The sequence below is a fragment of the Atractosteus spatula genome, chromosome 24, assembly GCF_055471065.1.
Source record: "Atractosteus spatula isolate fAtrSpa1 chromosome 24, fAtrSpa1.hap1, whole genome shotgun sequence".
Lineage (NCBI taxonomy): Eukaryota > Metazoa > Chordata > Actinopteri > Semionotiformes > Lepisosteidae > Atractosteus > Atractosteus spatula.
The window spans coordinates 10,618,562-10,690,650 of NC_142729.1; the positions used below are offsets into that span (position 1 = coordinate 10,618,562).

The 72,089-nt window shown below is 38.3% G+C and overlaps 2 protein-coding genes, 1 long non-coding RNA gene and 1 gene segment (V, D, J or C); 2 read left to right on the forward strand and 2 right to left on the reverse strand.

Moving 5' to 3' along the window:
• Positions 1-18,307: 18,307 nt before the first annotated feature.
• LOC148815880 (uncharacterized) lies at positions 18,308-31,493 on the reverse strand. The gene is made up of 3 exons (XM_088904680.1): positions 31,453-31,493; positions 19,901-20,424; positions 18,308-19,175 (listed from the first exon to the last, which is right to left on the reverse strand). Exons 2-3 carry the CDS (start codon positions 20,415-20,417, stop codon positions 18,655-18,657), a joined length of 1,038 nt encoding a protein of 345 aa, XP_088760806.1. The 5' UTR covers positions 20,418-20,424; positions 31,453-31,493; the 3' UTR covers positions 18,308-18,654.
• Positions 31,494-32,959: 1,466 nt separating this feature from the next.
• Positions 32,960-45,520, forward strand: LOC148815881 (uncharacterized). 2 transcript variants are annotated; one of them, XM_088904678.1, is made up of 4 exons: positions 32,960-33,021; positions 39,507-39,634; positions 40,909-41,010; positions 43,282-45,520. In XM_088904678.1, the coding sequence occupies exon 4, from the start codon at positions 43,293-43,295 to the stop codon at positions 45,330-45,332; it is 2,040 nt and encodes a 679-aa protein (XP_088760804.1). In that variant the 5' UTR covers positions 32,960-33,021; positions 39,507-39,634; positions 40,909-41,010; positions 43,282-43,292; the 3' UTR covers positions 45,333-45,520. The 2 variants fall into 2 exon arrangements, with proteins under 2 accessions (XP_088760804.1, XP_088760803.1); XM_088904677.1 differs by lacking the exon at positions 32,960-33,021 and adding an exon at positions 34,720-34,762.
• A 12,270-nt stretch (positions 45,521-57,790) lies between these two features.
• Positions 57,791-59,478, forward strand: LOC148815882 (uncharacterized). Its single transcript, XR_016086025.1, has 4 exons — positions 57,791-57,857; positions 58,021-58,425; positions 58,931-59,097; positions 59,393-59,478. It is a non-coding gene; the product is annotated as an uncharacterized LOC148815882 (long non-coding RNA).
• A 7,027-nt stretch (positions 59,479-66,505) lies between these two features.
• Positions 66,506-67,164, reverse strand: LOC148815883 (immunoglobulin kappa variable 4-1-like). The segment is given in 2 exon segments: positions 66,506-66,858; positions 67,095-67,164. Coding segments are annotated over 2 exon segments (423 nt in total).
• Between the last annotated feature and the right edge of the window lie 4,925 nt (positions 67,165-72,089).

The following is a 72,089-nucleotide window of genomic DNA, read 5'->3' on the forward strand; positions in this document are numbered from 1 at the left end:
CAGTTTTACATCTCATCCAAAGGACAGGACCTTTTTTACAGTATAGTGTCCCCATCAAATACTGAGGCATTAGGACCCACACAAAGCACGGGGCCCCCTACTGGTCCCACTTACACCTCTTCCAGCAGCACCCTTAGCTTTCCCAGAAGGTCTTAGCAACCATTCAAATTCTGACAAATGAAGAGGTAAAGGCTCATTCCATACCTAAAGGTAAGGAAAAGAAGCACAACATTTCGGCCATAGAGCCATCTTCAGGTGAGAAGAAGAACTGTATTGGTCTTGAAGAGCTACTGTATTGTTGGGGTTAGTTTTTCCACAACATGCTGGCAATTGTGATGCATTTGCTAGATAAATGTAGTCATAATCAAAATTGTCACATTTCATTGTGACTAAACCCTAGTTGAAAATAACTCCATGCAGTTTCTGAAAAATTTAACACTGTTAAAAACACTATCCTTAATCTTCCAGCTGAGCTCTCGGTAACTTCTAGGTGCTGTCAGTGTACAATGTAATAGGCTATCCATACACTCAAATGATCATTGGTACTGTATGTCATTATGAGATAATTGACTATCTTGTAATAATGAGATACTTTACTGTCTCACAGTTAGAATATAATTATTTTGGAATTACGAGATACTACAGTATATGATTTTTTTTTCCTTTATGTGAGCAATGTGCTATCAAAGTCTTTAAGCAGAAATAGTGGGGCAGCTGCCAATCAATACAGATTGAAAGACACACTATTGACCCAGGTGCCTCTCAGTTTCCACACAGTAAAAGCTGGTTTGTTGAAGTGTGTGGTGGTGCTGAGTCAGTGCAGAAGAGGAAACAAAGGAGAGACAGAGCTCCACCACACCTGCAAACCTGGAAAACCACACACTGTAGTTCTCAAACAACCTTGAAACATCTTTGTATTCTAGAATTGATTACTGTAAACCTTACTTACTGTCTGTACCTACTTACTGTACCTAAATCCCAGATTGTTGTTATTATCATTCTTGTGCCTGCAGGGTATGATGTGCTGGACCATGAAAGTTTCTATGTGTGCTCGTAGAAAATAAACCTGTCCAGTTCATGTCAGCAACTGTGTCGTGTCTTCGCCTACAGAACATTAGGTGATGAGGATGGCTGTCTAGGGATTCAAGGAGTCACAGCGCAGTTCAGAGAAGGATGAGATTAGTTTAATGGGTGACGAAAAAATACATTTCCCCCACAGTATCCTGGATTCCAGAAGTGTTTTATAGTCTGCATATAGCCATGGTCACCCTGTGTTATTACCATGAATGTGTCTTTATGAAAAAGCAGAATTACGAGTCATAATGAAATAATACAAAATATTTCCACTAAGGGCACTGGTCTCCTTATACCTGTCCTGCAGATACCTGAAACACTGCGCAACACCTGCAACCTTCAAACATAACAATTCCTGAAGCACTGCGTCCCTGTGCTCCAGAAGCATGCTGGGATGGTTTGTAAATCCTGGCTCAGCAGCTCCACTGACAGCAGGAACTTGGTTTTCCTTGGAGATCGTCCACTGCTATACTGACCTTGCCCAGCTGTGCTCAGCTTCTGATGAGTCCAGGCTTCAAGGGGGCGGGACTGTCGTTTGTGTACAATATAAACAAACACCACATAAATAATCTTCTCACTTAATTAGTGTGGACTGTAGTTAAGGACAGCATTTTTTAACTTTCTGTCTGTTAGAGGGGTAGTGTAAAAATACTTATCAATTACTCTCAAAAACGGAAATAAATAGATAGATACTTTATTAATCCCGTGAGGGTAATTGCAGTGCAACAGCAGCTTAACGCAGACAACACAGCCACAGTGTAACGAATGATACAATAATAATAATAAAACAATACATACAATACAATCAGTACAGTGAGGGGTGCACTAAAAGAGTTACTCACAGTCCAGGACACACAAAGAACAAACTAGAACAGAACAGTATGCAGAAAAATCGTATTGCACATATGAATGTAAATATAGATATACATATAAATATAAATGTATTGCATGGGTCCCTGGCATATGTTGCACAAAAAACAGTTGTAAATGGGAAAAGAAAAGGAACAGATGTAGCAGTATATGTGTAGATGTGTTCAGTCTAGAAACAGGTCACTGTCAATGTTGCCTCTGCCCAGACGCAAGGTGGATGCGTTGTACAGTCTTATGGCACAAGGCAAGAAGACCTCCTGTAGTGCTCCCTGTTGCACTGTGGATGAATCATTCTATTGCTGAACATGCTCTTCATTTCTAAAAGCCTGTCACAGAGGGACAGATGTTGTCCATGATGGCCTCTAGTTTGGACACCATTCTCCTCTCAGCCACTATCTCCAAGGGGTCCAGGTCAGACTCAATGACAGAGCTGCCTTGCATGAGCATTTGTGAAACACTACAGAATTGAAACAGATGTAAGCTCACTGCCATTTAACAATTTCCAGGCAGCACTAAAAGAAATAAAGCCAAGCATTTATAGCTTTTTTTCCTGACATCTTTTGTTTCTTTTTTCACTCACACGAAACACAGTCACTTGCACTATTTTAATGCAAAAAAGTTTGTTTTGAAATATGTTGATTAAAAAGATAATCAAATCTACAGCAACAGACCTCACTAAAGCGCACGCTGAATATCAAAAATCCATGTTACAAAGGGTGAGAAGAGGTACAGTACAGAGCAGAACTATTTAATTATAATTAGACTCTGTGGTTTTGTTTGGATGTGTTTACTGTACCAGGTGCCAGGAATTGCTTATTGCTTCTATTTTCACACAAAAAGGGGCAGGGAATTAGAACTGTTAGACAACCTTTTAAACTGCTTCTAATGCAGATAGAATAAACGCTGGATGTGCGTTTCTTCCTGCACAGGATGCCGTTGAAGGATAAGGCCATGCTTGCCCTGAGCCTGTGTAGAGCATGCAGGCAAGCCAGTCAGGAGCCCAGTGCTGTCACTGCCCAGCTAGTGAGGACCCTGCTCATGTCTGGTTTCCACAGCACTGCTGCTGGTGTTCAAGCCCTCAGGATATATTCACAAGCCATCAGGCTCTGAAGACCATCAGCAGCAAAAACAAGTTTTTTTTACGTTTTTTTATGTTTTGTGTGAAACGTAAAAGTGCAAAAGAAAAATAAAGAAAGGAGGCTGACAAGCCAACGCAGGATGAATAGTTTACAAAATGAAAAGAATGCATAAAGAGGAGAGACAAAAACAAACAAGACACAAAGGGGAAAAGGGAAAATGAGAACCGCTGTCTCGTAGTACAGGGAAGCAGGAAAAACAAGCTTTTGTTTAGAGAGCTGCGACCGCTCGCATGGAGATTGGAGCTCTAATGACAGAGCAACGATAGTGCAATTCAAAGAAACTAAACAGGGCATCTAATTAACAAGATGATGAAAAAGGTTTGGTTTAATTGAAGGGCATCCTGATCGAGTTGTAGTGACGGGTGTGGGGCCTGGGGCGGATGCTGTCGTTGCCAGGGGCAACAGGAGGATGCAAATTGCGCCCTGCTGGGTGTGACAATGTGTGAACCAGCACAGTGACGGTTCAGGAGTTTGTGTGCTATTAAATTGTTTGATAATAAGCACTACCAGAAAGATGGTGTTAATGAATGAAACATGTTAGTAACAGCTCAGGGACATGAAACAGTATTTTGCTCCCTTAAACATTGAAAATATTTTAGAACTTATCTCCTTCCCACCAGCAGTTCTTCAGTTCTGCACTGAGGCAGGCTAAACCGATGGTGTACTATATAAATTACCAGTTGCGTTCTGTGAATTTCTATTATATTAATCATAACACACTTAGATCTAAAAAGTGTTTTATTTAGAGCCAGAATAACGTACTGTAGCTGTAAGATTTCCTGCTTAATATGTAGATTTGCGCGATAATGGATATTTGCACATATTGCAATTCTACCAAAACAGAAACATGCATGTTTTAAAAGGTTTAGAAATTTATTTACATGAAGGAATGGGGGGAAAATGCCAAACAGGGCAATAGGCAAAGTTATAAAATGTAATACAATCTCTCCATTAAGTGCATGATCAAGGTTGCTGAGCATATGACATCACAGAAGACCCGATTATGATGTTGCGATGATGTCACTCATGGAATTTTGAAGTCACCAGACAGCAGATTTGCTTCTCAGTCTGAAGCCAGAGTTGCAATGGGAAATATACTGAGCTGTTTCCAGTGTGTGTCCTGTCATTGTACACTATGGGACTGTCAGAGAAACACAGAAGAGAAAGCTGATGAATGCTGAGTTGATAACAGAAGAGGAAGGAGCAAGAACTTCTATCAACCAAAACTCAGAAACAAGAGAAGCAAAGCTTTCAGTGCCAGCAAGAGAGAACACAGACCCTACAGTGTCTCGGACAGAACTACAGAACAGGCCTGGGCCACTTAGGAATCTGGACTAGAGAGCAACTCCATCCCCACTGAGCTCACACAGCACAGAGACGGACAGGAGAAAACTCCAACAGAAGATAAACGAAAATCAGCAAAAACACTAACAAGCAGTCTTGGCTTACAATGACAATAACTTCAAAGGAGAAGAAAGAATGAAGGAGTTGGAGGACAGGGATGAGGAAAGGACTCCTAAAGAAAATAAGGACATGGGAAACAAGGAGAAAGAGGGAGAACCTACAGATAACAATGAAACACCAAAGGACGAAAATAAGCAACATGGTGAAAATGGTGCCAGGGGTGAGGATGAGATTGAAAAAACAAAGAAAGAGCCAGCAGACAAAATGTTGTTTGCAACACAATTGATAAAGGTGAGGAGATACAGGAGATGTAGAGCAGGGCACAAAAAGAGGAAAAAGACATTGGTGCCATTTTCCTGGGAGAAGAAGCTTCCTGTGGAGCAGACACAGAGAGAAGCACACCCAGCCCCTCTGAAGCCCCTGCTGCGCAGCTGCAGTTCCAGCCCCCTGTAGACACACACAGCTCTGCAGCCGACACAGAGGCCCCAGCTGAACTGACAGGAGGACAGGAGGGCCACACTGATGGAGACCCTTGCGTGCCCCTGCACAGCCCTGGGACACAAAGGCCTAAAAGCTATAGAAGCACAAAAGAGACTTGAGCCTGAGAACGAAGAGGGAAACACGAAAGATGAACTGAAGACAAAGGAAAAAGAGGTGGGTCCCATGCTTAACACTGAAACACAAAAGGAAGAAAATAAACAACATGGTGAAAATGGTACCAGTGGAGAGGATGAGAGAGAAAAAATAAGGAATTAGCCAGCGGAAAGAAATGCTGATGTTTTTTTAAATAATGACAAAGGTAAGAGTAGAGTGTCAGAAGATAGCGAGGAAGTGACACCACACAGCACTGAACCCCTGCTGTTGCCCGAATCACAGAAACAGAGAACACTCTGCTCTACTGGAGCTTCACAGAGCCCTGTTCCTGCCACACTGCTCCTTCACCCACAGGAGAATGATATGGAGAGACAGACGACAGGAACGGAGTAGCAGGAAGTTAGAAATGAGTCTGAATGTATTGACAGTAGCCAGGAAAAATAAGCAAAAGATGCAGGACAAATATGTGCTACAGCAAACACACTCAGAGAAGAAGATACAGTATGACAAAGGATGGGATGGGAAGACAAATGTAGAGCAAACATAAATTCAGCAGTGTGCAGACCAGACAGGTAGAAGGATTCCAAGTTCCTGTGAAGCCACTGCTGTTCCGCTGCAGGACAAAGGGAAAAAGAAAGAGACGGCAGAAAAGGCAGGAGGGAGAAATATCAGTGATGACTCAGTATCCCCACAGACCCCCAAGGTGAGGTCAAGTACCCCAGACAGAGGCAGACAGAGTCCTTCACTTTCCTCTGAGCCCCAGACATAACAGAGGAGAAGGAGCACTCAAAGCACGAAGGAAAAGAGAGATTTAGTGGCAGAAATGCCAGCAGCTCTCCCACCAGACAAAACACCTGACAATGTGGAACAAGATGGCTGGTCAAATGTACTCAAGTTGAGCTGCTCCTGCTTCCCCAGAGCCCAGCTAGCACCGCAGGGGGAGGATCAGGGGCAGAAAAAAAAGAGAAACTTGGTGGAAGTAGGGGCTGCACCTCCCCATCACAGAGAACACCAAATAATTCCTGCACCATGGAGACGCAGTTCAATTACCCTGCTGAGACAGAGGGATAAAGGAAAAGAGGGACAAACAAAACTGACAAAGAGGAGAAAGTGTTGCAGAAACAAATGAGCAGAGCAGCTACTGTACGTTGACACCTGAGTTCATCATACTGACAACAGGCTTCCACACTGGGGCTGGAGAGGTCCTCTGACCTCACAGCCTGGGCTAGGGAGCAGGGGAGCTGGGGAGCACGTGTCTTCGTCCCCAGAAAGCCACTCCAATGCAGCTCACAGGGGGATATTGACAAACAGGAGCGCGGAGACTTTCAGGAAGCAAGAGGTCACGTCTCTTGTGAGGCAACAGTCTTCAACTCAGGGGCAGCAGCAAAGTTCAGACACAGAGTGGGTCCCCACCGGTGGGTTCATTCCAACATTTGTTTTCTGGAACAGTCAGATGAGGGGCAGAGGACGGAGATGGTCCTCCTGCCCTGTCCAGGTCACACCCTGCTCCCAGGCTCTCCCTTCCACCCACACAGACAGGGAAACAGAACGTAGGCAGTCAGGGAATGACCACGGACCATGGCCCGCGAGACCAGCAGACAGAAGATCTAGTGCAGGATCTGTAGGTGTGCAAGTAGGAAACAGTGGAACTCAATACATCCATAACCAGACAGGCGAAGCCATGACCCGTCAAGGCATTAAACAGCAGAGAGCAGAAGCCTACCTGACCTCCTGTGACGCACTGAAACGACAGTCTGGCACCGGTGGGAAGAAAACTCACGAGTGAAACTCCTGCCCAAATTGCAACGGGGGGGACTCATTGAAATGTTAACTTTCAAATTATTTTAGAGGTGGTAGATACTGATCTAAACTATGAAGAAACACATACAGTTATAAGATAAACAGAAAATGCAACCCTAGTGTAGATTCTTAAGGAGAGAATAAAATCTTACTGATCCTAAACTTCAAGGTGCCAGAAATATAGATATTAATGACATTTAATACATGGCATTTTTTAAAAGGATTCACAAAGTATAGATCTGATTTTTCCTATTCAACCAGTGCAATCTGTATCCGTACGGATCATAAACTTCAATTTTATTTATGTCAGTCAACATTATCTTGTCATGTAGCTATAGCTACACAGGTATAGTACACTGTGCAATTGATTATCTTTATAATTATTTAGTGCAATGATTTTGTATTAAAAATTGTATAGATGAAAATAAAACAGCTTAATTACTTTAAACATACACTCTACTCCGCCCTTCATACAGTGTGAATTCATTTCTGGTCTCATCTGATGTATTTTTGCATTGGAAGAGAATTCAGGTAAAGTGTGCTTTCTTCTGAAGCAGCCTACAGGATACCGTACACAGTATCTCCTGTTGAGTCCTGTGTTTCTCCAGCACACAATGCAGTGCTTTTCTGGTGTACACAGCTCAGGAGAACAGCCTATGACATCATATATGGAGACATCAGTTCAGGCAGCGTCACCCAATCATGGCACGGGTATATCCAATAATTCCATCCACGTGGATGAATTTGTTTGGCCCTCACTGATATTGTGTTTTAATGTCCTGCCTTGATTAAATTTCTCTTCTACTTTATTTTCATAAGTCATTTTTGCTTGCAGTTATATCACCCTGCAGCTCTCAACTGGCTACCCACTGAAGCTCAGCAGGGTTGAGCCTGGTCAGTACCTGGTGAGTAGTACCAGTACCAGTATGTGTGGATTTACAGTTTAAAGCAGTGGAACTGATTGCACTTATAACTGTTCATAACGGAACCATCATTGCTTTTATCTCTAAATCCCACACAACTGATCCTAATGCTTATCATGATTCTGTTCATATTTGCTAAAAATTGTAAGATTTCATTTTCACTAAACCCCAGTCAAAAGTAGATCTATACAAATTCTGCAGCATTGGATATTGAGACCATCATTAAACCAGCCAAGCTCACTATAGCTTCTAAATGTGTTTAGCGAACAACATAACAGGTTGTACATACACTGACGTAAGCATTGCTATTTCATAAGTACGAGAACAGTATCTCATAATTACAAGATAACAAATTATCTCATAATTACGAATACTTTTCTCGGAATTACTGTTATGCCGGGCCCATGGGTGGAAAAGGGGCACGGCGAATTAATTATTTCTGGAGCCTGTTCAGCAGAGAAGACTAAGGAGTTTACTGGATGATGATAAAAGGAAATAGAAGGAGGGATGGTAGATGGCTGTTATGCGCAAATGAAGCAGGTAGGGCCTTGCCTTGCAATCTCTAGGAAACCATTATAGGCATGGTGAATCGGAGATTCTCAAAACTTACTTTATATGATTGGAAATGAATACGTGATCGGATCAACGGAATGCTGAGAAGAAAGAAGTGCTCTTTTCCTCTGGTTTAACAGTCTGTGCAGCAACAAAACAATCCATTTAAACAAGAGAGTGTGGTGTTTCTTTTTGTCCATGAATAAATAAAGTATTTTCGTGTTGAATTAAGTGTCTTTCTTTCAGTTGGGTAAGCATGATTAGCATGAAACAGCACGTGGTCATTGTTATGATTTCTCTGTTTTTATCAAAACCCTTAACTCATTCACTTGTGGTTATTTTGGAAACATTTTGACATGTTTCTATTAACTACATTGCTGTCGATATTGTAGCAATAGACAGAATGAAACACTTGGAGTTTGTAATGTAGGGCGCTCTGAATGAGTTAAAGATTGATGCAGGACAAATAAATGATTTCCCTCAAGCTATACTGTAGTGGCAGTACAGTAGCAGTTTGAAATTATTCATTGTAGTTAATAAATCATTTAGCTTTGTACAGATGCAGCCATTCAAAGTGCGCGTTACAGACACGTACCGCAGGTGGCGTCGCACAGTGTGACGCAAGATGACGCGTGGCACCGCAGTACGTGATTGGTTGAACAACAGGGGCACTCGTGGTCCGTTGGTCTGTCGTAGAAAGACTTACAGTACAGTAAACGTCTTTGCTGTGCCCGTTGTAGATATTGAATTTTACCACTGAAGGGAAATCTTAGTTGCTGAGCATAAAAAGAATAGGAGCATACTGTAACGTGTGTGAAGGCCATAAACGATATTAATTTTGGAACATAAACATACAGTATATAGCTGGTCTTGGTACTTTAAAGAAAAAAATACACACCAGTATTCCATTTCTCCCTAACGATTTTAAGCATCGAAGTATTTAACTAGCATGTGAAATAGCGTGTGAAAAAGTGGTAGTTTTAAGCTTTTCTGCTAATATAATATGGAATCGCGTATCTAAAGAATTTAATAACGGTATTCGTGTGCTGCGACAGGGCTGTGTAGGGCTGTTTCACCTGCCTGTTTATGCGAGCTGTCTTGTAGCCGACTGGTCTAGGTGCGTGACTACCAGCTGGTAGGTTGTGTGTTCGAATCCAGCTGCTGCTAGACTTTTCTTTTAACAAACATTTCTTCGAAAAAATAGAATAGCGATATTATGGACAATCAATTGACTTTTATATTTCAAAATATCGCAACATGATCGATATTTGCGATATTTTGAACATATCTTCCCTTCTGACAGCGGTTCCTGCTTCTATTGTGTGTGTGTGTGCAACAGAGTAAATTTTTATAGAGAAATGGAGGCTGGACAGTATGCGTTACAATATAAACATTTATATTGATTTAAATCGTGTTCTGATTTAAATCGCAAACGCGTGTTTAATTATATGTGTTTTTTAATCATAATCAGGCTAATGCAACATAAATTGATACAATATCTTTGTCTTCTAAGTATCTTAATAAACTTTCAGCATAGCTTTCTACCCGTCAAGATTTATATTTCTTGGGATTTTGGGATCAAATGTGGAAGGATTAGATTATAATCGTTTTTATTTGTCGAATACGTGATTGTATTTCTGAATGTTATGTGACACCTACAATAGTTCACTGCTTTAAATACATCGAATTAAGAAAGTTATGTGTAGCACTTTAGAACTTTTTTCTGAACCAGGGAAAATCTGATCATGTTTCTCTATAACAATAATAAAAAAACTTTATTTTACATATCGCCTTTAAAAGTGGCATCTCAAAGCAATACAGTAGATCGAAAAACAGTTAAAAGGGACCAAATTAAATACCAGACAATTGCAAACGCGTTTTCAATAAAATTATTTTATTCATTCAGCAGTTTGTGAGAGGGACATCCAGCAGGGAGAGACACACACACCGGTTTTCATTGACAAAATTGTTTTTTTTCAATTCCTCTTGTCTAACAGGAATGTTTTGTTTGTGGACAGACTGTTAGACAAGAGGAAAAGACCGCCTCCTCCTACGAAGCATTAATCGCGTATCTAAGGAAAGTTGCAGTATACCTTTGTTCATGCACATCATTATACAGTACAGTATCTCAATTTGTATTTCGATTAAAAAAAATCGTTTGCCCAGCCACTACTGTTGTTATTGTTTTTATCCTGTAAAGCGTTTCCTTTTTCTGCGTTTTCCATTTCCTTTTTCTGATCACTCGCTTTCTGGATACACATCTCACCTGTCCTGGTCTTTGTTTTCCTGGTTTGCTGATTATGCCTGCTGCGGTCCACTCCTACCCTCACACCTAAAGAATACTATTTTAAATTTCTTGGCGCAGTTCATTAACCCTTGTATGTGCTGTCCGCGCCGAAAATGCAATTAAAAAAAAGTCAAAAAACGCGCTCAAAATACAATTTATAGCTTAATAAGATACACTCCACAGGCAAATTTAATTGTGTGTTAGTTTCCTGACTCCCATTATTTAAACTGCGACACTGATCATTCATCTCTAAATAAACTTTATTTTATATAGTGTTTTAAGCGAATAGGTAATTAGATTGCTCATAAACCTAATCGCTTTTTCTACATAAACACAGCGTGATTGCTCTCTGAAAATGCTTTTCCTTTATTTTTAAAGTAGGCTCAGATTTCAACTATAGATCGTATTATTATAAACTTTCTTGGAAAAATGTATTTTATGTAAACCATGTTTGCTATTAATTCATTTAGGGCTAAAATACGTTCATTGTCTTCCAATCGAGTCGAGTTGACATTGGAAGCCTGCCACACCCGGACTGTTAAACCAACGCATTAGCACGTCAAAGCCCGTATTGGTATTGAGCCAGTATTGTCTTTAGTATTCCCCCCCTCTCCCCTCAATTCAATTCAATTCAAGGTGTTTTATTTGCATGACAGATGGGTACAAGCAGTGTTGGGTATGTATATTGTAATGCTTACGGCAGACAGGCACTGTGTAAGAGCCGGCGCACCAGAGCAGCGCACCGAGGGAGCGTCTGCATTTATAACTTAGTTTTTAAAATTAGTCAAGCAATATGAAGCATCTCCTTTTACGTTTAAGTCCCTTAAATACATTGAGCACAGCTTTCTCACCACTTAAGATTGCTTTTGATACCATCCTTACACAAAGCAGAAGGGAGATCTTAGTGCCTGAGCATAAAAAGAATAGGAGCATACTGCAACGCGTGTGAAGTCCATAAACGATATTAATCTATCGATCTATTGTGACATCTACTGTAAATTACAGAAATGTTAAAAGTAAACAAAATAAAGTAACTAAAATGTGGTCTGAAATCACCCCTTTAGACACCCCTTTTACTTCACTGGTGTCAGATATGAAAGGCAATAGTCTCCCGTTCTGTCTGCTGTGTGTTGCAGCAGAGGGACTCCCTGCAGCTGAAAGGGGCAGAGTAACTTGCATGCCCTCCAGTACAGTTTACACATGCACGACTTTAAAAGCTAGCAAGACAGGTTTCGATTCACATTAGCTGGCGAGCCTTGTTAAAAAACGAATGATAATGTAACATGCCACTGTTCATGAACAAAGTTATACTGAGATTTCCTAAAATACGCGATTAAAAAATAAATAAATAAAAATTTGAATCTCCTGCGGAACACATTCCATAAGAATCAGCGGTTTTACAGTATATATCGCCTTTAAAGGTGGCTTCTCAAAACGCTTTACGGGATAAAAACAACCAGAACAGCAGCAACAACAATATTGTATTTCGTTGCATTTTGAAAACCAAGTAATAACTTAACTATACAGTACGTGCAAACGTTTCGTATGTTGCTGTCGTGAATGCCTGCGTACCCATAAGTATTTTATTTGCCTTGAGTCTGTCTACAGTATCTCTGTCCCACTACCCCCCTCTCTCCCTCAATTCAATTCAATTCAAGGTGTTTTATTTGCATGACAGATGGGTACAATTCTTGTTGGGAATGTATACTTTGATATTTACACCCGGCGCGGCACCGAGGGAGCATCTGCATTTATAACTTGGTTTTTAAAATTAGTCAAGCAATATGAAGCATCTCCTTTAACTTTTAAGTCCCTTAAATACATTGAGCACAGCTTTCTCACCATCCTTACACAAAGCAGAAACTGTCCGATGACTCACAGTACAAGTGGAAAGATTACAGATTTTAATCGTCTTTAATTTTGTCTTTAATTTTGCCTGTGGAGTGTATCTTATTAAGCTATAAATTGTATTTTGAGCGCGTTTTTTGACTTTTTTTTAATTGCATTTTCGGCGCGGACAGCACATACAAGGGTTAATGAACTGCGCCAAGAAATTTAAAATAGTATTCTTTAGGTGTGAGGGTAGGAGTGGACCGCAGCAGGCATAATCAGCAAACCAGGAAAACAAAGAACGGGACAGGTGAGATGTGTATCCAGAAAGCGAGTGATCAGAAAAAGGAAATGGAAAACGCAGAAAAAGGAAACGCTTTACAGGATAAAAACAATAACAACAGTAGTGGCTGGGCAAACGATTTTTTTTAATCGAAATACAAATTGAGATACTGTACTGTATAATGATGTGCATGAACAAAGGTATACTGCAATCTTCCTTAGATACGCGATTAATGCTTCGTAGGAGGAGGCGGTCTTTTCCTCTTGTCTAACAGTCTGTCCACAAACAAAACATTCCTGTTAGACAAGAGGAATTGAAAAAAAAACAATTTTGTCAATGAAAACCGGTGTGTGTGTCTCTCCCTGCTGGATGTCCCTCTCACAAACTGCTGAATGAATAAAATAATTTTATTGAAAACGCGTTTGCGATTGTCTGGTATTTAATTTGGTCCCTTTTAACTGTTTTTCGATCTATTGTATTGCTTTGAGATGCCACTTTTAAAGGCGATATGTAAAATAAAGTTTTTTATTATTGTTATAGAGAAACATGATCAGATTTTCCCTGGTTCAGAAAAAAGTTCTAAAGTGCTACACATAACTTTCTTAATTCGATGTATTTAAAGCAGTGAACTACTGTAGGTGTCACATAACATTCAGAAATACAATCACGTATTTGACAAATAAAAACGATTATAATCTAATCCTTCCACATTTGATCCCCAAATCCCAAGAAATATAAATCTTGACGGGTAGAAAGCTATGCTGAAAGTTTATTAAGATACTTAGAAGACAAAGATACTGTATCAATTTATGTTGCATTAGCCTGATTATGATTAAAAAACACATATAATTAAACACGCGTTTGCGATTTAAATCAGAACACGATTTAAATCAATATAAATGTTTATATTGTAACGCATACTGTCCAGCCTCCATTTCTCTATAAAAATTTACTCTGTTGCACACACACACACAATAGAAGCAGGAACCACTGTCAGAAGGGAAGATATGTTCAAAATATCGCAAATATCGATCATGTTGCGATATTTTGAAATATAAAAGTCAATTGATTGTCCATAATATCGCTATTCTATTTTTTCGAAGAAATGTTTGTTAAAAGAAAAGTCCAGCACCAGCTGGATTCGAACACACAACCTACCAGCTGGTAGTCACGCACCTAGACCAGTCGGCTACAAGACAGCTCGCATGAACAGGCAGGTGAAACAGCCCTACACAGCCCTGTCGCAGCACACGAATACCGTTATTAAATTCTTTAGATACGCGATTCCATATTATATTAGCAGAAAAGCTTAAAACTACCACTTTTTCACACACTATTTCACATGCTAGTTAAATACTTCGATGCTTAAAATCGTTAGGGAGAAATGGAATACTGGTGTGTATTTTTCCTTTAAAGTGCCGATTCCTGGAATCTGACTGGCTGACACCCCTCTGAAGTGGTTCCATAAAATCTGGTATACGGAAAAGAAAGCGTTGATAAATACAAGTGTCTTTTAATACACTCTTTGCTGTGCTCTTGAGGATCCTTGTGATATTTTAAGCTCTAGTTGAATGATAGGTGTTGCATTTTAAATCATTTTCGTAGTTAGAAATTATGAAACGCCCTGTTAAAAGCAAGGACGTTTTTATGCCCGTTGAAGTAAAACAAAATGCCTGACAAAGTATGGCTTGGACAGATTCCAAGTGCTTGTACAAATGTGCTAAAGAAATTATACTTTGAGTATACAGCTTGTCCAAAGTCATCCATTATTAATACTATTAGTAATATCTTCAGTAAAGGCTTTGATGCATAAATATTTCTGATAAAGGTAGGTTGTGTACTTTTGTCCAACTGAGCAATCTTGCTTTCATAAAATATACCAACATTTTAATGACTGATGATTAACATGCTGTAATACACAGTTCAAAATTAAAGGCTCAAATGCTGTACATGAGAGGTTAAGCTCCCCCTGGCGGTTTTACAAGGCGACGCCGGATAGTTAACCACGTGACACCACGTTAACTGCGTCATGCCGCGTAATACTGCGACACGCCCACCGGGGTATGCCGCGAAATACCTCACTCATTTTGAATGGCTGCATCTGTACATATTGTGATATTAAGAAATATCAACAAATTCAGTATAGTGTCCGTAATGTAGCGGTGAGGCTTATTAATAAGACAGAATTAAGTGTTGCTGTGCTTTCCCAAATGAGGCCCCATCTCTCTCTTCGTCTCTGTGGTGCAGCCACAGAGAAACTATTCATGCAGGCTGATTTAAGGTTTCTTTTGATAAGGGACAGCTCCCAAATGGGGATGCACTTAGTTAAGCCTGGCTATCATGATCAATGGTCATCCATTGGCGCCTATCTGTCTAGGGAGTGCCAAATGGACATCTGGACTGCATTCCTAAGTGTCAGGAGTAAGTGAGTCATATCTCACCTTGATCAACCAATCAGGGACTGGTAGGGCCGAGTAACCCACGTGGGACTCTGATGCCCATGGAACTTTCAGCCAATGAACGAGCTGAAGTTCCTCCATATAAAAACAGGCAACACAGAGCCTGTGAGATTATTTGAAAGACTATTCTAAAGGGGAAGAACAATTCCAGGGCAGGACGGCCCAGGAGTAGAAAGGCTCCCAAGGGCAGGACATTCTCGCAGCGCGCCTCCTGACCATCCTGAGACTCAGCCCGGACAACCACGGAACGGCCAGTGTGTCCGAGTGCCAGAACTTTCCTTTGTTCTAAGAGTCTAGAGTGGAGGTTGCCAGAGAGTAACCAGCAGCAGGCCTCGTGAACAGGTCAGAACTGTGGACAGCTGAATCACTATTCAGAACTAGCTCTTCATCAGGAACGAACCGGTCCTCTTCCTGACTTGCTGGGACCCACAGTCATCTTTTCTCCTGTGCACAAACTTTGCTAGTTAAAGCCAACACTAACTAGCCGGTCAGTGAGCATCAGCAGCGCACCGTCGCAAGCCGCACAGCACAGCCTGGCACGGAGCCAGAGAGCCCGCAGGAGATCTGAATCCCCAGAGATTGGATGAGTATTCAACTTCACTGCATTACAGCTCGAGAATTCAATTGTTATCCCAACCAGTTGATATCAATTTAATTCCTAAGAGTTATGTACTTGTTTTGAGTATCCAATGTAGAAGCTTTAACCAAGTTCATTTACGAAACGGTCTAAACGAATGATATACTGAACGTATGTCCTCTTGATATGTGTAACTCTTCGTAACTGATTGAATATATACCTTTTGTATTTTGATAACCCTCTCGATAAGATCTGTTAGATTTACATGCATATTCTATGTATTAATCAATGTATCCTTGTGTATTAGTACCTGTGTGTGTGCGTTGTTTGAGTTATATCGCATGGTTGGATTCTAAAGCCATTAAAAGAATCATTTTGTGATGTATGGCTACAATTAATAATTGTCCCCGTAAATGCCCAAACCCTACAGAACTGGTGCCTTCAGAGAGCACACTACAATAATATTTGCTATTTTAGTTTTTCAAAGAAAACTCATGCCCACAGCTGGGTTTGAACCCCTGACCACTCAAATGCAAGGCAAATGCCTAAGCCCCCGACCTACACACTGCTTAACAACTTAAGCATGATGCAGATGTTTACAAAGAAAGTGTACTACCATGATAAATTGAGGTATATTATTGTAATTATATCGTTATTAATTTACACGATTCCATATTATATTCCATATTAATCAAATTCTCAAAAGTATGTGTGTTTTTACTGTGATAACAAGTGCAAATATTCATAGAAAGGTTAAAACATTATAACGTTTTATGAAGTATATAAACTTATTATAGTCAGAAGGAGTAAAAACGTTTCCAAAATAAACACAATATGTAACTGAATAAAATACTTTGATGCTTAAAATGTTTAGGAAAAAAGTGGATTACTGGTGTGTATTTTTTATTTAAACTACCAATACCAACCATATACAGTTTACATAATATATTTATGTTCCTAAATTAATATTGTTTATGACCTTCAGACATGTTATGCTCCTCTTCTTTTTAGGCTCAGCTACTAAAATTTCCCTTTAGTTGTAAAATTCCATATTAATATTCAATATTAAGTGGATTTAAAGAGATTAAATGAAGCAACCAATTACACACGTATGCCGCCTGTCGGTCATTTTGGCCAGCCAATCACATACTGCGGTATAACGCGCTAAACTGCAGATAATTTCATGCAGTATTGGGTTTTACCGTGCATTTTGAATGGGTGCATCTGTATCTAGTGCGTCTGTTTCTACTATATTATCTATATAAAAATCCTTTATTATACTGTACATAGATTACAAGACAAGAGTGTTCTCTTTCCCCCTCTTCTTTTTAATCTTAATGACATCCAGGGAGTCAGTCCTAATGGCAAATATAAAATATTTTTTTATGAGGACGACAATTTATTGACACTAACAAATCCTAAATCTCGAGACCTTCTTGTTCCAGATCACCCAAAAAGACCAGATTGGAGCTACTGTAAGTACAGTACTGAACAGAGCTTGCTATTCTCTGTTTTTTAGGGAAGTCTGTTTTCCTGTGTAAAGAATCCTTTGGTTAATAAATGGCCTCTCCTGGCTGGTGAGTGCATTTTTAAAATGGAGAGATTCAGCAGGTTCCCTTCATTTAGTGGCATTTGGGTTTACAGTGAAAGATTTAACCTCAGGTTGTATTCTGGTTAGTTTAGAAGACTTATCTTTTATTTTGGGATATTGTAGGCATTATAAAAATTATTGATAACTTCAGGCCTCTGAGACACATTATTTGAAAGTTTGTACATACAATAGTATAACTTGTGTGAGGTATGTTTATACTGTGTGTGCGTTAGTGTGTGCATTGTCATTATTAATAAATATTTGTTAATCCCAGTGTGCCTGAATTATTACTCTTTTCACCAAAGCTGTCCCGGAGAACAAAGAGCTCATGTGCCACTAACTATACCAACCACTCTGGTGTATTTTTGGACACAATGTTTTACAAGTCTGGGGATTATGATTATTTATTTCATTTATTGATTAATCTGCTTGGTCATTTCCTGATATTTTGATTTTTTCATTTTCACAACTCCCTATTTGTAACTGTTTTAGCCCCTCTCTGTAAGTGCACTGTTCACGTACTGTGATATAATAAAAATGTTTTATAATATATGGTTGATGTCTGTTATGCAATAATATATTTAATTTAATGTTTACTTGTACTATTTTTATGTTTCTAGAAGTTTCCCTGATGAAAGACACATTTCTGATTTAAGTGTTATTGTGTTATATAAATGTAAAACATTATTTGTGCAAACTAATGTGCACAAAACCAATGTGATTGCCCTGTTTTATTTATCCCAATAATATCATTATCAGGCTTCTTCATTCACTGCTACTTTATTAAAAGATTACATTGAGAAAGCATTGTATATGACATTTAAAAATAATAATTTGATAAATATCAAAATAAGCTTGTAGATACAAAACTAATGCTAATGCTTTGATATTCTTAGACATATTTGCATTTTACTGAGTGTCAAATACTGATAAATGTGAATGTAAAACATACAGTAGAGGCAAATCTATACAGTATGTCAGCCGACATTGCAACATTTCTACCAAATACTGTTTCCAGGGAGAGCAGAGTACAATATAACTTTCATCCACAGTGAGCTTGTAACCAAAAAATACAGTATTTATACACTTCAGTTTTCATTGGAACAATGATGGTAAAGATTAGGATTAGAGCTCTGTACTGTATAAGAGTTAAACTTTTTTCCCATTGCAACTATAAAGCCACTCACTAGTATTACACAACAACGGTACCTTGTTTTATTTATTTTTTAATTGAGTTAGTCATTAATTTTATGATTTTATGACAAGCCTGTTCATATTAATGATACAATAGTTTCCTGATCCTCTTGAAAAGAAATGGCTTTCAGTTTCTCGTTGTCTTCTCTCAAAGCACTTATGAGTGTTGCAATATCTTCCTGACAAAGAAGATGGTATTTTTCCATGCCCAAGATTTCACACAGTTTCAGAGAGATGTCTTGTAGAATGTTAATCACCACATCAAAGATGATGACATACTCAGTCTGTTTGACCAACACCTGGGCTTTCCCTGACAATGTATTGAGCATGTGTGTGGCATTCCTCAAGTCTTGCTGGACAGTCACCATGTATGAGATCTTAGAGGAAATGTCTTGAATGTCATTCTGAATTTGTCTTAAGCATGCATCAGTGTTGTTGAGCTCCTCTCTCTTCTTTTCAACCATTTGCTCATATTCCTCTACTCTACTAAGAGATGTGGTGACATTTTCCTCAGATGTCCTCAAAGCCATTTCAGCAGTGTTGGCAGCCTCTGTGGCATTGTTTAAGTCCGTTTGATAGACACCAATCAGAGTAGCTCCTGAAAAATGGAAAAAGGAAAAAAAAAACAATAGTGTATTATTTTGTGTCCAGGAAAGACCAATATGAATTGATATTTTCATATTTTATTCTCATCCTTGTGTGAAACCACATTCACCAGAAACCTCTGGGGGAATAACCTGCTTCTTTCAGTCACCTGACCAGTTGCTGGAAGATAATTGGCCAGGAGAAATTTAAAAGTGGGAAGTGGAGGCTTTCTGGGTAAGTCAATGGAATTATGTCTGCCATCTGGAGAATAGAAGGCCTATTAGCTCCACTCAACATAGAGAAAAGGACTGACTGACCACCGAAGGGAGACTGAGACTGTGTAAATATTGTTTTGAAGCCAGTAAGTGGCTTAGCTGCTTAGCGATGATAGTCAGAGACTTTATGCTTCTGACTACACTTTTCGATGAAGGTTTCGTTTTGGTATTTGGTTGTGGCTGTTTTTTTCCTTATTTCACTGTAGTGTAAATAAAGAACACTAGTATTTTTTAACCTTAATGCTGTGCTTGGTGTTGGTCTATTATAAAAGTAAAGGATAACAAACTTCTGATTTCAAGTAACTTTGGGGGTCAACTACCAAAATATGAAGATACTGTATACAGATGTACAGTATAATGTGGATATGTATATATGTTGATTCAGTGGTAGAAGCAATTTTGGCACTTCTGTCTACCAAATGTTATTATTACTGTACACTACATGTCCCCTTTCAGCACTTACCTATTATAGTCCCAATAATAGGAATAAACATCAGTCCAATTCCAGTGTTTCTAATAGCTTCATCATGCTGCATTCTGGCTTTAATGTCATTAACAATCTGCTGTTTCGACTGAAAATTACTTTTTGCTGACTGCAGTTCATTTCTGTGTCTCTCCAATATTTCAGTGTTGGCTGTGAGCTGGTCTTTCAGGTTGGCCAATTCTGTTTTCTTGCTACTATGTTCTCGTTGCAGCCTGCCCTTCTCCATTGTCAGCTCCTCACAGTTCTTGTCCACCTTTTCCACTTTGCATGTTGCAGCTTTATCTGATCGTTCCAGCCATTCCTTTGCTGCCAGAATCAGTTTCCTAATGTCTGCATGTTCCTGCTCCATGTGATTTCTGTCCACAACCAGGAGAATCGCAAAGAGATTCTGCAGTGAGAGGACACCTTCCTTCATGGATGATATAACAGCCTCAACAAATTCCTCCAAGTCTTCGTTACAGATGACAGTGAGTGTCTCTACAGTTGACACTGACATGATTTCTCTACAGAAGAGAAGTTTCAAGTATTAGAGTTCAATAAAACAGCTATTACTACAGATTTAAGTTCAATATTGTGAAACATGCAGATGCAGCCATTATAAATGAATGGCACAACCCCGTATCGCGCGAAATTATCTACAGTTCACCACGTTGTACCGCAGTACGTGATTGACTAGCCAAAATGAACGACAGGGGTCTCATGATGTATTGGTTGTTAGTGAAACGATATAATCATTTAATCTCTTTACTGTGCATGTTTTAATCCACCTAATATTGAATATTAATATGGAATTTTACAACTAAAGGGAAATTTATGTAGCTGAGCACAAACAAAAGAGGAGCACAACATGTTTGAAGGTCATAAACAATATTAATTTAGGAACATAAACATATTATGTAAACTGTATATGGCTGGTATTGGTAGTTTAAATAAATAAAATATACACCCGTATTCAGTTTCTTCCTAAACATTTTAAAGTCTTTCATTTGGTTACATGCTGTGGTTAGTTTGCAGAAGTTTTTATGTGATCCTGACTATATTAAGCTTATATCATTCATAAAAAGTTATAATGTTTTAACCTCTTCTATGGATATTTGCGCTCGTTATCATAGTAAAAAAACGCATACTTTTTAGACTTTGATTAATATAGAACATAACATGGAATCGTGTATCTAAAGAATTTAATAACAGTATTAATTTAAGGATCTAAATCTATGTATCTTTATAGCTGGTAGTATTACTGTAATCCACTTTCTTTGTAAAGATGTTTTATTTTTAATTTGACTCATTCACGCATGTTGAAGTATTATGTACACTATATTTACATTTTTTTGTATATATATTATAACATATTCACTGTTAAGTTATATTAATAATGAAATAAAAAACGTGAATACTGTTAACTCTTCAACCGGTTTAATTCAAAACACTTTATTCAGTGGGGAATTTCCAGACGCCTCAAGCCTTAAAATGAAATCGTATATATTGTAATTAGGATCGAGAATAACAAAGTGGTATTAAAAATACCACTGAAACTATAATAATGTGTCTGGTCATTATTAACAGTATCAATTTAATTATAATAATTTCAAGCTTCTTGTATCTTTTTCAGAGTCATTGTTTTCTTCGGTTTTCATGAGCTTCACATATTAAAATACTTATTTATGAGACACGATGTTTCAGATTTCAATAACTTTGCCCACTAGCTAACACTTCAGCTAACACACAGAAGCAAACTGAATATAAAATGTACTTGCAAGAATAACGATTACAAACATTAAAAAACATACTTGATTTATACTGTTATACTGTACAGTGTATCAAAAGAATCTATGGTGACTACACTGCCCACTAAACCTCTTTCCCACATTTTCACGGGGGCAAAGTCACATAGCTGATTCACAGCTGGATGCAATTTTATCTAACAAAAATTCAGATATTTGTTAACATATTTACTTAAACTAGTTCAAGTGGGTAGCTGTATCAGCATGCATAGGCTGCAAAGGAACAAGTAATAGGTTTATTCCATGCTGAAAAGAGAAGAAAGAAAACAAAACAAGCCTAGAAGGCTCCACGGCCAAACCATTGTGTTTTCTTTCTTCTCTTTTCAGCATGGAATAAACCTATTACTTGTTCCTTTACTTAAACTAGCCATCTCAGTAATCTCACTGTGTTAGTCTCACTGTATACCCCAGGGCTCATTCAATGTTCACACTCCCAGCAAAATAAAAAACCCATTTGCCGCATTGTTACCTTGCATCAGAGGGGAAGGAAAAGTGCCTGCAGTCATTTTCTTCACTGACAAAGTTGATTTAAACTAATTCAAAGGGAGTATTGTGTTAACACAAACTCTGCTTAACAGAGCCTCTTGTAAGAGCTACAGTAGGTGACTTTCTGCTATCTAAACCAATTTTTACAGCTTTTAAAATTACGCAATGTTTGAACAAGGCAGGAACACGTCATTGTATCTTATTTTTTATTTCATTTTTAAAAATAAAATAAATAAAATATCCTGTTTTTTTCTTAACACTAGTTTTTCCATACTGTACTTCTAAAACTTTAACAAAGACATGCCACATGCAAACAGCATGATGTTGCATCGTTTTAAAGCCACTACAGTACAGCTTGTGGGAAATACATTTTATTTCTACTGCATCAAAGGCTAACTCGTTCAGAACACCCGACATTACAAACTCAGACTTAAAAGGAACATGTCAAAATATTTCCAAGTAATCACAAGTGAACGAGTTGATGGATTCAATAATAATAAAGAAATCATAACAGTAATCATGCAATCCAACTGAAAGAAGGACACTTAAATCAATATGAAAAGACAGTTAAAACACTTTTATGTACATAGATTGTTTGAGTCTTTGTGTGAGCTGTAAGTTCTTTTAACTTCTTAATTAAACATTTGAAACACTTAATCTTTAATCTTTATTAGCTTAAATTAAAAAAAAATTAAAACTTATTTTAAATTAATCGAATCCCAGGTGTGAGTTCATAATATCAGAATTAAGTATCCCTACGTCTGCGAAACGCCTGATCATTTACTGTAAAGCTTTCAGTGCTTTCTTTATGTATATTCCAATCGCAGTGGGGGCAGGGTGTGTGGGGAAAGGTTTAGGCTGCAATTGAATGGAGGTTTTTATTTTTCACACCTTAAACATTGTTTTCTCTGAAAGCGTTTTCTTCCCTCTTAAGCTGATCTTTTGCTGCCTACATATGCCTACACAGCTCCCTACGTGAATTATTGTACTTGACTGAGAAAGCTTTAGAGAACTTAACATTTTTATTTTCAATAAATTGTAAATATGATGTTTACATTGGCGTTTTTATAAATTTTTCACTTAAGTGTATGGAGGAATGTCAGCTGTCAAGGAGATCTCCCCCCTTTCCCCCACGGACAGACTGATAAAGCAATTTTGAAGTGTTAACTATTCAGCGATTGCGAGCCACTGCAGCAGCAACAAATAAATAAAAAATAAACATTTTTTTCTCCTGATGGTAACTGTAACAAATTGTCACGTTTCACATACATGTGAAACAATCATGACATTCTCATCCAATCAAAGTTTTGATGTTTTTTTTTATTTTGAAACTGTGATCTTTGACATGCAGGTGTGAAGTAGAGTTAACAGCTTCAGATTTAAAAGGTTATCAATAATATCTTCCATGTTACATTAACATTGGAATGTTCTTACAAGTGTAAAAAGAGGTGATACACAATGTGTCTCCTCTATAACTCTTCAGTTTACAGAGAAATTCTGCCAGAGCCACACAACATTGTCCAATAATACTCTTTTTGAGTTTAGCAGGATTTGCGCAATAAGCACATTGTTTAATGGGGATGACATTACCCACATCTATATCACTGTACAACACAGGTTTGAGTCGGAGTGTCTGTTAATAAAACAGAACGCCTTTCAATACATATAACTACTGCTTGATTTCTTTATCCATTTCAGCTAAATGAGGGGAATTAAATCAGCCAGAATTTCGGAGTGCCAATTATAAAAATAACCCTTCTTCCTTCATTTAAAGAATTAAAGAATTAAAGAATTTCGCGAAGAAAGTTTGTAATGTACTGTAGGGTGCTCTGAATGAGTTAAACTTTGCTGCAGGTCAAATACTGAAAATGTATTTCCCACAAGCTATACTGTAGTGGCAGTACAGTAGCAGCTTGAAAATATTCATTGTTATTTGTAAATCACTTAGCTTCGAAAATGTTGTGATATTTAGAAATATCAAAAATGTCAATATAGTGTCCATAATATTTGCTATTTTAGTTTTTCAAAGAAATGTTTATTTGTTAGAGGAAATATCATGGTGACAGCTAAGATTGAACACCTGGCTTCCAGCATACAAGGCACACGCCTAAGCCATTACGCCACACACATAATCACAATGGTAAGTGTTAAACTGATGCAGACATGCACTACTGTGATAATTTCAGCTATATGAATATAATTATATCATTATCAATTTCTTTAGATATGCGATTCTATATTATATCCCTATTAATCAAATTCTAAAAAGTACGCGTTTTTTTACTGCTATACCGAGCGCAAATATTCATAGGAAATGTTAAAACATATTTACTTTTTATGAAGTATATAAACTTCATATAGTTGAAGGAGCACGTAAAAGCTATTCCAAAATAACCACAGTATGTAACTGAATGAAAGACTTTGATGTTTAAAATGTTTAGGAAGAAAGTGGAATACTGGTGTGGATTTTTTAATTTAAACTACCAATACCAACCATATACAGGTTACATAATATTTTTATTATGTTCCTAAATTAATACCATTTATGAGCAATCTTTGGGAAAACATTATAGGCATGGTGAATCGAAAATTCTCAAAACTTACTTTGGGTGATTGGAAACGAATACGTGCTTGGATCAACAGAATGCTACGAAGAAAGAGGCGCTGTTTTCCTTTGGTTTAACAGTCTGTGGAGCAAGAAAACAGTCCACAAGACTGAGTGACTGAGACAAGAGAGTGTGGTGTTACTTTTTGTCAATGAAAAAATAAAGTAATTTAGTGTCGCAACAGTTAAACTGATGCAGACAGTTACAAAGAAAGTGGACCACGGTTATACTTTGAGATTACAGCCTATCCAAGGTCATTCATTATTAATACTATTAGTAATATCTTCTGTAAAGACTTTCATGCATAAAGTATTTATGAAAAATTTAAATATTTATGATGGAAGTGGAAAGTTGTGTACTTTTGTCCAGCTGAGCAATCTTGCTTTTATAAAATATACTGACTTTTTAATGTTTAATGATTAACATGCTGTAATACACAATTTAAAATTAAAAGTCTAAAGAGTATACAACTTAAATTCTTAATTGGAAAAACGATTGCCCCTTAGTAGCGACCGGGATTCAAAACCCGGTGTTTTTTGGCAACAGCTCAAAGGCTATACATGAGACAGTAAGCTTTATTAGCTCCACCTGGCAGTTTTACAAGGTGATTCTAGATACAGATGCAGCCATTCAAAATGCGCGGGCGATACCGCATTATTTTCCGGTACGCTGTACGCAGTCTACCGCAAGTTACCGTTAAATACCGCAAGTTACCGGTAAATACCGCTAGCAAAATAATAGTATCCGGAATTTCCGCAAGGTGGAGCTAATAAAGCTCAACCTCTCATGTTTGAGCTGTAGCCATCAAAGTCTTTAACGAAGATATTACTAATAGTATTAATAATAAATGACCTTGGACAAGCTGTAAACTCAAAGTATTGCCCTGGTCCACATTCTTTTTTTCATTGACCGTCTTTGTAAAAGTAACACCACAGCATTTCGCAATCACGCATTTTTTTCCAATCATGCAAAGTACAGTAATTTTTGAGAATCGATTCACCATGCCTTACACATGCTCATAAAAGAGATTGATTTAGGAACATAAACATATTACCGTATGCAAACTGTACTGTATACAGTATGTATATGTATATTTAATGTCTTAACTGTGCCCGTTTAAGTATTGAATATTTATATGGAATTTTACCACTGAAGGGAAATCTTAGTGCCTGAGCATAAAAAGAATAGGAGCATACTGCAACGCGTGTGAAGGCCATAAACGATATTAATTTTGGAACATAAACATACAGTATATGGCTGGTCTGGGTGTTTTAGTTTCGTTTTGTGCAGCGACTGCTTTAACTATATCGCCGTGGATTGATTAGAGATATCAAGTACATACAAGTCATTTTTTAAATGTTGTAGTTTGTCTTGTAAAAATGTTACGAGAACATCATCTGTCAACAATTACACAGGTTCTGTTTCCATATTGCGGATTTTGGTTACGTAATATTATTTTCTAATTTCACGTTGTGAATATATGATTTGGGCAAACAGAGCCGCAAAGAAGTACATTATGGGTTGTTGTTTTTTTTTGCAGTTTTATCTAGAACAAGCGATGCTTAAACCTTTGTCTGATTCTTGTGAAACTATCCACACGACAGTTACCCACAGTAGGAGTTGACTTCAGTGATGTCACTGATGGGATGTTTCTAAAAATCCATCCTCTGTAAAACGTCTTCTCTAGTTGTCCTGCATATGTATTCGCTAATGAAGCTGTGTGTTCTGAGCCTGGATCTCTACATTTCTGTATGAACCAGCTTAGAGGGCTAAAGACAACTTGTGTTTAAATTGAGTGTAAGGTAATTTATGCTTCTAAAGTCATGGTCAGCATTTATTATTGTACTGTGCTGTAAACTTGTTCTGTGCCTAGTCACATTATTTTATAGCGTTTTTATAGCGTTATCAAATCTGGTGGCGCTGTGTGTTAGTTTCCTGACTCCCATGTCACATGGTTTGTGATTGAATCCCATGGAACTACTGTACAGTATCACTTTATTTTTTAACAAACATTTCTTTGAAAAAATGAAACGTTTCCCTTGGTCAGAGATTAAATAAAACCTCACTCGCACCAAACAAATTTATATTTCTAAATATCACAACATGATCGAATTTAAGTCTTTTTAATAACAATGAATAGTCACCTATGCGTTACAAAATAAACATTTATATTGATTTGAATCGCGTTTTGATTTAAATCGTAAATGCGTGTTTAAATATATGTGTTTAAAGGCGATATACTGTATAAAAGCGCTGATTCTTATGGAGTGTGTTCCGCCGGGGATTCAAAAAATTTATTTTTTTTAATCGCGTATCTAAGGAAAATTGCAGTATAACTTTGTTAATGCACAAACAGTGGCATGTTACATTATAATTTGGGTGTATCCCCTTGCCAGAAAGCTCTAAATTGCATTTTGAGTGCGGTTCTTGACTTTTTCTAAATTGCAACCCATAAATAAAGCTGATAAAGCTTAGACTAACTGTATTCTAAACTGTATTACAACGTAAATTGCAAAAATACACTTGGAATCTGTCCAAGCCCTCCTACGAAAATTATTTAAACTGCGACACTGATCATTCATCTCTAAATAAACTTTATTTTACATAGCGTTTTAGGCTAATAGGTAATGAGATTGCTCATAAACCTAATCGCTTTTTCTACATAAACACAGCGTGATTGCTCTCTGAAAATGCTTTTCCTTTATATTTAGGCTCAGATTTCAACTATAGATCGCATTATTATAAACTTTCTTGGAAAAATGTATTTTATGTAAACCATGTTTGCTATTAATTCATTTGAGCTAAAATACGTTCATTGTCTTCCAATCGAGTCGAGTTGACATTAGAAGCTTGCCACTCCCGGACAGTTACACCAACGCATTAGCATGTTAAAGCGACTTAATTGAGGTGCCCAGCTACCAGTTAACACTGTACTTCCTACTTTAAAAATACTTGTGAAACCGGTTTAATTCATCACAGCCAGCACTCCTGCAGAGAGGGGGTTGTACTCGTAAAGTAGAAGCAGGCGAGATTTCCAGCGAAAGACACCTCCCCCCCTCAAAAACCCAGTAAGCAGCAAGGCTTTATGTTGAAAATTGAGGTGGATTTTGTTTATGATAAAGAGGAGAAACTGGGATGGGAGGAGGGTTTGGTTTTGCATAAGGGGTGGGATTATGATAATTGGAGGAATTTGCGAGAGTATAATGGTTTGATATATTTGATTTTGTATTGTGGTTGTTATCTATGTTTTTGGTTGGTATTATGTTTATATGGTTGTTTTTGTTGGTTGGTTGTTATTATGGTTATTAATAATACGATCTATAGTTGAAATCTGAGCCTAAATAAAAAGAAAAAGCAAGTGATTAGGTTTATGAGCAATCTAATTACTTATTCGTTTAAAATGCTATACAAAATAAAGTTTATTATTAATTTGCTGGACAGAGCGGTGAACATTATTATGCATAAGACAAAGATAACGATCCTGATCAGTTTAGAAATCTGTGTACGCTGTAAGGTTTTTACTTCTTAAACTTTTAAAATACACGTTTCGAATAGAAAGAAATCCTCTTCCTGGTACAGTCGCATGAAGAGACAGGCGAAACAGCCCTACACAGCCCTGTCGCAGTACACGAATATAATCATATCGTTATTAAATTCTTTAGATACGCGATTCCATATTATATTAGCAGAAAAGCTTAAACTACCACTTTTTCACACGCTATTTCACATGTTAGTTAAATTTAATTTATTTATATATTATATATTTATATCTCTGACCAAGGGAAACGTCTCATTTTTTCAAAGAAATGTTTGTTCACAACGGCGACTGTCAGAAGATAAGACACAGCGGCTCAGGCACCCGCTGAATGGAAAAGGGGCACTTTAATGTTCTGTATGGCTAATACTAAAGCCAATACTAATATTCAATACTTTAATATCCTTTTCTGTATGTTTAACAATAGTGGGTACTGGCCTAATTCGTCCCTGCTCCCGTTGTTAGGTGTTAATGTGTTGTTAAGTGTGAATTTGTAGCTGTTTCCCTGGGGTCTGGCTTTTTTTCTGGAAAACCATAACTGGTCTTGTCCAGATTGACTGTCGGCGCCCAGGTCTGACAGTGCTGCTCCAGCAGTGCCAGGTTCTGGCGCAGCCTCTGTTCTGTGGGCGACAGCGGGACCAGGTCGTCGACAGATCAGGAACTCGATTTCCAGAATTAATGCAGATCAGTAAATCAAGGGACAAAACAATTATTGCGCCCGGGTCCTCAATGGGCTTTGACGTGCTAATGCGTTGGTTTAACAGTCCGGGTGTGGCAAGCCTCTAATGTCTCCCGACTTTGAAAACCAAGTAATAACTTAACTATATGTGCAAACGTTTCATATGTTGCTGTTGTGGATGCCTGTGGAGTGTATCTTATTTGCCGCGCGCCCTCCCCCCCTCTTTCCCTCAATTCAATTCAATTCAATTCAAGGTGTTTTATTAGCATGGCAGATGGGTTCAATCAGTGTTGGGTATTTACTTTGCTTTGAGATTCCACTTTTAAAGGTGATATATAAATTTTTGACTAAAATAAATTGATATCTTTGTCTTCTAAGCTCTCTGTGTACAGTGGAGCCTCCTGTCCAGCCAGCACATGTCCACAGACATTCACAACAGCGACATATCATAAAACGTTTGCACATATAGTGTGCAAAAATGCACTTTATTTACTAAAAATAAGACAGAGATACTGTATCAATTTATGTTGCATTAGCCTGATTATGATTAAAAAAACACATATAATTAAGCACGCGTTTGCGATTTAAATCAAAACACGATTTAAATCAATATAAATGTTTATATTGTATCGCATACTGTAATGCGCACTTTGAATGGCTGCATCTGTACTATCATAACATGCGGTATGATGCGGTATGACGCGTTGTGTTTGTGCCACACCTACCAAGTTTTACCACAGCATACCACACTCTTTGAATGGCTGGATCTGTAATTGAGCAATAAACTACTCAGCAAGTTAAAAGACAAAAGATTCCAGTTACTGTATTTACAAACTGAAACACACAAAGTTAGCTATTTACAGATTACAGATCGAATTCATATTGGAATCTTAACATTATAGTTTTGAGTATGTTTAAATATAGTATTTGCATGTACTGTATGTTTTTACTTCTGTTACCAGTTAATGTTATCATCTATTAATGAATGTGATATTTTTTCTTCTTTCCTTGCCTTATTTTTAGATACTATCTTAATATGTCAGTTTTCAATTACTTTTTATTAAGACAAACCATTGATTTGCTCCATCAGGTATCTTAAGAAGTGTGCAGTATATTTATTTAAAGTGGCAAATTGCCTCTTCAGATTAATTACACCCATACCTCTTTTTACGAAAGTCATCTATATTTCATATCACACATGGCTTGTACTACTCCATAGGCTCTCTGCTAGCTCTCACACATACTAGTTAGTGGAATATGAGGTCCACACTCGATATGAAATGAGTTGCATGACACCTTCCTCTTTACTCTCTACATTTACTGGAGCTTTCTAAAATTTACTTTGTATTGCTTCTTCATAGTTTGAAGTCAGCTTTCATTATTTCAAATTTGGGTAACAATTCATGTTTCAAAGCATTGAATTTTCATAAAAAGAACATTTGTAACAATAGGTATAGGTCTATTAAACTTATGATTCGTGTAAGGTAGGGGTGTCAGCTAACTGCCGCAACTTTTTGTGCACAACTTACTGAAGTTTAACTTTTATATTTTTCACACTGTTAGTGGAGTGAAATACTGTAGATGTTAACTTGGTTGGTTTATGATACATGCTGCTTGCAGGCTGTGAAGCCTAACTATAGGTTACTATAAAAATCAAGGAAACAACAACATGAAGTGTATTAATAAGGTGTAGGGCCACAATGTGACACAGAACAGCTTCAATGTGCCTTGGCATACATTCTACAAAGATCTAGAACTGGAGGGATATGACAGTTATTCAGCATGATTTTGTAATTATTGTAATTATTGGCATTTATTTTGTCCACTTGTCCTCTAGGGGGATTGAGTGGCCCTTAACCATGTCTGGAAAAAGCATCCCACACAATACCAGAGCCACCAGAATCCTTCACCATGGAAAACAAGCACTTAGGCCTGTTGACTACTTTTGGAGTAATCTTTTAAGTAATTCATTGTTTATCCTTTAAGATTTATTTTTAGATTTAAGAATTATTGTTAGGTGTAGCTAAACACTTCATATCCCTGACATAATTAAATAATACAAGATTGTTCACAGATTGCAACATATAAAAAAAAAACTTTTACTGCTTATTTTCCAACATGAATCATTGCATTAACTTTCACTATTTGTTTTTGTATTGCAGCTGCAACAGTCACAGATTTTTGCACAGGGACTATTCTAGCTATTATTTTAGCATTCACAGCCACCTCTAGGACTGTTGACAATAACAGTAAAAGATTTGGTGCACAGTTCCAATAGTTAATTAGATATAGTCAGTTAAGTAAAATAGTTTCCAGGGAAAAACTACAATAACAACTCAAATTTACTCACAAAGTGTTGGGTATGTATTTTACTAACAATCAGTGCATTTCTCAAATTAAAAAAACATGTTTTCTCTGACAATTGAATTGTTGTTGCTTACCTTTGTTAACACTGTTAAGATCTGTGAGTAGTGTAATCTGTAGATTGTTCTCATGCTTCTGTGGGCTCCTGGCTGAGAGTTCAGTTCCCAGTACTACACACAATACCGATACAAAGCTGCAGAGCTTTTATCTGAGAGAGATGCACTTTCACTTTCAATTTCCTGTAACAGGAGCTGTGTATAAACTTACATATTCCATGATTTTAACTTTTAAGAATGTATTTTGATGTAATGTTTAATGTTTAACTGTAGCATTTGGAAAGAAGAATACACTTTTAAGTTACTGTTACGTCCCAGTGTGTGTTCTGTGTGTGTTTTTTCTGTTATGTCCACACTGTTGACCCTTGATTGTTCTCCCTTCCCCATTGGCCCATCATTACACCACACTTTCAGTTGATGTCATCATCAGTTAGCCCTCAGCCAATCAGAACATATCTTATTCAGCATATAACATGGAGGTTTTCAGCAAGAGGAGGCCTTTCGCTTGACTTCGGTCCGTTCGGTTTTGGTTTTGGTTTTCGCTTCGCTTCTGGTTATTGCTTCGGCTTCGTTTGTTGGTTTGTTTTGCTTTGTGTGTGTATATTTTCGTATAGCTTCGGCTTTGTTGTTTTGTTGTTTTTTGTTAGTTTCTTTGTACTTTTGTTTGTTTGTGTGCTCATCCTTTTGTCATTACCTTGCCCCAGTGTTACATGTTCAACTTTTGTGTTCTTTTGTACCCTGCTCCTGTTGATTACTCTTGTTTTCCCTTATTTGTCTTCCTGGTTCACTTGTGTTTTTGTGAACTTTTGTATATAAGGTTAGTTTAGGTTGTTGGGTACACTTACACACTTAGTTGATTTTGTATTAGTACACTAGTTTAGTACGGGTGAGTGCCATTTGTCTTGTATGGTTTTGGGTAGTCAGTGCAGGTTAGCTAGGGTGTTGAAGACGCCGAAGACCGTGTGTTTTGGGTTTTCTTTTGTAGTCAGATTAGCTTTCCCTCACTGTCCTAGCCAGCTCCATTTTGTTTGTTATTTTCTTTCCTTTGGCACCACTCCAGTTCCTTACCCTTGTTATCACGCTTCCCAGTCCCTCACCAAACCCCCCCTACTTCCAAAAGAATTATCCAAAATGTTACACCCCTTTTCCCCTAGACACTTGGGGTCGTAACAGTTACCTAAAAACATGTCTTAAGTTGCAATATGTAATTGTAAACTTAATACAATTAGATTTTTATTTATTACTGCACATTTAATACAATTTATAAAGCAGGGAATGATTTCTAGCTAAGGGCTGCTACTGTACTTTACTATTTTTACATTAATGAACATTGATGTCTTGTGCGGCAGCATACATTTTACTTAAACATCCTTGAGACTTCTCCTTTTTAAATATACAGAATATTCTATCTATGGGGGGAAACCGAGCTTGGAGAAACATTAAGATAAGAGTAATTAAAATACAGTATGTTTTGAATCTGAGATATAGCCCATATTAAAGGTTTACAAGGTCAGGAAAGCAGACCGTAAAAAACTGTAGATTGTAAAGAAGTACAGAAAAGGACAGGATGAATACTGCATGATTCAGTAAGTAAGTGATGGCAACAGCTTAACGATATTCTGTTTGAATCACAGAACAGTAATCGAGAATATATATATAGTTTTATAGATAAAAAGAAGACCAATGTACAATGTAAAAGTACAGTAACACAGAACTCTTGCTCAGCAATGAATTGCTATTGTCTGTCTATCACTATCAGGCAGTTTGAACGCATGCTTGATATGTTTGCTTTTATATGAGCAGGTCTGAGTTGCATATTTTATCTCTTCATTATTTAAACTGTATGTTCTGTTTCCCTATCTGTACTGTTTTTTACAGCATCTGAGTGTTCCTAACTCTATCGAAAGTTGATATCCTTTTGAGTTTCCTTCCCAAGAATGGAATAAAAGGGAAATTCTGCATTTCCCTTTTACCAAACACTGTACCAACAATTTGCGCATTCTGAAAAATTATTTTATACGAAAATTACCCAATATGTATTTTTGTTAAAGTATAATGCAATAAAAATTATTGTCCAAAAAGAATGAATGATTCTGATTCTGGCTCAAACTTAATAATAATAATAATAATAATAATAATAATAATAATAATAATTTCCAGGCAGCCTGGTCTCTTCTAGCTGCTTTAATTGACAAGATATAGGATACCCGTGGAGTTCTAGCCTGATAAACACTTCGGTAATTCATTGTTTATCCTTTGAGATAAGAATTATTGTTAGGTGTAGTTAAACACTTCATATCCCTGACATAATTAAAATATACAAGATTGTTCACAGATTACAAAATAAAAAAAACTTTTACTGCTTATTTTTCCTCACGCATCATTGCATTAACTTTCACCATTTGTTTTTGTATTGCAGCTGCAGCAGTCACAGACTTTTGCACAAGGACTATTCTAGCTATTATTTTAGCATTCACAGCCACCTCTAGGACTGGCGACAATAACAATAAAAGATTTGGTGCACAGTTCCAGTAGTCCATTAGATATAGTCAGTTAAGTAAAATAGTTTCCAAGGAAAAACTACAATAACAACTCAAATTTACTCACAAAGTGTTGGGTATGTATTTTACTAACAATCAGTGCATTTCTCAGATTAAAATATGTTTTCTCTAACAATTGAATTGTTGTTGCTTACCTTTGTTAACACTGTTAAGATCTGTGAGTAGTGTAATCTGTAGATAGATCTTGTGCTTCTGTGGGCTCCTGCCAGAGAGATTCAGTTCCCCGTACTGCACACAATACCGATACAAAGCTACAGAGCTTTTATATTAGAGAGATGCACTTTCACTTTCAATTTCCTGTAACTGGTGTTGTGTATTAGTTTACATATTCCATGACTTTTAACTTTTAAGAATTTATTTTGATTTAATGTTTAATATTTAACTGTAGCATTTGGAAAGAAAAATACACTTTTTAGTTACCTAAAGACATTTATTAAGTTTCAATATGCAATTGGAATACTTAATACAATTATTTTTATTTATGACTGCACATTTAGTACAATTTATAAAGCAGGGGATGATTTAGAAGGGCTAGATTAAATCAAAATAAATTCTTAAAAGTTAAAAGTCATGGAATATGTAAGTTAATACACAGCACCTATTACAGGAAATTGAAAGTGAAAGTGCATCTCTCTAATATAAAAGCTCTGTAGCTTTGTATCAGTATTGTGTGCAGTACTGGGAACTGAATCTCTCAGCCAGGAGCCCACAGAAGCACAAGAACAATCTACAGATTACACTTCTCACAGATCTTAACAGCGTTAACAGAGGTAAGAAACAACAATTCAATTGTTAGAGAAAACATTTTTTTTAATCTGAGAAATGCAATGACTGTTAGTAAAATACATACCCAACACTATGTGAGTAAATTTGAGTTATTGTAGTTTTTCCTTGTAAACTATTTTAGTTAACTGACTATATCTATTGAACTACTAGAACTGTCCACCAAATCTTCTATTGTTATTGTTGACGGGCCCAGAGGTGGCTGTGAAAGCTAAAATAATAGCTAGAATAGTCCCTGTGCAAAAATCTGTGACTGTTGCAGTGGCAATACAAAAATAAGCATATTTTATGTCTTGTAACCTGTGAACAATCTTGTATATTTTAATTATATCAGGGATATGAAGTGTTTAACTACACATAACAATAATTCTAATCTTAAAGGAAAAACAATGAATTACTGAAGGGTTTATCAGGCTAGAGCTCCACATGTATCCTATATCTTGTCAATTAAGACAGGGGCACTTGTGGTGCATTGGTCATTAGTGAAAAGATTTAATCATTTAATATCTTTACTGTGCACGATTTAATCCGCTTAGTATTGGATATTTATATGGAATTTTACAACTAAAGGGAAATTCTGATAGCTGTGCATAAAAAGAATAGGAGCATAACACGTCTGAAGGTCATAAACAATATAAAATTAGGAACATAAACATTATGTAAACTGTATATGGCTGGTATTGGTAGTTTAAATGAAAAATGCACACCAGTATTCCACTTTCTTCCTAAACATTTTATGCCTCAAAGTTTTGCATTCAGTTACATACTGAGGTTATTTTGGAAAAGTTTTTACGTGCTCCTACCAACCATATTAAGTTTATATACTTTGTAAAAAAGTATAATGTTTTAATCTTTTCTGCAAATACGCTCGTTATTGCAGTAAACAAAAGCATACTTTTCAGAATTTGATTAATAGGGAATATAATGTGGAATCACGTATTTAAAGAAATTAATAACAATAAAGTTATATTCATGTACTGTAGCTCAACCAGTAGTATAATACACTTTCTATGTGTGCTTCAGTTTCAGTGCTTCCCGTGTGATGGCTTAAGTGCATGTCTTATGAGCCTGAGGTCTGGTTTTTAAACCCAGCTATTGCCATAAGTTTTCTTTTAACAAATAAACATTTCTCTGAAAAACTAAAATAGAAAATGTTATGGACACTACTGTATATTGACATTTTTTATATTTCTAAATATCACAACTGTTCGAAGCTAAGTCATTTACTAATAACAACGAATAATTTGAAGCTGCGCCTATTGTCGTTATTATTGATAATAAATATTATCGACACTATATTGGATTTGTTGGTATTTCTAAATATCACAAAATGTTCAAAGTTAAGTGATTACCATTTTCCATGTATACTTTCGCTCATTATCACAATAAAATAAACTCATACTTTTCAGAATTTAATTATTTAAGCAATAAGGCACTCGAGGCCTGTGCTATATCGTGGATATAGCCACAATTAAAAGGTGTTGTTAGGCCCGACGCGATGTGGAGGGTTTTAATAAAAAGTTATAATGTTTTAACCTTTTCTGCGAATACACTCATTATCGGAGTAAACAAAATCATACTTTTGATTTGATTAATTTGATTAATTTAATTTGATTAATGGTGAATATAATATGGAATAGCGTATATAAAGAAATTAATAATGATACAATTATATTAATGTAGCTCAAATAATAGGCAGTGAAAACAATTGTCAGTCTGTCCGCGGGGGGAAGGGGGACTGTCTTTCATTGGAAGGTTCACCTATTCTACTCAGAGAATGTAGAGGGGGAGGAAAAGTGCCAGCGGTCATTTTTTTCACTGACAAAGTTCTGTGAACAAAAACTACAGTATGCTTAAGAGCTGTTAAACCGGTTTAATTCAAAACACTTTATTCAGTGGGGCAATTTAACAGACACCTCAAGCCTTTGAAAGGCTTCTTTGAAAAATTAAAAGAGCAAATATTATGGACACTATATTGACATTTTTAGAATTTGATTAAATTGGAATATAATATAGAATCGTGTATCTAAAGAAATTAATAACAATTATATTCATATACTGTAGCTCAAATCCTGTTAAACTAGAAATTAGACACAAGAAGAGTATTATTGGACAATGTTGTGAGGCTCTGTTTGGAATTTCTCTGTAAACTGTAGAAGAGTTAAAGAGTTGAAGAACAGTTAATGTATATCGCCTCTTATGGGGTCATGTGGGTTTGCGCCCTACACCCTGCGGTACCGCTGTGTACATACAGTAAGAACATGTTGTGATATTTTGAAATATAAAAAATGTCAATATAGTGTCCATAATATTTGCTATTTTAGTTTTTCAAAGAAATGTTTATTTGTTAAATGAAAACCCATGACAATAGCTAGATTTAAACACCCAACCTCAGGCTATCACTTAAGCCAGAGCTTCAGTCACTTAAGCCATCACACCACAAAGAGTTTGTGCTACGTTAGATTAATATAATTATATCGTTAATTTCTTTAGATATGCGATTCCATATTATATTCCCTATTAATCAAATTCTAAAAGTATGCTTTTGTTTACTCTGATAATGAGCGTATTCGCAGAAAAGCTTAAAACTGTCACTTTTCTCACAAAGTATATTGTAACGCAACGGGGGTTCAGGCGGGCGCCCTTGCCGCATTAGGTCGGCCCTCCACCGTCGGGGGCTCGAACCCAGGACTCCCGTGTCACTCAACAGGGACCCAGTCTGGTGAGCCAAAAAGAGATCTCTCTACAGCCCAGTAGTTGTAGTCCTGCTATCACAGGGAAGGGCGGCGACGTCACCGCTCTGGTAAGCCGGCTCTTACACACCCTGATGGCCGTATGCGTTACAATATAAACGTAATATAGTCAGAAGGAGCACGGAAAAACGTTTCCGAAATAACCACATGTAAGACTTTGATGCTTAAAATGTTAAGGGAGAAAGTGGGATACTGGTGTGTATTTTTTCTTTAAACTACCAATACCAGCCATATACAGTTTACATAATAAGTTTATGTTCCTAAATTAATATCGTTTATAAGCATGTGAAAGGCATGGTGAATCGGAGATTCTCAAGACTTACTTTGTATGATTGGAAATGAATACAGGATCAGATCAACGAAATGCTGTGCTGTTATTTTTTGTCAATGAAAAAATAATGTCTTTTAGTTTACAAACAGTTACAAAGAGAGTAGACCATGGTAGTACTTTGAACTTACAGCCTGTCCAAGGTCATTCATTATTAATACTATTAGTAATATCTTCCATAAAGACTTTGATGCATAAAATATTTCTGCATAATTGTAAATATTTATGACAAAGGTTGTAGGTTGTGTACTTTTGTCCAACTTAGCTATCTTGCTTTAAAAAAAAACTGACTTTTTAATGTTTAATGATTAACTTTCTGTAATACACAGTTGACATTTATTAAAAGTCTGAAGAGTATACAACTTAATTTCTTAATTGGAAAAAGATTGTCTTTCAGGAGTGACTGGGATTTCAAAGCATGCATTTTCTGTCAACAGCTCAAATGCTGTACATGAGAGGTTTAGCTTCATTAGCTCCACCTGGCGGTGATTCCTGATACTATTATCATAACTGCAGTATTATACCATATGACACGATATGACGCGTTATGATGCGTTGTGAGGTGACACGCCCACCGTGTTTTACCGCAGCATACCCCGCTCATTTTGAATGACTGCATCTGTAAAATAGCCAGAGCCTATCAACACTCAGACCAAGGCCTATGTATCCAGATGCTAATAAACCTATGAGTATGTCTTTGTACTATGTGAGGAAACTGGAGCACCTGGAGGAAACATTTGAAGTCCATGTAGATAGCATGATAAGGTCTGTAATGGAACCCAGGGCCTCAGCTGTAAGAGTAGCAATATTAACCACCACTGTATCACTCTACTCTTTCAGTTCTTCAAATTACATTAAAATGTTGTTTTAAAGTGGATGCTGAACTGTCACAACCTAGTTTCATTGAAGATCTTTCCCCCATCATTCTTGGAGAGAAGGGGAAATACAAATAATTGGTATTAAGAAGAAGGAGAAGGACATATTTGCTCCCAAAGAGAAGCCTTAAGAGTTTCCCATAAGGTTCCATAAGAAATGTCTGGGGTGGTGTTTGTGTCTAAAAGTATTTCTATCTGGGAAATAATAAATTAGATAAAATCCAGGTCAGAGAACAACAACAGGTTGATTCTCCAAAGGTGGACATGTAGGATCTTCAACTGATAGATATAGTTCTGTAATAGGGGAGTTTTACTATTTGCAACTGAAAATGAAATTACTGTTTGAGCATTAAATTATTGTGTGAGATAGACATTGTTGAAAGAGAGAAAGGAGGACATTTGAAAACTGCCATGAAAGAGTGTAAGAAAACTCCACGCATCAGAGATAGTGTAAAAATAAAGAAATGATGTAAAGTTTAATGCAGTCTTATTGACAGGAATACACCTAGAGGAGCAACAGTTTAATGTAGAGTTTAGAACAAAGTTAGAGTCTCCCCTAAGCATCAAGTGATGAGAATCCAAGAAAAAAGTTAATTAGGCTCCTGTCATCCCTATTAGGGTCATAGACATTTGTTTAGATTATTGGAACATTGATCAATTTACCTGTATTACATACCTTACTTTATGATTTGAGACAACCTGAGATACAATGAAAGGTATAGCCTTGTGCAAAACATCCCATGGGCCTCTGCAACTTTGTATCCTCTCCTAGCAGTTTAGCAGTGAATCCAACATGAGCACGGTGTGCAGCACTGGGAACTGAATCTGTCAGCCAGAGTCCACAGAAGCACAAGAAGAAACTACAGATTACGTTGCTTGCAGATATTAACACCATAAACAAAGGTAAAAAAAAACAGTTTTGATACATGTACACATTGTAAACATGGAAGAAATACCTAACATCTTATTTTAAATTGAGTTAAGAATGTGCTTAAAATATTTTACTTAACTGACTATACAGTAGGTGGTGATTTAATTGGGTCATTGAAGATTTATTATTGTCATTGTTCCCAGATTTGGAGGTGGCTGAAGATGTCCTTACCTTAATCATGCTTCTCCTTTACCAGCTTTGAAGATTAGTCAAAAGACATTTAGAGCATCTGCAATTTTATGTACAGATGAGACTAGGATGAACCTTTCCCAAAGTAATGGAAAGGTAAAATGTTAACAAGGATATGCAGAACCTCCAAAGAACATTACCTCTTCTGTGAAGCAATGACAGCATTATGCTTTGCAGTTTTAATTGTCTGAAATCAACCAAATAGAGACAAAGCAGATATATACAAAATTATCATTATTCCTCTTAGATGATTGCAGTGCACTATGTTCAAGTCCAACATATACAGTAACAGTACTTTAACAGTACTTTTGGTACTTTTTTTCTTCTTTTAAACACTGTATAATTTCAATGTTATTTTCCATAAATACAGTATTTGCTTGATACATAAATTCTGCATTCAATACAGATGTATATATGTTACAAAAGAGTTTGGAGTGGGAAATAAAATGAGTATATTAGTATACTCATTTTATTGATTCTATATTTTCTATAGTCAGGATAGAAGTTAATACCATTGCCATAACTCTTTACAAATATTAATAACTGTAGCAAAGCTGAGATTGTAAGCACAGGTAAGTCATCAAAGGGCGGAGTTATTTTTATCGGGAGAGACACATTCTTTGGATTCTCACAGGAAAATCAAGGAATTCGCTGCACCATGTGAGGAACCCAAAGAAGGCTCCACAGCCAAAACATTGTGTTTCCTTTCTTCTCTTTTCAACAGAGAATAAACCTTTACTTGTTCCTTTGCAGCCTACAGATGCTGATGCAGCTGCGTACTTGAACTACTTCTTACTTCAAGTAATCCTAGTAAAACATTAATAAAACATAAATGATTTTTTTTTTTGCTGCACAGTAGTTACCATTGCTGCTCATAGAGCTGGGGCCCTGGATTTACTTCCTTGGGTGATGTCTACATGGAATTTGTACATCCTCTGCACGTTTGTTTAGGTTTCCACTAGGTACTTACTGTATTGGATAAAAAGTGACTAAAATGAATGGTTTAGAATACAATGGTATGTGAGTGTAAGTGTTTGGCTATCTCATGTTTCCTCAGCTGAGTCTGTGACTTCAGGTGCCCACCCTGATCTTCCTGGCCTCTATCAGTCGGGACTCCACCTTCACTCATTATTGTGAGAGTTTTTCTTGCTGCTGGCTGGTAAGAGCAGTACTTTTAAGCATTGCAAAACTATGCTATTTCTGCTTTTCTGTGTGTTTAATGTCTGTACTCCAAACTTTAATCTTTCACTGTAGTGATACCTTTCACAACAATTTATAAAATTTAAGTCTCTGTATTTGAGATTAACAGACCAAAATAATCTCACACCATCAAAGGTATTTTGTACCAAGTATATAAATACAATAAGCTAATAAGAAAATTGGTCATTTGTACTTTACAAATTATAAAAAGAAAATCTTGTGATAGGAGTTCTATTTGGGATGTTTATAACACTATGACAACAGTGGTGTAGATAATGAAATTTGTTGTTACTTGATCTGCCTTACGGCACTCACACATATATGCAAGTATATGTACACATAAAGTCTGCATCAGGAGACGTACAGAGTATAGATTAACAATCTGTTTCACAGCACTATTCACTGTGTAATTTAAAATCTTATGGACTTTATCATCTCAGACACAATATTTAGGCTACCAAGAGAGACTATAGGGTTTCTATCCATTTCCACTTCTGCTTTTCCTGGTGAGGATTGCGGTGAGGCAAGTGCAAGCCAATCATACATGGGAACAATTTGGAGGCCACGGTAAGGGCCAAGAGGGGAAATTTGGCCTGGACACTGGAATGACCCCCTACTCTTCTCGAGAAATGCCCAGGGATCTTTAATGACCACTGAGAGTCAGGACCATGGTTGAAGGTCTCATCAGAAAGACTATACTGGGGCATTAGGACCCACACAGACTGCAGGGTGGGTGCCCCCCACTGGTCCCACTAACACCTTGTCCAGCAGCAAACGTAGTTTCCGAGGAGGTTTCCCATCCAGGTTGGCCAGGGTCAACCCTGCTTAGCTTCAGTGGGTAGCCAGTTGAGAGCTGCAGGGTGATATAGCTGCTGGCCCATTTCCTTCCATTTTATCCAATACAGTGATGTTGCAGAGCAATAGCCTATCCCAGCAAGCAATAGGCAGAATACACCCTAGATGGTACACCAGTGCATTACAGGGCACACACAAACACAAAAACAAACTTATACAGTACCAAGGCCAGTTTTCTCAGAAGTCACTTAATCTAACAGTAAGTTTTTGCATTGTGAAAGGAAACCTATGCAAACACAGAGCAAGGTCTAAAATTAAACTCAGGGCCCCAGTGCTTCAAGGCAGCAATGCTGATCACTGGGTTGCCTGATATGCATGTTACTAAGTTTAAATATTATATTTTAATTTGAGGTAACTTTTATTAATTAAAATAAAAAGAGCTATTATTGACTTTTGAGAAGTGTCAGAGATATGCAGATCCATACATACAATAATTTGCATGAGTTAACTTTTGGTACATCCATTCTAAAATCCCTACTCTACAAGTTATTACCTATAGGAGTTGTTTAAGGAGACATACACCTGACATTCAAATGACTTATTCGGTTTTGTTGTCATCTAAGAATTTTATATTAGGTAGAAAAATGTACTCTTCAGCAAGACAATGACCTCTACTAGAGCACGGTCACATTGAAGTTAACTTGCAAAAGGAAAATTCTATAGAAATTCATGGTAAGACTTGGCAATTCCATCAGCTATGCCCAGAAAACTGTAGAACTTTTGCCAGGAGAAAAGGATCAAATTAATTCACATCAGTTTGCTGTAGTTGCTGGTAAGCTGTACTGCAGCATGATGATTGATCAAAACCCAACAACAAATCTCAGTGCACTGCTAAAGATGTTATTATAGAAGCAGTGAATAGCAAGATCAGAAATTCTAAGGGGGATCTTTCATCCACATGCATAGTGTACAGTATATACTGTACACTATGGTAATTGGCTATGTCGGATAAAATGGAATGTCAGATAAATGAAAGTCAGATAAACGCGACTCTATTGTACTGAATTATGGGTCTGAAACCTTTTGCTTATCTCTAAACTTCAATTTGTATATCTTCTTACAGTTTTTGCTGACATTCAGCATCCTTCACATTTAATAATGATAAATCAGATCATTACAGCTCTGGATAAAAATAAATACTGTTTCCTCTGCTTGAAATGAAAGTAGCCAAATATTTTCTGAACTGATGTTGATACAATAATATAATGCTAAAATTGTAAAATTTTATAAGCCCCCATTTGTCACACAAAATGTTAACAGGATCACCTCCTAACAATGTTATATCCAGAATATTTAGGAAAGGTTTCCATGTGTACAAGTGCATATGAACACGCAGTTGCAGAGCACAAATTGATTTATTATCCTTTACTCTTAGGAAGAAGAATCATGGAAATAATACAAGGTACCAAAAAAATTACCAAGGCTGAAGATGTACGAAATGACAACAAAATGCTAATGAAACCTAATGCTAATTGGGAAGAGTTTTTGATGCCAGCTCCAATTTCCATAGCCATTTTAGGAGAATTAGTCTTTATCTCTTCTAATACAGACTTTTCTATCAATAAAAATCCCCCAAAAGATGGCTTTAAATTCATTCGTTACCCAGAGTCCTTCCGCGCCTGTCTCATGCAAGTGTGCAATGCTGGATGGGGTGCGTTCAACGAGGCCCATAAGAACATGGACCAGATTCGTCTCCACTCTGCCAATGTGCCAGAGTATGTAAAATTAGCAGTCAAGTTGATTGTCCAAGATGACGACAAGCTCATCGAGCTCATGCTCCCTGACCAGCTAGAAAACATCAGCTCCATAGCAGAGGAGTGTAAAATCCTGTCAGAGCTCACAGAGAAAAAATTCACCTTTGTCATTGATCTGATTCAAGAGCTGATGGAGGCCTGTTTGAATGCTAAGGCAGCCTATTGTGAAGAATTAGAAGAACTGAAGCAGAAAATAGAGGAATCCAAGCTGAGGAAACAAACAGCAGAAGAAGGAAAACGTAGAGCAAATAAGACATTTGAAAACATGCAAAAGCAGTTGGATGAAGCTCAACAAGAATATAAAAAAGCCATGGATTCTCTGCCCAGTGGTTGGGATATTGTTGGCATGAACTTTGTGGAGGGCCTCACTAATTTAGTTAATTTCTGTTATAGTGCTTGTACTGCAAGTGTAACTAAGCTTGGAAGAAAAACAAGTAAGGAGCAAAATCCCATTGCGTTAGGCAATGTTTATGCCAAATCACAGGTTCTCTTGAGTCTCCTAGAACAAGTTAAGTCTTATTTTCATGAAGACAAAATACATTGGGACGTACTTTATGATCAAAAGAAGGAATGTGCAAAGTCTGAGTGGGTGGCAGATCAAGTGAAAAGAGTTAAGGAATCTTTGGAAAAAGAAGAAGACTGCAAGCCAAAAATAACAGCAATGCAAATGTGCGAAGACATTCTTACAATCTGCTCTTGTCTAACAGATATTGCTCCAGACAATGCCTGTGAAGAAAGCAAACAAAAAGAGTTAATAACAAAACTAAAAAAGTTGAAAACACAGGCTATGAAGTTTGATACCGAGAGTAAAGGCTTCACGGGTGCCTCTGCCTTTCCTGTAACCCCCCCACAACTGGCCAAACAGCAAGAGGAGCAAAGTACACAGAGAAAAAGTGCAGGCGACGTCGCAGCTGACAACGCCCGTTTTCGCATAGAGCAGAGTCGAGCTCAGATGAAACAAGCACAAGAGATGTTCCAGAAAAGCTTGGAAAATCTGGACAAATACCACAGTGACCTGACTGAAATCCTAGTCACAATGAGGAGCTGTGAGGTGAAAGAAATCGACTTCAAGACCACTATTAAAATGCTGACAAAGGGACTGGATGCGATGGGAAAAGTAAAGGAACAATGGGAGAAGATGGTGTTCTTTTTCCAGATGCTCTCCAACATAATCAAAACCAACCTAAACAAACATTTAAAGGATGTTGTCCAAACTGCAGAAAAAGCAGGTTCTTCCAAGCTTGGCTATTCAGCAAAATCATTCCTAAGAGATCTGCTGTATAACCAAGCTTTCCAAGCATCTAATATTGCCAGTTTGGTGAACATGATCTCTGGGACCTACACAGAGATCTCCAACTTGTACCTCATGGATAGAATCAGCTGCTTGGGGAAACTCATGGCCTTAGACCCCAGCAAATCTGACTTTGATACAGAACGGAAAAAGTTACAGATTGGCTGTGAAGAAGCAGAAGCAGGAATAAAAACAATTGTACTGAAAAATAAAATAGAATTTGAAAGGAATACAAAATCAAGAACAGAGAAGATTGAAAAAGCACTCAATGGAGCATTGCCCCCAGCCTCTGAGGAAGAGATAAAAGAAGTTAGACAATGTGTTGAAGTGGGAATGAAGATGTCAATGCAAGAAGAAGAAGATGAGGGGCAGTATTGTTAGCCCTTACATTTTTCCGCTGAAAATGCAAAGAAATAAATGTACGAGTCCTACAAAATATGCTTCTTTGTCATACAGGCTTATACTATAACATGATAGACGTGGTACTGGAAAACATTGCTTAATAGAAAACTGCAGGATTTGTTCAATGGGAATTAACGGGCTCGGTGTAGTTAGTTTGGATTCACGGAAACTAAGATGTTTTTTTCTGCAGTAATACAGTATACACATTTCTGTAGTATTATTACTTTGATTATAGCATTACAAATTAATTGGAGTGGAATATATTTTTCTATTTTTATTGCTTATTGCTTTAGGTACATATGTGTTTCCTGCAGGTATTGTGATGATACTTTTATAATGGACAGCCTCAGAGTAGATCTTGTCTATAACAGAATTGTACACAATATGATAAATGTGTTTGCTTAGTCGTGATTTGTTTCTAAATCTTTGAAATTTCATTTGCTGCTTCTACAGTTTGCTTCCTCCATATCTGAAAATTTGACCATTTCAATATTTAAACAGGAATCTAGATCACAGATATAAAAATAATAAAGAGCAGTGGTCCTAGTAGAGATCCCTGTGGTACTTGATTACATCACGTCAAACTAACACATCCTTATCTGTATCATCTGTTTTCTGTTTAATAATTAATTCTCACTTGTTTCCTTGAATCCCTACCAGATTTGAGAATTAATTTGAGAATTAACCTGTTCTTTTTATATACATTTGTAGCGGCAATGCTTATTAATAAGACAGAATTAAGTGTTGCTGTGCTTCCTAAATGAGGCCCCATCTCTCTTTCTCATCTCTGTGGTGCAGCCACAGAGAAGCTACTCATGCAGTTCTGATTTAGATTTATCTTTGAGATAAGAAGCAGCTTCCAAATGGGGATGTGCCCAGCCATGCTTGGCTATCATGATCAATGGCCATTCCTGGCACCTATCTGTCAGTAAAATTCTTGGGAACATCTGGATTGCGGTCCTAGATGTCAGAGGTCATTGTGACTCTTCTCTCACTTTGACCAACCAATCAGGAACCTGCAGGGCGTGGTAACCCCATGTGGGTCAGAAATGCCCACTAAACTTTCGACCTATCACCACCTGTCTTGGTCCTGGTTTAAAAGACACCGCACAGCTCAGAAATTTTGCTTCTCTGGCCACTTTTCACACCCTTTAGAGACAATCACGTGACGGTGCGTGTTGTCTGGGACTGGAACCTTGTTTCAGCAAAGTGTCAGCCAAGGGAATGCCCGTACATAAATTGCTAGCCGACACCTTAGTGGACGCTTCGCTTGATCACCAGAGTATAGGTTTGGACTCTTGTCGACAACTTGAATACGTTTTTATTCAGCAACAGCGCTACACCAAAGCAAACCGAGTTTCTTCCATCTAAAAAGTGACCTGCTCGGACCCGTGGTCACCCTCTGTGCATAGAGACTTTCTACTAATCAGCCAGACTACTAGTAGGTTCCTGAGAGAGACACTGTCGGCATGTCGCCACAGCAGAAATCTCTCCTCCTAATTCGTCCATCTCCGAGCTGCACCAAGACTGGTTGGCAAAAAGCCAGAGGACGCCGGGACGATGCCTATTGGCGATTGGACGCAGCCGCTAGCTGGTCTTGGTGTCCGTACCAGGAAATACGAATCCACATCTGGATAAGTAAACCCAATGTTCTACATTGCATCTATAGAATTCAACTGTTACCTCAACACAAGTTGATATCAATCCAATTCATATGAGTAATGTATTTACTTTTGAGTAGCTAATGTAGATTGATTAACAGTAGTATAGCCGAATGGTATACTGAAGCATATTCTTTGTTTGTATCTCTTTGTGTTTTGCATCTCTTCGTGATTATATACCTTGCATTTTGATAACCCTCACAGTAAGATCTGCCACCTGTATCCAGGCAGACTGTTATATGTTTTATGCACAATTTATGTATTAATAAATGTATCTCGTTTATTGAATCTATGTGTGTGCGTCGCTGATTGATTGATTATCTAAAAGCCATAACGAACCACCTGGTGATTGCTGCTACAATTAATAAATTGCCCCCGATAAATTCACAAAACCCCTACAGAAGGTAAAAGGGGATGCTCGATGTGAGTGAAAGTGGGAAGTAGATAATGTGTACGCTTTTGATGTTTTTATTGTTTGTGAACATACACACACAACACTCAAACATAAACACACCTCATAATAAAAGAGCAAATCACTTAGTAGGAGGATTTAAAGGACATTGGGAGCCGAGAATAGCTCTGACTGGAGCCTAGTGCGTAAGTCCACCCTAGGGCAAAAGCATCAATGCTGGCGTTCTGGGAATGGTAAGTTACTTATCTGGGAGGAGAGTTGCACGTGTTCTCGTTCCTTACTTGTGAACAGTGCAAGGTACAGTAAGTCCTCTCTAAAGACTCTGAGAGGCATTTAGATCTGGAGGTAACAGACGCCCCTAGTTGCATGACTGCAGCAATGCACAGTTTTTTTCCAAGTGTAAAGCAATTCTCTATGAGCTGTTACCTCACATGACACAGTAAGAAACTGTACATGTGTGCTAACTGGCTGTCTGATGAAGCACTGGAGGTGTCTGTATATGTATCAGACAAATGCAAGTTAAAGAATGTGAGGAAAAGCTGAAAAAAAGCACAGACTTTCAGATGGTGTTTGTGCTGAACAGTGGTGTAAGGATAAACAGACAGATATTTGAATAAGTGATATTGTGTTTATAAAAAGTTACACTGTTGAAGGAGATACATGTAGATGTGAAACAAAATACAGTGCATTTACGCTAAAACCAAAACTATAATGTTCATGAGGTGTAACACATAATCTAATAATTTAAGGGTGTAGTACAAAAAATATTCAAGAGTTGTATGTGTGTTTTATGAATTTGTGTGCCGACATGTGTGTGTGTAAAAGACCTCAGTGCATAACTGTGAGTTTTGGTACAGTAAATGACGCTGCGAGTGTGTTTAGCCAGCCGGCTAGAGACTTAACTAAAGAAACTTGACTAAAGCAAATCAAATCAACTTAAGTGACTAGAAAACATAAGAGCGTCTAAAACGTATAAGTACAAATACCAGCACAGTACAGGTGGACCTAAATGAGTTATCTAAACATAGTATTTGTATAAAATTAATTTGAACAAAAGTTGAAATATATTAAGACAGTACAGTCCCGCAGTGGTTAGCATTTGTGCTTTGTACTACTTAGGCTTAGGTTCAATTAAAGGGGTGATTCCTCATTGGTAATTAAGCAGAATTATTTGAGTGGCTTGAAACCAGATATCGCTAAAATGCTGTAAATTCAGAATCATGACTGGTGGATAAAACCACTGTGAAATTTGCAGAACTGGCTAAACTCTGCCGACAGATTGATTTTAACAAGGCCTGGATGGACTCTTTTTACAGAGTGAGCACACCTCATAACAGATCTGCTTAAGGGGGGAGTGCAGTCCAAGAACAAGATTGCCTTGGATACAGCAGCAAAAGCCGTAATAATTTGAAACAAGCTCTTTTGCAGGTGCTAGGACTGGAGTTTCCTCAGATGGATAAACCATTCCTTTGTATGTAAGTGTGGAAAATGGTTTCTGGGCAGCTGTGCTGATGCAGGAGCATGGAAATAGGCACCTCCCGGTGGGATACTATTCAGGACCATTAGATGCTGTTGCCAAAGGGTGGGGAGGCCTTGAAGATTTAATGAAGATTTAATACTGTTTACCGATGGGTCCTTTCTGGTGCATGAGGGAGAGCGGAGATCAGGCTGGGCTGTTATGACAGAATTTGATGTGTTAACGACCGGAAAGATGCCCTCACTTCCTCAGCACAGCAAGCCAAGTTGAGAGCACTGATTCAAGCTTGTAAATATGCTAAAGGAAAAAATGTAACAATTTATACAGATTCTATATATGTATTTGGTGTATGCCATGATTTTGGATGGCTGTGGAGGAAAAGAGATTTCCTCTCCACTGCAGGGACGCAGGGAAGAATGCTGGATTGGCCTCTGAAATGTTAGAAGCTTTGCAGCTGCCGACTGAAGTAGCTGTGGTGAAGTGTAAAGGACACAATAAAGAAATGTCTCCAGTAACTTGAGGGAAGAACCTTGCAGATGCAGCTGCCAGGCGGGCAGCCCTGGGAGTGCAGGAGTCTCTTGAGACCTCTGTTGGTGGAAAAGGGACAGTTACAGGATATTCAGGCTGAGGCTTCCAGAACAGAGAAATGCACATGGTTAGAAAGGAATGTGGGGCTGCATGATAATGATGTCAACTACAGCTCAGGTGCGGGTGCTACAGCTCAAAAGTCCTGCTCCTGAGGGACCTTTCATGCACTGGCAAATTGAAAATTGTAGCTTGCCAATATGTAAAGGGAAAACTGGACTCTTAAAGATTGTGGATCTGTTTTCCCAGTGGGTTGAGGCCACTGCCTCTTTAACTGCCCAGCTGCTTGGATTCTGATCAAGTGACATACTTAACAGGGAAGGTGTGACAGGCTGTGGCTGCGTTGTTAGGGGTGAGATGGGACCTTCATTGTCCCCATCACCCACAGTCTGCAGGAACAGTGAAACGAATGAACAGAACTCTGAAAGACTGACAAGATATTATCTAATGACTGAAGGAACACTGTGGGTAGATGCTCTGCCTACGGTCCTGTGTAGCCTGCTGGCTGAATCAAACAGAACTGTGGGACTGAGCCCATTTGAGATCATCACGGGCCGACCAATGAAACTCCCTGGAGGGCCAAATTTGGCTAATGGATTGTTGAGTTTGCTAACTAATTCTCTATTGCAGTATTGTAGGTTCTTAACCGAAGTGGTGCACGGGGCTGGTGAACAGGTGCTGGATGCTTGGGGACTTCCAGTAGAGGGAAGACATGACCTGATACCTGACGAGTGGGTGTGGGTGAAAAAGATGCCCTGACTGACATTGCAACCCAGCTGAGAGGGACCATACCAAGTGCTACAGACTACCAACTCTGCCATCCGAATGACAGGGGGAGATCGCTGGATCCATGCATTGCACTGTCACCGAGCCACTGCACCAGAGACTGAGTGAACAGAAATAATGCTGTTGCTATTCTTTCTGTGTCAGACGGGCTTCCTAAGAGGGGCCAACAGTGTGCTTGTTAGGCCTGAGGAACATCACTCTGATATTGGGGAATATGGTATCAACACATTCTTGGCATTGTCATATCTATCAGCCACAAATAATAATCAAAGCTCATGTTGGGTCTGTATTGCTATACCGAGATCCTGATGATTGATCTCCACATGGCTGAGGTCTGTGTTTGGGTTCTGGGGTGGAACATTGTTACAGTATCTATTTGTAGAGTTAGTATTGCTTATACAGTATGTGCAATTGTAATCGTCACTTGCGGTAAGACTTTAATCACGTCTTGCTATAATCGTGTAACTCACAAAGTCATGGTAATGCATGCCTGTACTCCTAAAAAGGCGAAGTCTGACTCATGTTGTTTGTGTAGTACTGAAGGGGGGGAATGAAGAAAGATAGGAAATGTGAAAAAATGGTTTACTTGTTTCTTTATGCACAAAGACTTCTTTTGGTAAAAAACATTCCATGCTTAAGCTCTTTTGAGTTATGGCAGGGATGGGAGTTAACTGATAAGAGATTCCAAGTATAGGATAGAGACTCCCTAACTATGGGAAGATAAGACTGGCCATTCAAAGTGTTCAAGATCTAGAGAATGTCCAAACACAGGTGACCTTCCCCCATTACCACGGTAACAATTTGCGTCAGAAATGGATGAAGTTTGCTATATAAACTGGAGCTTTGTACCTATAATTTTGAACAACTCTTTGAATATACTGTACCTAGCATGCAATTAAACTCACTTGTTTCAACTTCATCTCGGGGTCCAGAACTTATTTGTTTGTTACAACAATGGTTACATCTCAGCAAACATCCCCTTCTGTTTTAAAGATGGAAATGTTTACAATGTCAGGTGTTGCACACTTTATCTAAACTCTTTGATACACTTCCTAGTCACCTATAGCAGTAACAATACTAACATAAATCTCAATCACAATAGGTAAATTTAAAAAATAAAACGAATGAAAATGTAGCAAATTTGTTTTTATAGGCAAATCAATACACAAATGTTTACAGTAAGAAAACATGGATTCATTTTTTGTTACTATTTCATTTCCAGAGTGCTGTTGTTAGAGTGCTCTGAGTCTCTTCACCCAGTAGATTTGTTACAGCTATGCACTGGCTGAAAACTGGCCAGGCTCCACAGCTCCTGGTTTATGATGCAACAAACCATCAGTCAGGAGTTCCTGATTGATTCACTGGCAGTGGGTCTGGAACAGCCTCTACACTGATAATCATTTTGTGTATGTAGATGTATTTAAGTACTAAGCTTAACAGGCTATGAAACTGAAAATTGGAAATAAAATAAATTATGTTAATTAATAGTATAGCTTTTTAATATTTAATATTTTAAGCATAACTAGATAACTATTTTTATCTTGTAATATTTATTAGATAAAATGCAATCCAATCAACTCCATTTCTAAAGACAGATCACAGACGCTATTGTGAGACACTGGGGATCTGGATGTTTTTCATTTAGATGTGTTAATCAAACAGAACCACAAAAACACTGACTACCATTATTAGTATTGACCTCAAGAGGGATGCAGGGCACATCAGTGCTGTCTCCCCTGTAACAGCACCATGATTTCATCAGTAAACAGGCTTAATTTCCAACAATCGTCAACTCAGTTCTCCCATTGCTGACATTTGTCTCCTCCTAGCTAGTGATGTAAAAACTGCACCGTGCTTAGATTTCTTATTCAGCACTTGAAGGATTTTAGTCTGAAACATTCTGATATTTTAATAATTTAAATGGTGTGTATATAATAAAAACCGGAAGGAAACAAAATCTCCTTGAAGGAGATCTGTTTCTCTTTATAAATTTGGTGAACTTCTTACACAAGGCACTTCTTTTAAGTAATTTGTAAGTATTTTTACCCCCACTCTGTGAAAAAAATGAAAGTTCAAAAATGTGGTGTCAGTTCACATGCCTTGAACAACATTCCACAGTAAATGAAAGAACATTATACATGTGATGCCTCTTGATTATTCATAGTGAAGTATGAGATCTCTCCCCCACAAAATGATCATTACTACTACTGGGAAGCTTATAATGGAGTGGTGGCACTGTGGTTAAGGCTCTGCACTTGTGGGTAGAAGGTTGCTGGTTATAATCCCATGGCTGGCAGAGAAATTCTATTCTGTTGGGCCCCTGAGCAAGGCTCCAGGGGTGCTGTATAAATGGCTGACCCCCAGCTTCTCTCTCTGCCTGTGTGTCTTTTGGAGAGCAAGATGGATTATGTGAGAAAAAAAATTCCTAATGCAAGAAATTGTATCATCCAGGTGGAGCCCCTGTTACCTGCAAAGAACTTCTGGTGAAGTGTCCAGAAAAGCCCTATGTATGTGCAAGTAATTATGATGATGATGATGATGATGATTATTATTATTATTAAAATTAAAGAATTGCACATATAATTTCTTTGCCTGTTTTATTAGAATTGCACACCAACACATTATTATCTATCAACAGTTTTATATCTCCAGTCATTGTACATTTTAAATTTTCTAGAGCCAAAACAAATTTGAGTGCAGTTACTTGAATAAATTTGAATCAAACTCTGATACTTTTGTCTTGTTTTACTTGTTTTTTGTTTATTTAACAGCGCAAGAGTGGGAGGAGCCACAGTGAGTACTGGTAAAAGTCAACACCCCATCTGAGGGGGCAGAGACACTGGTGTGAGGTTAGCGAAAAAAAACCCCACAAAAAACACAAATAGGGCTGGAAAAAGATTTTAAAAAACACTAAAGAAAAAATACACCGCTTAGCACAGCAGTGGCCAGGCTGGACATACCCTATTTAACAGGGTCTAGTCTGGGAGAGCAGGGAGCGTAAGGCCTAAATAAAAATAAAACCTCAACCTGTCTCGGTGAAAGATGCATGGCAGGAGAGGGGGGGAAAAGGGTCAGTCTGCACCAATATAGATACACGGTGGGACCGGCAAAAAGAAAACAAAAAGGAAAAAAGAGGGCCTTATGCTCAGTCACAATCCCCTCCAGGACTGTCGGTGGAAGGTCCTCCCCTTGAGGGGGTCTGCGCATCCCTTCAGGGAGGTGCTCAGTGTATCTTTAAGTGCCCCCACAGCCGTGGTTGCTGCAGCAATCCATCGTCCTTAATCCAGGGCTCTGTCTCCACACTGAACACACCCCCATGTAATGCCACAACTGTTTCTGGGGTGGAATTCCCCAGCTTGGTTAAAAGACAAGCTTTTGCATCTCTGGAGCAGAAAAACAAACAGCGATGTCTACACACTCTAGAAAGCAAGGCTGGTAGGGCTTGATGGGGGTTGTGTGAAGTGCACTTCACCTCTCAGGTTTCCTGTTTTTATTGAAGGATAATGACCCTTGCACTCTTGGTTAGATTGAATACAAACAAGGTATAACCTTTTGCAAAATCATTACAGTGGACCAGAACTGACTTCTGGTCAGTACATAAACAGATGTTTATCTGCTGTTTGAACTAGATTAAAATATTCACAAACACAGATCTCCCCGGAAACAAAAAACAGGTTGTAGTGGCTTTGCAGGTACAGTATGTGTTCGCCATCCTAGTACAAAGCCAAGAAATTAATGCTGTAATGTTGAAAGTTGTAGTTTCCCGTGTAGCTTCCTCTGAAGGATTCATTGTCTACAACCCCAGCACAAGCATCTTTGACTGCTGCCCAAGTTGTTTTCTTGGTTTTAGATTCTGCTTCTCACACCAGGGCTTTAGATTTTCAAATGGACATTGTCAAAGGGGTTCATTTTTGTTGGGCCTAAGCAGGCCTAGGAATGACATACCCATGGTGCCACTTTCACCCTTTTAACAAACAGCGATGCTGAGAGAACCTTATTTTAAAGTCAGCTCATTGGCCACAAGGCAGAAGGACTCTTTGTTGCTCATGAGTTTCATTTCTGCACCCAGCTCAGCATTATCTTGTCCTGGATAAAAAGGTCCACCTGGATGTGTCACAACAGGTCTTCTTTATTATTGCCGGTTGTGAATTTGGTTCCTTTTTCTGAAACCTTGGTTTGCGCCATCCAATGTAGTGACTTCATGCTTTCCCTTAGTATCTCTGTAAAACAGTGCTGTAGAGAGCTGTGTTCTCAGGGTGTATTCATTGTAGTTAAGGATGGTTTTTATCAGAACCCTGTGAGATTAAAGGCTGTTGCTCTGACTGATCTCACAGTCACCAACAGTGATGCCTATCTGTCTGAAAAGCAATGCCACAGGGTAATTCAAAACGACTACCCTGGTGGTATCTGCAATCTTGTCACCATTTCCTTTGATAACATTGGTAATATTGTTTGATAGATCATGGTGTTGTTCAAGTTCATGTAATCATTGCCGTTTCCCGTTACAAAAAATTCTTGAAAGACCTATTAGCAGTGAGACTCCATTTAAAGATTTCTCGGTGCTTGACTGTGTTGGTAATACTTTTACAAAGTCAGATTTTGTGCATTCTTGTGAGCTACAGTGCACAGACTCCATGGTTAAAATATCTCACCGTCTTATTGCGTCAGACATAGACCTTTCTTCTTTCTCACAGCCCATTTCTTGTGACTGAGTTTGATTTGACTCCATGTTTGATAAACATTAGTCCTGAACCCTGTTGCTGCTGAGGGTTCACTATTTATCACAGCATTAGCAATTATTAGCACACGCGTTACAGTATGCTCCTATTCTTTTTATGCTCAGCTACTAAGATTTCCCTTCAGTGGTAAAATTCCATATGAATATTCAATACTACAATGGGCACAGTAAAGACGTTTAATGTAAATCTTTCTACGACAGACCAATGGACCACGAGTGCCCCTGTCAGTCAACCAATCACGTACCGTGGTACTGCGAGTCAACTTGCGTCAAAATGCGCGACGCCGTAGCCAATTACCTCCCGTACGTCTCTGTACCGCGCACTTTGAATGGCTGCATCTGTATGCTGTTGCCTTTTTATGTGCGGTTTTGCAATTTCACAACAATGTCTCAAAAAAGTACTGCTTTCCTAAATAGGGCCCTGAATATACAGTATCACTGATCCCCTCCAGTACTGGACTGGCAAGCCTTCGAAACCAGTCAATCTGTAACTGGCTTGATACTGGTGATAGTCCCAATACATGGCAGAGTCTCCATAGGGTCTAATTGGTTATTCTTCATAGGCCTGAGCTGTAACTTGAATATCACTTTCCATACGTGAAGTTGCTGGGTTTGTTCTAATCACTTCTTATTTCAGTCGTTATTGTGTTGAAAGGCTCAACATTTACAGGAACATAATGTGACTTATTGAAGGAGGGCATGATGAGCAATCCTTCTGATCCTTGGATAAGTACACAGTGCAGGATAGGTTTGTAAGTGTAAGTGCCATTTTCTAAAAGCAGATCAAATTCAGTATAGTTGTTGAATGTATCAAAAGTGGGAGAAATTACACACCCTTTTCAGTCTAATGTTTCTGGGGAAAGTAAGCATGAGTCAATATAAAACTTTTTCACCATCTCTTTGCCCAACTGTCTCATAAAGGCAAGCCCCAGGCATACTTGGACAACACATCTGTACATGTAAGCATGTATTTAAACCCCTTGTGAAACTGCGTGTTGACTTACGTTGAAGGTTGGCCTGCCACTGCCAGCTCGTTTCACATCTCTATGGGTTTTCACAGAAAATTGACACATTCAGGTTTACGTAGAGAATAGGTGTACTGGTCTGACAGCCATTATGAAACCTCCGGCCAACCGAACCTCAAACTCTCAGATTCCAGTCTATTTCATGACCTGGACACCCCATTGTCTTGGGCTCTTTAGCTGTATAGTACAAGGAGTCCAGTCTCTCCACACCGATGATGGACAATGTGTCTGCAAGCTGACAGAAGTGGAGGAGGGACATCACACCAGGGGCACCCTACTGTCCACCTGTTACCTGACACTTTGCCGAGGGCTGTAGAGCTTACAGTATCTGCTTTTGTCTCTGGTCTCTCCATGGGAATCTGAATGAAGCAGCCCCACCCGTGTGGAAATGGTCATATGTGTCAGGTTTGAAGGTTTCTTGGAGGAATACTCACTTAAAGATTCTGTGGGTGAGATGGAATCTTATTACACTTTACTGGTTGGTTTAGCCCTTTATATTGCAGCGTTCAGAGTTCACATTACGGTATGAAGACCAGGCTCCTGTCTCCTGTTCCAGAGCTAGCTTGAGGCTCTCTCTCTCCACTGTCTCTTCCAGCCTTCAGACTGCTGTCTGTCTGACCCTTCCAGTCAGCCCCACAGCTGTCATCTCTCTCCACACTGACTGTGCAGGGAATCCTCTGTACTCAGTCTGCAGTTGGAACAACCACTCCTGCCCCCCTTTCCCTTTGCTGTCTTGTACCAGATCTTCATATCTGGAACTTTTCATTGCAATGTCCTCTAGTTAAGAATATATTGATCATCTTCTATTTAGTTTACCTACCCTTATAGCAAAGGCAAGTTACTGTACAGAGTAATGAGGACACTATGAGCTGTACTCACTCTCTAGTAATCAAGAGGGTGATTGAAGAATAAATGTCCTATATTAAATCCTGTGCTGTCTGTGGTAAACTGGTGGCTCTGGGAGATCTGACAGCCTGTGAGGGGTTAAAGTGTGAAGATGAGGCACCTTGAATTGAATTGAACAGTTGGCTACAGTTAGTACATTGTGGGTTCAGTATCTGTGGCAGGTATAACAGAAGTTCTAGTAGAGAGCTGCTTCAGTGTGTGAACTGTAAGAGATAGAGGTTAAAAACACATTCATTTGTAAAATAACTCATATGATATTTAAACAGGTGTGTCATTGTCATGAAATTTGTATAAATGAGTTCCAAAGAAATCCAGAGAAAAAAAGAGCCTCCAGATCTCACAGAACCCTGAGAGCCCAGAGACCCTGCTTGCTTGCAGGACACAACCGTGGCCACAAGGTGATGCTCATCTCAACTTTGTGCTTCAGAACTGTTTTAAAATGAGTAAAATTCATGTGTTTTTTTAAAGAAGGATTCTACATCAAATACTTGCTTAAACTAAGTAAATAAAAGCTTACTACAGTATTAGTTTTAAAGCTACAGTATTACTGCCCTAAAACAGAAAACGTAATAAAGTTTAAGGAATGTGCAAGCTTTTCAATTATTTAGGGACAAACTGTTAACAGTACTGCAGTGCACTGCTAGTAATGCAACAGAAATAAAATAAAATAGTAGAAAGTAACCAAACACTTGCAGATTGCACCTGTTCTCCTAGCTCTGGCCTTTTCTAACTGTCTGTGACAGGATTTGTATACAGGAAGAAGCTTTGCATACCTGTGCCGCCTCACTGCTCCAAACACTTTAAAACTCACAGTGTGGATCAATCACTGTTCAGCTCTTTCAGAGTCACTAACACACACAGGACAATGATGTCACTGATTCTACTGCTGGGGACACTGGGGCTCTTTGTTCAAGGTGAGGACAAAAGAAAATACGTTTAAATGTTTGTACTAGCTTAATGCTCAATTTTCTTAAGACATGTGTAATGTATTCAATTATATATATATTGTACACACATTAAATAATGTCATACATGTTTAAGATTTTCATTTTAGAAAATGTCCTTATTTTATTTCAGGTTGCCATGGTCAAATTGTTCTGACTCAGTCTCCAGCTCAAACTGTTCTCCCAGGAAGCTCTGTCTCAATCAGCTGTACAGCCAGTCAGTCTACTAGTGATGATGTACACTGGTACCTGCAGAAACCTGGCCAGGTTCCACAGCTCCTGGTACATGATGCAACTAACCGTTATACTAGGATTCCTGATCGATTCACTGGCAGTTACTCTGGAACAGTCTTCACACTGAAAATCACTGGAGTCCAGGCTGAAGATGCAGGAGATTATTACTGTCAGCAGGACTATAGCTACCCATTCAAACAGTGATACATGTCTGTACAAAAACCTCCCTCAGCTCTACAGAAGGTTCTCGGGCTCATCAAAAGGAACCACAGAGGACTGAGACTGAGAACAGCTGCTGATACAGGTGACCTGAACTGATTTTTTAAATTTAAATTATTAAAAGATTTTAAGTATATTTCCTAAAGATGTTTTTTTCTTAAATAACAACATGGCAGGATGCTATTAACTCAAGATTGTTATAAGAGTATGAATTGTTAAATTGTTGGATCTCTATTTTCACTGGAATGTACTGTAGCATTGTATTTTATTTTGTTTATGATACATGTACAGTATGTTATTTATTCTTTGTCTTTTTTTCATGTATTTTTATTGTATCTCTGTTATTCCGATATGCATCACAAAAAATTACTAACACCCAAGACGGTTGTTTTGGCTGTGAAGTTGACTTTGACTTACACTATGTGCCCTTTGCTCTTGTTTAATAATCTTACAATCAACAGCTTCTTACTTGGCTGTCGTATTTTGAGATCAGTGTCAAAGAGCTGGAATTTATTTTCCTGGAAATCAAGGACTTTGGTGAAAAGGACTTTGGTGAAATTCACTAAATCTGTTTTGTGCTTCTCCTGCAGCTTGTCTTTTTGTTATTGTACCTACAGTACAGTATATTTAGGAAACAAGAGGAGGCCATGAATGTTTTTCCAGCCCTGACTTGTCAGACAGTGGGAGATATTTTAAGTCCAGACAGAACGTGCTATAAAAGAATTACTGCTGAGGACACTGGGGCTCTTTGCTCAAGGTGATCATTGAAACAGAAATTAATCTAAAATTGTTTGACTAAAATAAATTTAATCCTATCCTATTTAATCTTATTATTTTAGCACTATTTTAGTACTAGCATAATTCTCTCTCACAATAGGTAGATTCTAAAAAATAAATAAATGTGTTTTCTTAGGCAGATCAATAAAACCTGCACAGTGCTTTAGTGTTATTTCTGAGCAACTAAAGTATTTGTGTTAGAAAAACCATGAACAAGAGATGTTTTAATCATTTTAAAATTCATCCATCCATCTTCTAAACTCTATGCAATACAGGGCCACAGGAGAACGAGACCCCATCCTGAAAAGCAGAAGGCACAAGGTGGGATTCACCCTGCACAGGACACATGGCAAACAGACACTCAAAATACCAGGGGCAATTTTCCCAGAAGCTCATGATTAATCCAACAGGTTGTCTTTGGACTGTGGGAAGAAACTGGATCATCCAGACAAAACCCACAGATTTGTTGGGAGAACAGTTGAGTCCAAATTATTTTATGCAAAATAATATGCATTTCCTTTTCAGTATATTGATTTGTTTTTCTCTTTGTGAATTCTGTAAAGTATTTCAGACAAACTCTTACAAAACAGTTCTGATAATTTGAAAGTAATTGGTAAGTATTTTGACATCTTCAATGTGACAGAAATTTAAAAACCTGGCAGTTAGTTCACATGTCATTAACAATCAACACTAAATGAAGAAAGTAAGTACAATATACACATGCTATTTAATCATATTGTTCAGAAAGGACAGCATTACCCCATTGTAGTCTGGTCTCATCAGATCTCAGAAGCCGAGCACAGCTTGGCCAGATCAGAACCATCATGGGAGACTTCCAAGGAAGACCAGGTTCCTGCTGTCAGTGGAGCTGCTGAACAAGGATTTACAAACAATCCCAGAATGCTGCTGGAGCACAAGGATGCAGTGCTGTAGGAGCTGCTGTCCTTCAGATGAGACATTTAAATAAAACTCTAAACACTAACCTGAGATTTTGACATGGTGAGGTGAATAACAAACTCGTGATTCTGTTCAAGAGAGTGGGAGTGGGAGTTTCAGAGTCATTGATTTCATTACCTGGTCTGTTGTGTACTGAAGATACCACAGTGGACTGAGGCTGAGAACAGCTGTAGAGCTGCTATAGTTGAGCAGGGCCATTACGTCATTCACTCATACAGTATACATTCATTCATCTTTGTAAAAAACATTTTTGTACATCCCTGAGATGCAGTTACGTGCAAAAAAGTATATTACAGGGTCCAGTGTGCCGTTACTGAAGGTGACATCATCCTGTAGAGCCCCAGACAGTATAACATTCCCCTGCTAAAAGCTGTAAGAACAATTTATGAACTGAGGTTTGTGAAGACAGGTCTGTTGGAATCTGTTGCTTCATCATTCTGAATGATAAATAACACAAAGTTTTTGTATCTTTATCACAGGGATATTCCAAGATTCACACCATGGAGCAAACCTTGTGCCCAAGTTTACCTCATGTTTTCCTGAAGATATTGTCCATCGTTTTGATTGAATTTATTTCAGAATTCAGTGTTCTATTCTAACAGGACATGACAGTTACCGAGATACAGTATTTTGCACATTGTTGTAAGTCATTGACACACAATACTCAACGTTAAGAGTAACGTTAACAATCTGATGTTGTTTGACTAAGTTAACTTTAGTCCTATTATTTTTAGTCCTATTACTGTATATGTAAAAATATATATTTTCTTTTCAATAAATTATTTTTTTTTCTCATTGTCAATGCTGTAAAGTGTTCCAGACCCAAGACAGTTCTGATAATTTGAAAGTAATTGATAAGTATTTTTACATCTACTCTGATAGAAAGTTTAAAAACTGGCACGGAGTTCACATCTACACAGCCATCGTCACTAAATGAATAAGAACTGATTGATCATATTTTTCACAACTGATAACCCTCATGTAGCCTGGTCTCATCAGATATCAGAAGCTGAGCACAGCTGGGCCAGATCAGAACCATATCATTAAAATAAACTCTAAATACTCACCTGAGTTCTTGACATGACTTAAGAACTCATGACTCTGTCCCAGAGAGTTTTAGTGTCCTGGATACATTCTGAATAAAATATATATTTTTTTTATTTTAGACATTTGTAATTCCCTGTGATGCAGTTGCATGCAAAAAAAACAATCATATTTGGAAAGTTTAAAGCATAGTTATATCACAAGGTCCAATGTGTCCAATGCTGTTACTGAAGGTGATGTCACCCTTGTTGAGCCCCAGTGTTAGAATTTATTCTCCTGCTGTAATGGAGAATAGAGACCCATTGTAATGGGAGCCAGTCCAGGCTCCCGCGAAGGTAGTTCAGGACCCTATGCAGGCGGTATATTCCATAAGTAAGTGGAGAAGGACATCTGGGGAAGGTACAGTAGGATTAGGATATGTAGACAGACAGGGGGGTGTGAATACAGTGATCCAGTGCTCGGGGGGCGTGGCAAGGGCAAACAGGTCCAGACAATCCAAAAGGGGGAATCCAGGGTGCAGTCCAAAGTCCAAAACCGGGGATCCATCCGAGACTAAACAAACACAGTTAAAATCAGGGACAGGGAATTAAACCAGGATGACGAGGCCAGGTGCTCTGAGCCCCGGTCTCAGATGGTTAGGATGCCGTGATGAAGCCTATGCCATTGGGTCTCTCCTGGACCCGCTGGTAGGCGGTCTTCCAGGCATCCATCTCCCAATGCTGAGCCCGGAATAGCAGGAACGCCAGGCTTAAATAGTGGGACAAAACAAGATGCAGGTGCACATTATCAACTAAAATACGAAAGGGTCTGAGTGCCCTCTAAGAGGAGGGATGCTGATCGTGACACCCAGTCTTCTGAAGGAGCTGATCTCTTTGCTTTCTGGGAAGAAGTGCTGTACAGTTCTGAGCCCTCAAGTGACTGTGATCACATCTAGACAGGGAGACAACTGCACTCAATACAGTTAACAGCTACTCTCTTTTTTGTTAAAATCATTGGTTACTCACAAAAGAAAATCATACATATTAAACTCCATCTCATTACAATAAACCTAATGTTGAAATTCACAATTATTTTATTCCAAATAAGTATAAGTATTAAAACAATTAGAATTCATTACATTTATAAAAGCTCACAAAATTTACTTTTCATTAAGTAAAATTTGATTATTTTTTATGATACGAAGATGAGGATAAGATGAAGGGGAGATGAGGGCAAGGTTGGAGAGAGACCTGGAGCTGAAGAGTAGATTGGGGTCAATGTTAGATTTCTTCAAGAGGGGAGAAACAGTAGCTGTTCTGAGCTGAGAGACACAGCTCCAGTCTCAGGGGATTTACTGATCAGGTCTGTGCTAAACTGAATCAGGAGCGGTGAGCAGGGTTTGAACAGTATGCAGGGAGCATGAAGGTGTTTTCATCTTACAAATAATGGCCAACAGTGCAACAGAGGAGACCCTGCAGCTTGAAAAAAGAATGGTATCTGAAGCAGGAGCTTCAGTGCTGTTGATGAAGCATCATGATGATGGACATCATGAGTTGATGTAGGTTTTTGTCTGATAATGGAACTTTTATCCTTAAAAAGTGAAGAAAACTATTGCACCTGTAACGTCCAGTGATTCTGTCAGTATCAATGCGTTTAGTCCTTATCCTGTGTGATGGTTTCCTCCCCCTGAATCAAAAGTCATCATACGCAGACAGTGAGGCAGGAAACGATTAACAAGAACTGAAGAACACACTGGATGCCCAGATATAATGTAATTATCACACATTATGGATGGGCATGTGGAGGAGTGAGGGGCTGCTGAGTGAGTTTGGATCAGTCCTTGGGCAGAGTGGGGCAGGAAAAGAAACAAACAAAGAAATGCATACTGACAGTTCTCAAATGACACTAGCTTCCTCCTGACAACCAACTGGAAAAAAAGCTCCTGACAGAGACAGAGACAAACCCCCTTCGTGGAGAACTGACCAACCAAAAGGGGTGAAAAGACCTGAACCTGAACAGATGAGGTGATCTATCTTCCTCTCACAATCCCCCTGACAAAAGATGGACAAAACAAAGGAAACAGTGGTTTTAGAATACCGGTGAAATTTGGAAGGTGATTCTTAATATTAACATGCTCCAAAGAAATGTGGACTGCAGAGAAATGCAGAACCTCCAGCTTCCTGAGCGTCGAGCACCAGTTTGCTTGCAATACACAACTGTGGCCACATGGTGATGCTCACCTCAACATTGCACTCCTTTACTGTCAGAAATTTGATTAAAAAATGTTATTACATTTTAAGGATTTAAAATGTGACTTATAAGTGTTGTTTATAAAACAATATTTTGCATATTTATTTGTTAAAATAATTTACATCAAGGGTTGTGAAATTGTTCTGAAATCTTCTTACAAACGGCACTCTTTAAAGACCATTCTATGTTGTTCAAATTTATTTTGTGTAGTCTGGTGAATTGGGTGAATTCTGTTCACAATGACAGGAAGGATCAAAAGATCAAAATACATCCATACCCATACATACTTGACTGTAAACACTGAAAATGTAGTAACAGTGTAAAGATTAAAGAGGTTTTTAAATAATTTAGGGTCAAACTATAAATAGTACAGCTTCTTTTTTTTAACAGTGGAGCTTTGAATGCAGCACAAATTAAGAGAGAGGCCCAACCCTTGCAAGAGTGTGGATCAGTCACTGTTCAGCTCTTTCAGAGTCACTGACACACACAGGACAATGATGCCACTGATTCTGCTGCTGGGGACACTGGGGCTCTACACTCAAGGTGTGGATTAAAGATTATTCTTGCATTCTGGGATTAGGATTATTCTGATTATTGTTATGAAATAAAATGTATTGATAATGTAATGAAAATTATGGCAAATGTTTTTTTTCAGGGATAACAATACATAAATGTTTATAACAATCAATTATTAACAATCTCTAATTTATAACTATTTAATTTCCAGAGTCCAGTCAGCAGACTTTGACTCAGTCTCCAGCTCAGTCTGTTCTCCCAGGAAGCTCTGTCTCTATCAGCTGTACAACCAGTCAGTCTGTTAACAATGAGCTCAACTGGTACCTGCAGAAACCTGGTCAGGCTCCACAGCTCCTGGTTTATCATGTATCAAACCGTTGATCTGGAATTCCCAATTGATTCACTGGCAGTGGATCTGGAACAGCCTTTACACTGACAATCACTGGAGTCACGGCTGAAGATGCAGGAGATTATTACTGTCAGCAGGACTATAACTTCCCTTTCACACAGTGATACTTGTCTGCACAAAAGCCTCCCTGAGCTCTACAGAAGGACTGAGGCTGAGAACATCTGCAGAGCTGCTACAGTTGAACTGAACTGAAAATGTTCATTTAAATTATTAAGATCAGATCACTTTATTGGCCATATACTGTACAGTTTCTTGCATTAGGAATTTGCTTTTTTACATACCCCAGCTTGCTCTACATGAGACACACAGGCAGGGAGAGAGAAGCTTGGGGTCAGAGCACAGGGTCAGCCATTGTACAGTACCCCTGGAGCAGTTGGGGTTAAGGGCCTTGCTCAGGGGCCCAACGGAGTAGGATTCCTCTGCCAGCCACGGGATTTGAATCTGCAACCTTCCAGCCACAGGTGCAGATCCTTAGCCACAGTATTAAGTATTAGTCATTAAATAGTTGGATTTGTCCTGAAATATAAAGTGTAATGTATTTTGTATATGATACTGTACATGTGTGTTATTTATTCTTTCTCTTCTTTGTATCTCTTTTATTTCAAGTGGAGAGAGCACTCACACGATCTGTCTCCCCCCACTGGTCAGCATTAATAACTGCAGTCTGTGCTGTTTGTGGTTCTATTTCAGACTGTACTAGATTGATAGATAATACTTTATTAATCCCGTAGGGAAATTGATGTGTTACAGCAGTCCAGCCCAAGACAAGCAAAACATACAACAGAATAGTTATAAAACAAAAGACAAACAAAATAAATAAAAATAAATAAATACATAGGTGTGTGCAAAATGTGCTGATCATAGTTGCTGTAAAAACAATAAAATATGTGCAAAATGTGTATAGGTTTATACAGACTGATTGTCCAAAAAGTACAATGGAGTAAACATGCTGTCCATAGAGGATCAAATGAAGGGCTACAGTCCTAGTCTAGGGCAGCGTTATACACCCTCACAGCCGCCGGGAGGAAAGACCTGCGGAAACGTTCCCTTGAATACCGTAGCTGGAGCAGTCTATTGCTAAATGTGCTCCGCTGCCCAGTAACAGTCCCATGAAGTGGATGAGAGGTGTTGTTCATGATGGCTGTGAGCTTGTTCAGCATTCTCCTCTCAGCCACCACCTCCATGGGGTCAAGGCTCATCCCCAGCACAGTTCCAGCCTTCTTGATGAGTTTATTGAGCCTATTTGCATCTTTTGTCATGATGCTGCTGCCCCAGCACACCACAGCGTAGAAGATGGCCGCCGCCACCACTGATTCATAAAAAATGTGTAGCAGTGTTCCACACACACCAAAGGACCTGAGTCTCCTCAGAAAATAGACTTGGCTCTGACCTTTCTTGTACACGGCATCAGTGTTACCAGACCACTCCAGCTTATCATCCAGGTGTACCCCTAAGTACTTGTAGGAATGTACAGTACACCCTCTATGTCCTCATCCTGGATGGAAACAGGGTTCAGCGGAGACTTATTCCTTCGAAAGTCAAAAATCATTTCTTTGGTCTTGCTGGTGTTAAGCTGGAGATGGTTAAGATGACACCAGTCCACAAAATTGGTAATCAAGCTCCTATATTCCACCTAAATGTACCTGAAGTAAAAATCATCCATAGGTTCTGTATCTGCAAGCTGCTACTTCATCAATTCACCATTTTAATAGATCTAGTCTAGTCTCACATGTCATTTAGAAACTAAACTTTACGTTTTAACAGTATATTCTGAGTTCTGCCTTCAAAAATGGAGTTGATTGGATTGACTAACAATAAATATCATAGATAATAATTATTAGACATTTCGAAATTCTGAAATGTTTTGAAATATTTTATCTGATGGCTTTTATTAGCTAAAATGTCAATTCTCATTACTTTTTTTTTAGTTTAATAGCTTTTATGACCTAAATATGTCTGACATTGTCTGACATTGACACCTGAAGAAGGCTCCATGGCCGAAACGTTGTGTTCTCTTTCTTCTTTTTTTCAGCATGGAATAAACCTATTACTTGTTAAATATGTCTGTATCTGCACATTATTTGTGTGTTTACTACATGATATGTATTAATGTTGTTCAAACCCAGCTCTTTTCAGTACTGTAGCAGATCTGCAGCTGTTCTCAGCCTCAGTTCCTGTTGATGAGCCAGAACAGCTCCTGTAGAGCTGAGAGAGGATTTTGTAGAGACGTGTATCACTGTGTGAACACATTACCACTGTGGTAACTCTGACAGTAATAATCTGCAGCATCTTCAGCCTGGACTCCTGTGATGGTCAGAGTGAAGTCAGTCCCAGATCCACTGCCACTGAAATGCTCTGGGATCCCAGACTGACGGATTGTTGCTCCATGGATCAGGAGTTTAGGAGCTTCTCCAGGTTTCTGATGGTACCAAGCAAGACAAGGGTGATATGAACGACTATAATAACAGTTATTACCCACAGAACTGCTGGTCTTACATCTCAAAGTGACTGTCTGTGCTTGGAGAACAAATATCTCTGATGGAGTCTGAGTCACAGTAATCTGGCCACTGGAACCTGAAACAAAAAAAACAAAACAAATTAATGTACTGTATTACTACTGTATGGTAATTATTTTATTTATTTTATTTATTTATTTATGTTAAAATATATGTAATACTTGGAAAAGATCACCTTGGAAATAGTTTCAGTATTAAATAATATAATAAATACTATATATTATATATATAATGTGATATAAAACACCTTTACATTGCAAATCTCTCTGCATTATGTTTCATTGCAATAATTTAATTTCTACTCACCATGAAAGCAGACAAGTGTCCAGATGAAGATGGTGATGAAAGTCATTGTTGCTGTGGGTTCTGTTGCCATGAAAGGCAGCTCTCAGTCATGAAGTGTTAAACTCACAGGGCTATAAACACTCCCAGAGCACTGAAGCATGGGCTGCTAATGCAAAGTGCTTCTTCTATGCAAATTGTCTCCCTTGATAGAGCAGGACTTTTGCCCAAGAGGGAGCTGTAAACACAGTTTGTGCGTTAAAATCTGACACGAAGACATGTCTTCTGGAATCTGGTCCAGCATCATTCTGTATGATAAACAGAACAAGTTTTTTTACATTTCTTTATCACAGGAATATTCCAGAAGTCACTACAGCTAACAAACCTTTTTTCAGGAGCCCAATTTTACCACATGTTTTCCTGAAGATGTACAGTAGTCCATTGTTTCTGATTAAATTTACTTTGGGATCTTGTTCTATTCTAACAGCGTATGACAGTAGCTGAAATATTTTGCTTACTGATACTGTTTAGATAAGACACAGTGTGTGGATGTGTCACTATTCTGCCCTTTCAGAGTCACTGACACACACAGGGCAATGATGCCACTGATTCTGCTGCTGGGGACACTGGGGCTCTTTGCTCAAGGTGAGGATTAAAGAAAAGGTTTCTCAAATAGACTTTGGCAAATTTAACATTAGTTTTACTGTTTTACTGTAATATTAAACTAATTTTTCACAAAAGGGAAATTTAAAGAATGCCAATGGAAATGTAGGCACAGAGTGTAAACTCAAAAATGTTTATCACAAGCATTTTTAATTATTATATTGTAATAATTTGTCATCATTTTACCTCCAGATTCCAGTGGGCACATTGTTGTGACTTAGTATTTATATTAAGTATTTCAGAATTTACATTTCAAAGGCTTTGCAATTGAATTACCAAAAATAAATTATAAAAATATAATACAAAAAAACATTATAGCCATTATTTGCCATCAGATAAAATATTTGAACAGCTTTTTTTAATTTCTAAATTGTAACGAAAGCATTCTTTCCAGACCCTATGCAGACAACACAATCCAGGGATGAGTGAGGAAAACACAGGGAAAAAAAGCATGCAGGAGTCGGGAATGGAAACAGGGGGCGTGTCCATAGTGCGCAGGTGTTCAGGGGGCTGAGTCCGGGGCAAACAATTCAAAACAGAGTCCAATGGGAAATCCAAGAGGAGGCAAAAGTCCAAAGCCGGGCGAAGACAAACAGGATTAAAAACCGGAGTAAGATCCGGTGGAGGGTCGGGGGAACAAGGGGGGGACGGGACCAGGTGCTCCAGATCCTGGACTCGCTTGGTATGGGAACCAATGCAGAGCCCGGAACAGAGTGAGTGTCTGGCTTAAGTAGGGAGGCAGGAACAGGGAGCAGGTGCACAAAATCAACACGGAAGTGAAAGAGCCGGAGCGCCCTTAAGGGGGAGGGACTACAATCGTGACATAAATGTCTATTTGTATCTTGTGATATACAGTATATTGTTTCATGCCTTTCCATCAGCTACATTTCCAAAGCAGGAACACAGACATACAGTTAAAGCAGAAGGATGGTGTGTTTTTTCCTGAAGGAGTTTTACCTGAAACATAATGATACTGTTATTAATGGGGTGTTACAAAAATGGTGAAAATCAGGACCTGACTGAGAGGTTCAGTCAGTAAGTGAAATATTTATTCATAACCCCCAACTTGTAAGTGATTTCTAGCAATATACAGAGTGGTTGGTATAATAAGAGGCAAATACTCTCAGGTACTGTGACAGAATGAACAAATTTTAAACAACTGCCCACACTAAATGAAAAAGAACATTATGAATATGGTGCTTGGTCTTTTGTTTTATTTTCTGCAATAATCTAAATTATGTCATGTTATAGTTTGAAGCTCTTTATAGATTCCAGCACACAGCTTTGCAGAGAACAGAACTTTAATGCCTTCGACTTACAGGAAGACAGTATCATATCTGTGCTATTCCATATCCTTAATGGTTGCTCATGATAACTCTAATCTTCTCATTTATCCCAAAGAGGCATTTGATTCCTCCTCTGGTTCTACTCATCTCCTCTCTGGAACAAACAAGAATACCCAAGAATACCTAGTGTCAGTCATTTAGCCCCAGCGTCTCTCTGACAAATTCTTCCTGGGAAAACAGAGAACACTACTACTACAATACATTAGTCTTACTACACAAGCCCAGATACCTACACCAGGTCAATCACTCAAACCCTGGAGTGTCTCCCTGAGAAATGTCCAGTGTTCTGCTGTAGTATTTCAGTTTAATCTAGAGACCTACATACAGTACTATACTGTATCTACACCACGTCTCTCATCTCAGCCTTCACTACAGTAACCAGGCAAAAGCTAACAACAGTTCTTTTTGGACATCTACAGCAGGTGCTGTACTTTAAGTTGACCTGGTTTGGATAACTTGTTTTCATAACCTTCCTAAAATTGCTTTATGCAGTAATTCTGACTCTGGGAACTGGGAACTATTTCACTTTAAAAGTTCTTTTAACTTAATACTCACACTGCCACCAAATAATTATTTCCTGTGAAAGGTCTGAACGTTTGAAGTGAAACTGATAAATGAAGTAATCAAAATGACACCTTCTTGCTAACCAGGCTCCTCTCCATTGTTCTCTTTGTTTAGATGAACCCTGTGTGTCAGGTAGAGGCAGTGGGCTGGTACAGTAGTTGGACGCTGGGCTGCTCAGTTACAAGGCTGCGGACTTTTAATCTGGGTTCAAATCAATGAACAGTAAATTATGATCAAGGGAAAGACACCAACTCATAATGAGATTAACATGGGGCAACTTTACCATTTTGTGAACTAGAAACAGAAAACTCAGCAAGTAATAGACAGCAGTCTGTGAGGCCTTGTTATCAAAAGCCACTGGCCATCTACACACGCAGGCAGTGCCAGGGTGACCAGGGAAGGACACAAACTCCCAGACATTGATCCTGTGGACACCTGGGAAAATGCGAAGAACGTAGTTATGAGAACAAGCTGGGTGAGAACCAAGGACACATCAAGAAAGCCACAGACATGGGAGATCTGGGAGCAGGTCAAGACAGGGCAGGCGGGGAATCCAAACAAGGCATAGCTCAGGGAACACAGGAGGAGACGACAGCAACACAGGTACACAGGAAGAAAAGCAATAAGCCAGGGAACATGTGTCACGATTGTAATCCCTCCCCCTTAAGGGCGGTCCGGCTCGTCAATATTTTAGTTGATTTTGTGCACCTGCTCCCTGTTCTAGCCCTTCCCTACAGAAGCCAGATGCTCACTCTGCTCGGGCTCTGCATTGGAAGACAGACGCCCCTAGGCCTGCCTGCCACCAAGTCCCCCTAAGTCCGCGGCTTGAGGGCATAGGCCTCCTATCGGCTTCCTGAACCAGCTGAGTCCGGCACAGGTGACATTGTGGTTCTCTTAATAATAAAGAGATTCAAACAAACCCAACCTTTTGAGAAACACAGAACCTACAGTGCTGCTGCTTGGTTCCAAGACACAACAGTGGCCACAAAGAGGTGCTCATCTCAACATTGCACTCCTTAACTGCTATAATTCCATCCATTTTCTAACTATTTCATCCAATTCAGTGTCTCAGGAAGCCAGAGCCTATCTCAGCAAGCAACAGGTGCAAGGCAGGATACAGATTGGACAGGATGACAGCTCATTGTGGAGCACACATAGACACAAATTACATACTGTAGACAGTAAATGAAGGAAATTACTACTGTCAGAAGAGCTTTAGCTTCCATCTCATACATTGATACAGTACACACCTGTGCAAAAACCTCTTTCTACTGAACAGGAGAAGATGTGGTTAATTAAAAGAAACCACAGATGACTGAGGCTGAGAGCAGTTACAGAGCTGCTATAATAGCTTTTAACTCAACGTTGATATAAAACTATGTATTGTTAAATTTTTGGACCTCTATTTTCACTGCAATGTGAATGTACCATTGCATTGGATTTTTTATTGATAGATGGAGAGCAAGCTGGGGTATGCGAAAAGACAATTCCTAATGCAAGAAATTGTAAAGGGTTAATAAAGTGATGATATTATGTTATTTCTTCTTTGTATCTCTGTCTTTTGTACCACAAAGAATTCTTAAAAAGCCTAATCAACAAAGAGTTGGTTTGGTAAGAGTATAAAGCTGATTTTAGACTTTCACTTTGTGTCCTTTGCTCTCGTTTAATAATCTTAAAATCACCATTGTCTTAACTTGGCAGTTGAATTTTGAGATCAGTGTCAAAGGGCTGGAATTTATTTTCCTGGAAATCAATGTGTCCACAAAGGACTTTGGCAAAAACCACTAAATTTGTCTTTTGCTTCTCCTGCAGCTTCTGTTTTTCTGATACCTATATTTGCAAACAGTATGGTTCACCACATGGAAGATTTAAGAAAAAAATGTCCTGTATTGAATCCTGTGCTGTATGTGGGTCCACTGGTGGCTCAGGGAGATCTGACAGCCTGTATGGAGTTTAGTATGAGGCACCTACAGATGCAGCCATTCAAAGTGCGTGTTACAGACACATACCGCAGGTGACGTCGCTCAGTGTGACGCAAGATGACGCGTGGCACCGCAGTACGTGATTGGTTGACCGACAGGGGCACTCGTGGTCCGTTGGTCTGTGGTAGAAAGACTTACAGTAAATGTCTTTGCTGTGCCCGTTGTAGGTATTGAATTTTGCCACTGAAGGGAAATCTTAGTAGCTGAGCATAAAAAGAATAGGAGCATACTGTAACGCGTGTGAAGGCCATAAACGATATTAATTTTGGAACATAAACATACAGTGTATAGCTGGTCTTGGTACTTTAAAGAAAACATACACACCAGTATTCCATTTCTCCCTAAACATTTTAAGCATCGAAGTCTTTAACTAACGCGATACCGGAGTCAACAAGCATACTTTTAGAATTTGATTAAAAGGGAATATAATATGGAATCGCGTATCTCAAGAAATTAATATGCAA

Excerpts from the sequence above, each read along its gene's own strand:
- LOC148815881 (XM_088904678.1), top strand. The coding sequence starts at position 43,293 with ATGGAAATAATACAAGGTACCAAAAAAATTACCAAGGCTGAAGATGTA.
- LOC148815880 (XM_088904680.1), bottom strand. The coding sequence starts at position 20,417 with ATGTCAGTGTCAACTGTAGAGACACTCACTGTCATCTGTAACGAAGAC. Across the intron at positions 19,176-19,900 it reads TATTATTGGGACTATAATAG|GAGCTACTCTGATTGGTGTC; the intron begins GTAAGTGCTGAA and ends TCCATTTTTCAG.